Source organism: Perissodus microlepis, chromosome 7 (genome assembly GCF_051167445.1).
Source record: "Perissodus microlepis isolate ML-2025 ecotype Zambia chromosome 7, ASM5116744v1, whole genome shotgun sequence".
Classification (NCBI taxonomy): Eukaryota; Metazoa; Chordata; class Actinopteri; order Cichliformes; family Cichlidae; genus Perissodus; species Perissodus microlepis.
In genome coordinates, this window is record NC_140467.1 from 50,179,208 (window position 1) to 50,249,897 (window position 70,690).

The 70,690-nt window shown below is 40.8% G+C and overlaps 5 protein-coding genes across 7 annotated transcripts; 3 read left to right on the plus strand and 2 right to left on the minus strand.

Annotated features, from left to right (window-relative positions):
- The first annotated feature begins 1,164 nt into the window (after positions 1-1,164).
- On the plus strand, positions 1,165-5,666 carry tor1 (torsin family 1). Of its 2 annotated transcripts, none has more exons than XM_084935689.1 (5): positions 1,165-1,559; positions 3,093-3,358; positions 3,449-3,624; positions 3,967-4,094; positions 4,175-5,666. In XM_084935689.1, exons 1-5 carry the CDS (start codon positions 1,361-1,363, stop codon positions 4,417-4,419), a joined length of 1,014 nt encoding a protein of 337 aa, XP_084791815.1. In that variant the 5' UTR covers positions 1,165-1,360; the 3' UTR covers positions 4,420-5,666. The 2 variants fall into 2 exon arrangements, with proteins under 2 accessions (XP_084791815.1, XP_084791816.1); XM_084935690.1 differs by lacking the exon at positions 1,165-1,559 and adding an exon at positions 1,588-2,128.
- Positions 5,667-7,057: 1,391 nt separating this feature from the next.
- nsa2 (NSA2 ribosome biogenesis homolog (S. cerevisiae)) lies at positions 7,058-9,988 on the minus strand. The gene is made up of 6 exons (XM_084935691.1): positions 9,832-9,988; positions 8,398-8,585; positions 8,158-8,308; positions 7,848-8,027; positions 7,530-7,722; positions 7,058-7,326 (listed from the first exon to the last, which is right to left on the minus strand). Exons 1-6 carry the CDS (start codon positions 9,832-9,834, stop codon positions 7,259-7,261), a joined length of 783 nt encoding a protein of 260 aa, XP_084791817.1. The 5' UTR covers positions 9,835-9,988; the 3' UTR covers positions 7,058-7,258.
- A 182-nt stretch (positions 9,989-10,170) lies between these two features.
- gfm2 (GTP dependent ribosome recycling factor mitochondrial 2) lies at positions 10,171-16,122 on the plus strand. Its single transcript, XM_084935686.1, has 20 exons — positions 10,171-10,525; positions 10,624-10,708; positions 11,092-11,137; positions 11,228-11,325; positions 11,446-11,571; positions 11,642-11,730; positions 11,828-11,916; positions 12,017-12,077; positions 12,503-12,688; positions 12,781-12,861; positions 12,967-13,115; positions 13,842-13,982; positions 14,099-14,198; positions 14,286-14,472; positions 14,571-14,647; positions 14,729-14,867; positions 14,960-15,145; positions 15,335-15,450; positions 15,532-15,714; positions 15,813-16,122. Exons 1-20 carry the CDS (start codon positions 10,484-10,486, stop codon positions 15,939-15,941), a joined length of 2,310 nt encoding a protein of 769 aa, XP_084791812.1. The 5' UTR covers positions 10,171-10,483; the 3' UTR covers positions 15,942-16,122.
- Positions 16,117-23,862, minus strand: hexb (hexosaminidase B (beta polypeptide)). Of its 2 annotated transcripts, none has more exons than XM_084935688.1 (14): positions 23,517-23,862; positions 23,231-23,385; positions 21,676-21,741; positions 20,856-20,902; positions 20,609-20,719; positions 20,425-20,526; positions 20,206-20,338; positions 19,942-20,122; positions 19,769-19,855; positions 19,610-19,682; positions 18,666-18,840; positions 17,619-17,709; positions 16,632-16,736; positions 16,117-16,482 (listed from the first exon to the last, which is right to left on the minus strand). In XM_084935688.1, exons 1-14 carry the CDS (start codon positions 23,765-23,767, stop codon positions 16,419-16,421), a joined length of 1,641 nt encoding a protein of 546 aa, XP_084791814.1. In that variant the 5' UTR covers positions 23,768-23,862; the 3' UTR covers positions 16,117-16,418. The 2 variants fall into 2 exon arrangements, with proteins under 2 accessions (XP_084791814.1, XP_084791813.1); XM_084935687.1 differs by lacking the exon at positions 18,666-18,840 and adding an exon at positions 18,075-18,255 and having other exon boundaries at positions 23,517-23,861.
- A 5,047-nt stretch (positions 23,863-28,909) lies between these two features.
- On the plus strand, positions 28,910-42,591 carry enc1 (ectodermal-neural cortex 1). Its single transcript, XM_084935692.1, has 3 exons — positions 28,910-29,264; positions 34,207-36,022; positions 40,138-42,591. The coding sequence occupies exon 2, from the start codon at positions 34,213-34,215 to the stop codon at positions 35,986-35,988; it is 1,776 nt and encodes a 591-aa protein (XP_084791818.1). The 5' UTR covers positions 28,910-29,264; positions 34,207-34,212; the 3' UTR covers positions 35,989-36,022; positions 40,138-42,591.
- Positions 42,592-70,690: the final 28,099 nt, after the last annotated feature.

Consider the following 70,690-nt stretch of genomic DNA (forward strand, 5'->3'; position numbering starts at 1 on the left):
GAAATGGAAATCCTTCTTTTGTCTAAGAATTTCTTAATAACCTATTATCAGACTTTTCTGAAAACTGTGTGAGATGCTTCTAGTTCATCCAAAACACCACAGCCAGAGCGCTACCCATGACTATCCAGACACTCTTTTTTTATAAGATTGTATTTAAAACTTTCTTTTTCCATAAAGTTTTTAGTCAGGGTAGATTAGGTGACCCCTCCTTTAGTTATGTCAGATGCTGTTAAACTGTCTTCTCTCTCCTATAGTTTGTTTTTTGTCCTCTCTATTTCTATGCTCTTCTTTTTCTCCTGCCAGTCTGATCACCATGGTAGTGTGCAGATACTACCATGGTGATCAGACTGGCACTGGAGTGCAGATAGATGCTGAGTGCTCAGCTCTTTGAGGATCAGGATCAAAAAGACATCAGACCACCTTCTTCCTTAGGTCCGCCAGAGGCCTTTGTTTCATTATAGCAGAACCAGAGCTGTCATATTTATACAATTAAAAATAAATATCAGTGCAAAGATTGTTGTATTGTTTCTTTTTTATTTATGTAAAATGTTATATTACGTATACATGAATAGCTTACAATTCATTTTGTAAGTGCCAGAATTAGTAAAAAAAAAAAAAAAAAGAGTTTGGATGTTAAACAGATGTTTTTACTGGACAAATGGCTCCGTCAGAAGTTCAGTGAATTTTGCAATAATTTTGAATGGTCTTTCAAAACTGTCATATCCTGATTTAGTCTGCAGCTGAGGTCAGTGATTTTCCTCCATAACTGTTATCCTGTGGGAAATGTTTGTGTTTGGCAATGCTCTCCACCTAAAGACCAGCTTCACAATACACAAGACAACAAAACAATATATAATATATATAAAATGTGGCGGCCTCTCCTTGGTACCAAAACTATCCTGATTTTTGACAAGTCCAATGTGACCTGGGGATATTTGGCTTACTGTAACATATTGTAAATAAAGACCTAATGTGAAACCATGGAGGAGCTTTATGAGCACAATTCCAAAGACCACATAGTGTGGAAAAATATTGTAAAACACAAATATTTAAAAAACAAAAAAAAGAAAAAAAGAAAAAAAAGAAAAAGAAAAGAAAGAAAATAAAAAAAGGAGTGCACGTCCCTGCGGGAGTCACTGACTGCAACATCCGGACCTGGGAGAGGCAGACGTCACGCGCGAATTGTCAATCCTGCCGAAAATAGATAAGGAGAAGAAGACGCTACCTCACCTTTGGACCCATGACAACCGCAGCGCCACCTTCGCCAGCTGACTGTATCGAGTTCACTCACTCCGTTCACAGGCTCCCTGCTTTTGTCTTTTTCCTACTCTGTTTTATGAAGCGGCGACATTTGTGAGAAATGAAGCCGAGTACGCGGCACATCCTGCTGCTGTGGATGCTGGTGTGCTCCGGCACGACGCAGGCGATAGAGCCCATTAGCACCACCATAGCTGTCGGCATGGCTGCGGCTCTCACCGGGATTTTAGCTAGGTATCAGAACATTTTTTACTATTTCCACGAGTGCTGCCGACCAGAGTGGATTTCTTTCAACAAGACAGGTAGCATACCCACCAAACACACCTGAACCTATTCTGAACTGCACACAAACAACACCCCAACTGTCGCTAACTGCCGCTTTAACGTTAGCTGAGCGGGGGATGTGCTACATGATAAGCTAACGATACGACTAGTTTATTGGTATAAACATGTATAGTGCTTTTCTTTTCTCTTCTTTTCTTGTCTTTTTGCATCTTTAAACTTGATAAACATTGTTTTGCCTGCTGAGCGCAGAGCGACGCATTTGTCACGTGTTCGTGACGAATAAGGAAGTTCCGCGTTGTAGAGCAAGAAGCTAGTTGGTTTACATGTTTAGCGCGGTATCACCGTGGTGCTATGACTATTTTGCCACAGAAAACGACTCATATCCGAAATTAGTTAGTTTTAACGATGAGAGCGAGACACGTATATGTTCTTTTGCATATTTTTTTGACTGTCGGCGTGCTAGTTAACGCATTTGATCCGATCACAACAACAGTGGTTATCGGTATAGGCGCGACTCTAGGGCGGACTATCTACAACTACTTTCGCGAAAGCTGCGATTCCAAATGGATCGCCTTCAATGCGACAGGTGAGCAGGTGCCCCGTGCAGTGTAAACATAGTAGCTCTGTGCACATGGTTTGTTTGACCTCGATTAAAAGTGCAGGCAGCTGTAACGTTAATTATTTACGTTATCGTACGGCTCCGACGTTACAGTGCTATCGGTGTGGCTTATTTTAACCCTCAAAACTGAAAGCTAACTATCAGAGTAAAAGACTTTTAGATCAGCTTTCAGCAGTGAACATTGTGTAGACCCATCGGGTAACCTGATCTAAGCCAAAGACCGCCACTGCTGCCTCTTTAAATGTGAAAGGACTGAAGGAGCTCACTGTAGATGTGTATAAATGTGCTGTGAATGTTTACATTAACTTTTTATCAGCCTGTAAAATGATGGAAATGTTTGCTTATGTTTGACACCACTGTTCTAGGTAGTCTTGACTGCTCATCTCGTCTGCGTGCAGTGTATGATTAAGAGGGTGTTCTAAATGAAGTTCTTCTAAAAGGCACGACGTTAGCCATTTTTTTATTGTCCAAGCTGGTCAGCTTGAGGATCTGGGAGCAGCTTAAAGTACTTTGGTCACATGAACCATAAACCTAGTTGCAGCTGGAGTTTGATTCAGATCTTTTATGGCCATAATACAAATTTAATTATCCATCCGTCTTCACAGCTTATCCAATGGAGAATTGGAGGTTACCCAAGCTGTCAGTGCACTTAATTAAACATTTTTAAAGTATTTATTTAAATTTTTATCCATTCTATATTTTAACCATTTGATCAGTTACTCTTTCTTGTGCACAAAGTTTGTACTGTCCTGTCAGGTACTTGTTGATATATCTTTCCACTAACTACATGAACATATGAACCTATAAATGGTTTATGATAATGAAGAAGGTGAGACTTTTAGCCACCCTACTGCTGTGGCTAAGGAATACAAGAAAATTGTTTTAGACTCATACATTTAGCTGTTAATTCCTTTGACATTCTGCTGTGTAGGTCTCCGAAATGACCTGGATACTAAACTCTTTGGGCAGCACATCGCTTCACGCATCATCTTAAAAGCTGTGAGTGGATTCATGAGCAATGAGAACCCGAAGAAGCCCCTGGTGCTCTCCCTGCACGGATGGACGGGCACAGGGAAGAACTTTGTCAGTAAGCTGATTGCTGAAAACATTTACAAGGAGGGAATGGACAGCAGCTTCGTTCATGTGTTCACATCCACACTTCACTTTCCACATCAAAGTCAAAATGCAACCTATAAGGTATGGAGAGCCACGCATTTAGCTTTTGATTGAAACCCAGTGGTCTTGCTCTGTTTGGTCCGATTTATTCTGCTGCCTCTCTCTCCTCAGTCTCAGTTACAGCAGTGGATCAAAGGCAACGTCACAAACTGCGAACGCTCCATGTTCATTTTTGACGAGATGGACAAGATGCATCCCGGCTTGATCGACAGCATCAAGCCCTACCTGGACTACTATGTCAAGCTGGACGGGGTTTCTTACCGCAAATCAATCTTCATCTTTCTCAGGTGAAAAGCTGAAAGCATTTCCACAGGACTAAGTCACTTTAAGCAGGTTCTGTATCTGTGTGGGTGTTGCGCAGTGCATGTGAACAGCAATGCTCCTACTCCTCAAAAACACATTTGGAAAGAAGTTTCTGAGATGGTAATGGCTAATGGGCTCTTTTTGTCTTATTGTTGTTATTAAATCAACTGAATGTGAGCAGTGGTGTCCACAAAAAAAAAAAATCCCTAGCAGTATAAGGAGTGTGCTATACTTATTCTCAACAATGAAGTAAATAAAGGTATAAAGGCTGTGAGTGATAACAGACAGTTGAACGCTAAATCTTATGTTTCTAATCTTTGTCATAGCAATGCTGGAGGGGAGAGCATTATACAGACGGCGTTAGATTTCTGGAAACAAGGGCGAGATCGAGAAGAGATTGAGCTCAAAGACCTGGAAACATCGCTCTCTCTGTCAGTGTTCAACAACAACCAAAGTGAGTGTAAATGACACTAATATTTCTGCCATTATCCTTTATAAATGAGTAACTGCTCCACATGGAAATCTTTGTTCCAGGTGGCTTTTATCGTACGAATTTGATAGACAAGAACCTGGTGGACTTCTTCGTCCCTTTCTTGCCTCTGGAGTACCGACATGTCGTTCAGTGCGCCATGGCCGAGATGAAAGCCAGAGACATCAAGCCAGACCAGGACGTGGCAGACATGGTGGCCAGAGATTTAGTGTATTTTCCCAAATCTGAGAGGGTTTTCTCTGTGAAAGGCTGCAAGACGATAGAGAGCAAGCTGGACTACTACACATAATGTCAGCATCTGATGGATGCCGGGCTTGGTCACTATGTGCACTTTTTTTCCCCCGAGGAAAACACTCAGCCAAAAGACTAAAGAGCTGACTCAAGAGGTCTTTGTGACGGTTTCTGTGTCTGGCCTTGTGGTCATGGAGATGATATCAGGAGGCCTTCTGTAGTGTTACATTTCACTCGCACTGAATGAAGGGCTGATGAAGAGCGCTGTGCCAGCTGAATGAAACATTAATAAGAATGAAATACTTTCCATTGCAACTGATCAAAGAGCTTGATGTCTGCTTTTATGTCGCAAGAATCTCAAAGAGAGATTTTCCTGAGAGCTTCTTGGTTATTAAGGGTGTCCTTCAGTCAGTGAAACTGTCACTGTGGTGCATTTGTTTTTATGAATGTGTAATGCATCCATATAGATTACTGGAAAACACCTGCCTTACTACTTAATTTTAAATTCTTTTTAGTACTTTTAAAGTTAGGTTTGTTTTTTTTTGTTTTTTTTTTACCCACTGGTCCACTGTACATGTAATTCAATTAAGTCAAGGGAGGACTTTGTAGGTGAGATCATCACAGTGAAGCTGTTATAGAAAAGGATTACTGTGCAGTCCAAAAAGTAATGATGCAGAATAGTTTTACATGTGTCATATTAAAATTAACATTTGCAAAACATGTGTGCTACTGTTAATGTCTTAAATTAGCTTCATGTGATTCATTGCAAATATATTATATATGATAATATATTATGAATATGTTTGTAATGCATGAATATAATCCTACTTGAAAGGACACCACAGACTTTTTTTTTTTTTTTTTTTTTTTTTTGCATCACTGGAGCTGCAATTGGGCCCTGCATAAACTCGGGATTTTTATTATTGTTGTTTTGGGGTTTTTTTGATAATTCAAATATGTGGTTGTATGTGACTAGTTATCTTATTTTGATTTAAAGAAAGTAAAAAATGATTCCCCTCATAGCACAATACTGTCTGGGAAAGGAAGAGCAGGGAGCATGAGAGCATACACTTGTGTTATCGTGGCACTTTCCACAGGAGGAAATGATCTGCTGGTTCCCCCAAATCTGACACTTTGTTGGGTTTTGAAAACATTTCAAGGATCTTTTTCATTTTCTGCACAGCTGTTTATGGCTCCCTCTGACTCTGAGATAATTGGTGCTTATGGAAACTTACCTTACCAAGCTTCTTGGCTGTAAACACCACCAGAGTAGCAATGCACAAATAAAATATCCAGTTTTCTTTGTGGGACTGTTTTTTTTTTTCCACATTTGGTTAGAACATAGGCACATAGCAGGACACAGTGGTGTACAGATTGTATAAGGAGTACCTGAAAGCCATGCGGAAACCAATTAAAATAGCTAAATGTTAATTGTTACAGTACTCGTTATTAAAAAAGAAAATACGTTCGTGGTTAAGCCGTCTACTTGCAAGGTCTTTCTGAAGTCATCATTCCTTAATGAAAGTGGTTTGACTTTAAAGCAGGTGGTCTAGGCCATGAGTTGCGTAATAATCAAACAACTTGCAAAACCTGACTGTGCAAAGTCTAAATGAGTGAACCTGAAATAAAGAGAAGCGCAACGTGATATACATTGCAGTAAGACCTTGCTCTTGTGCCAATATAAAGTCTAGTAAAATGTGAAGCTAAAAACACATTACAGAGCAAAAATCATTGTTTTATTGAAAAAATTAAGCACTGCAAAGGTAGTGTGACGTCAACAGTTTGAGGAATATTAACTAAGCTTTATGATGCATATGTGCAACTTTATATTGCAACAGACAAAATTTCAGAGTTCAAAGTATATGTGTCCCATTTCATGTACTAGAGACAGACTAATAGTGAGTTTTGAAATTAATCTTTATTTATGGGCATTATTTTATTTCAGGATAAAACAGTATAGTTTGATTTATCTGAGAATAAAGTTGAAATGTGGAGATTAACAGTGTTTTTTCAAGTCAAACAACTTTATTCTCAAAATACAATTTTGGGTTCTTATCTCAGTCTCTACACCACCACAACAGGTTTTTAAATCAATCGCCTTTAACTTAAATTCAAGGGATTTTACAGAAGTATTGCTGTTCTAGAATTTCAGCCATTTTTCTACAAGGTCTCTCATTTCCAGAGGCTCAAAAGCAACTGGACAACTGACTGACAGGCAGTTTCATATTCCGGTAAAGCCTGTCCCTTTGTTTTTCCATGACATTTATGGAATTGATTCTATACACTGAATTTGCATTTGGTATCTTCTAGCTGGAGCTCTCAATATGAGGTCCAAAGAGATGTTAATGCAAAAGAAGGACTTCCTCATGTTTCTATGATGCTTTTCAACAGCAAAGGGATCCTGTTGCTAGTGCTTAATTATTATCTACCATACACTGCTGTAAACTAAGCAGTTTGTAAGACGTTAAAGCGTCATGAACACATGGCACTCATATGTCTGATTATAGCTGTGATCTGGCTTTATGTAACAGTTTAGCCCGTCAGGATCCCACACAGTCCTCCTTTGTTGAACACAGTATCCGAACCCTCAATATTATCAGCAACAACCAGTATCACTGTTTGCGCAGTGGAAAACATCATGACTACTTTACTATTTTTCACATGTGTGCACACAAGTATGCAAAAGTCAAAAAGGATCTGGTGTCATTTCAAGTTTATTTATTAAATTTAACACCATAATTGCCACACTTTTCCCCTCAGAGTGTCCTTTTTGTTACAAACAATGTTACCAAGCTCAGCACCAAAATCTTCATGAGTCTGCAGATTTCATTGCTTGTTGCATATTTAGGTGGATACACAACAGCTACCAGGCACGGTCAGAAGGCAGGTCCAAAGTCTTATACCAGCAGAACTGCATTAATGCAGCCGTCGTTCTCTGGGTTATTTGTCACCTGAGCATATTTACCTAAGGAGTGAAATAGATGACATTTAAATATTTAGCCCTTTTCCACCATTTGTAGCCTGAAATACAGTAAACATACACACAGCTGCACTCATCCAAGAATATGTAACAATTTGTCAACACTGATATTTTGTCATCATTTACCAAGACTGGTGAGTGATCGGACTGTTGCAGCACATGTAAATGAGCTGAGTTTAAAGACTCACCCCAGATAACTTTTCCTCCTTGTGTTACCAGGCCCAGCTCACTGACATTGACTTCTATAACTGTTCCTTTTGTGATGACTCCTAGAGAGGTGTAGAGGGGTGAGGAAGGGTTCTTCTTCACTCCCAGGATCGGAAGACAGAATGTTGCTTTCAGCTCTGGGTGTGTGACGTGAGCCTTCTTAAATCGCAAACCCTGAAAACAGAACAGAAAAATGGCAATAAACAATGAGCATGTGAAGGAAATGTGTTTCCTTCAAGTGCAGAATATAACGTGTAACACGTGCAAACATTTCAGTCTGTCATCTGCTTCCATCTTACCGTCGGTCTGATGAAACGTTCATACTTTGGAGGTTTACGGGTAAAGCCGTCGCCCACAAAGCAAACTTTTGTGACCATCCTCTTCCAGGCTTTCTTTTGTCTCTTTCCGGTTCTGATAACTTTAAGCACCTCTGTCTCTCCTTGTGCGCGCACCTTGGGCAGAGGCACTTCCCATTTGCCCTACAGAAATGAATCAAGGTGGAGTTTACAAACAGTGACAATATTTCCACACATCACAAAATGAAAGATGGCCCTGAAAAAACAAACTAGAAAAGCTGCAGCTGATGAGCAGATATTTGCCGACACTTACGGCCTTCTCTTTCCTCTTCTGTTTGATCATGTTGGAGAGAACTTTGGCACGAGACTGTCCCTCTCTGTCCAGCAGGTAGGCTGGCACTGCTCCCTCGGGGGTCTTATCATCGTTCTTCTGCTTCGTCTTTCTCTGTTCGTGCATTTTGATGCTGCAAAGACACATTAGATATTTGGATGTTTAAGGAAGTTGTATTTTTGTGTTTTGTATTTGACTTTCTTTCTTTTTTTTTTAACTCACGTCTTCTTCATCTGGATCTTCTCTGCGTGTCTCTGTTTGTGGTACAGTTTGGCCTTCAAACCTATCATCTTCTTGGCTTTGTGAGACCGCTCGTGGGCCTCACGGCTCTCCTTCTTCCTTTTCCTTTCATGGTGATCCAAACGGTATCCGTGCCGCTTGCGGTGTAACTCAATGTGCTCGTTCTGGGGCTACAAGAGAAACAAAACAATCATGAAAATCAATTGAACCCAATTAAAACATATAATAAGAGCATGGCTTCTCTTTGCAATTTCAAGTAAAATCTACTGCACAGGATTCAGTACACCGTAGCTCCAGCACTACTGATAACAGCCTGTTCAGTGATTTAACTCCACAACTGTCTAATTCTAAAAAAAAAAAAAAAATCTATAAAGAGTACTAGAGGTTTTGAAGCAGGCACATCTGAATTTACTGCTGAGCTATACGAGTTTCTCAATGAAAGCAGAGCAGCCTGGTGGTGTTTCTACAGCTCTGTGAACCACCCCACCAAAAATGAGATGTAGAAAGCACAAGGTTAGCAACAAAACAACAACAAAAATAAATAGGTCAGCACATATTGTCAAAATGAGTGTGTGTTTTCACAGATTCTTATTAAAGGGCAGCAGGCTGGAGATGTTGTCCCACACACCTCTGATCATGGAAGTCAACAATATTTTTCTGATTCAAAATTCATGATTTAAATAAGTTGTAAACAGCTGACTCTGTGACAGCACTGGTTCAGATGGCAGAAACAGAAATGCCAACAAAAATTCAAACCTTAATGGTTTCATCACAGCACAAAAGTTTCATTTAACTTAAACCTCCAAAACACTACGTTGGGCTGTGAAGTTATTTAATTTACATTAAGAAGCTTAGATCTACTTGAAATTTAATGGAATATGTTCATCAAATATTATATCAAAGAAAAGGGCCAGAAGGGTTAAAAAAAAAAACAAAAACAAAACACTTGTAACTGATTGTTTACATGTAATGTCTACTCATTAAAGGCTAAATTATGAATTTGTTTTACACATAACAGGCAGGTTTGTCCAGATGTAAAACGACAAGGGGAGATTATTTCAACGCAGAAACGCATAAGAGGTATGACAGTTCAGATGAACTTCAGTCAGCTTCACTGTCTAAAATATAAAAGCTCTACAAAAGCAGAGCGAAATGGCCTTTAGCTTCACCTAACATAGCTCTTCCACAGATAAATAACCGAAAATGTTCTTAATTTTAACATTAGAGGGAATATAACGCACTCGGTTAAGTAATATCAAAATGTTTTGACACAGTAAGAATCACAGTGCTGTTCAGAGCAGCGGAGCGCGTCACTCAGCCACATGTAATCCAAAGCTAACGCTAGCACGACATGCTAACGCGTTAAACTCCCTGATAAAAGCCAATTAGTGTATTTTAAACGATTTGATTTCTTACCATTTTGTGTGCGTGGAGTTACGTGTTACGATAAGCGTGTCGTAGAAACTAACAGTTGGTAAAGACGCAAAGTTTCGGTGTTTTTTTGCTTCAGGCTGGGGTCCTTCTGATGTTGTTTTCCCCGGAGCCGATACTTAGAGGAAGGACGTCATCGTTCTGTAACCACTTGTCCGTTCGTTTCAACTGACCGGCCTCAGTTTAATGTAACACACGGACGGAAAAAGTTTACTGTACACGCTGCGAATAGAAAAACTTACAAAACCGCTATTGTAAATTATAAAAGTATATTAAATGAGCTACAGCCGCAAATATGGACGGAAACAGAATTGATTTCATAGCCGGAACTATGTTATGACCTCTAAGGTGTCCCGGGGATGCATTTTGACGTGTACCAAGCGTGAATGTTTTGAGAGGTATAACATTTTTTTTTCATTTATGTAGGGCTTCTTTCGGTTTTGGGTAAAGTTCAATAATCGGCTGATTAGAACTACAGTCTTCCCGGCTCTCCTGTTTTAAATGTTGTGCTGCATCCGTAAAGAGTCGGCTGACATTGCTTCGTTCAGTCCTCTTCTGTCTAATGTTCCTCCAGTATGGCTCAAGTCTTCTCTGACTCTGAAGAAAAGGCAGCTCGGATAATAAGCAGATATTAAAAATGTCTCTCAGGGGATTGCAGACCTTTAGCAGGATGATTAGGGTGAGATATAATTTTTTCCCACCCCCCAAAAAAATCAGTACTGCCAGTGATTAGGTATATGAACTCTTATGATTTGATAACCTGGTTTTGGTCCACAGGGGAGGCGTTTATTCGCTGCGGGGCTGCAGTGCTGCAGATGTAGACTAAGCTGTCACGTAAAGAGACATTACAGCCTTCTTCCAGGTAAGTTCTCTTATTGGATTCATTGGTTAGGTGAAGATTCGTGTTATATTTAAGATATATTTTCATATGAAGTACAAACACCTATCATTGTGTGTGTTTTAGTTTGAGATTGTTAAACTTAATTATTGCTCTGCATTTAAAAATAGTTTGAGACCTTCTTAAATAAATTAAATTATTTTGCAGAATGTGAAAAAAAACAACTGGTTTCAGAAATCTTGGGTGTACGTTTGTAAAGATATCAATAAAAGCAAACTAGGCCTTTGCTGTTCTTTCCTGTAATACAACAGTCAACAACAGTCAGTTGCAGGATAAACTAGTCAGCGATAGACTTTAATGTGGCAGCAGTGAAATCCTCATAATTGTGCTTCCTGTTCCTGTCATAGATGATGTCAAATCATTACGGGCTCTCGTCAACCCTGAAATATCCAGGTGAGTAATTTAATTGCATTCTGCATCTGCATTAAAAAGTACCCGGCAGATTCTGCTGTGTTCTTAGAGTCCCAATTCGTGTGTCTACAGAATCCGAAACATCGGCATCATGGCCCACATTGATGCAGGCAAGACGACAACCACAGAGAGGATGCTTTACTACGCCGGTTACACAAGGGCATTGGGAGGTGTGCAGGAAAACAGCATGCAGCAGTGATGCTAATTCTTAATTATCCAAACCTGACTCTGATTCTTTTTTTAAAATGTTTTTTTTAAACAATTTGATTTCATGTCACTGTTGTTTTTAGATGTTGACGATGGGGATACAGTGACAGATTTTATGGCCCAAGAGCGAGAGCGTGGCATCACCATACAGTCAGCAGCAGTAACCTTTGACTGGAAAAGTCATAGAATAAATCTCATAGACACACCAGGTAAGAATAAAGAAATAAGGCAACTTCTAGTAGAAATTTAAAAAATGACTGAATGACTGCATCACTACAGGACACGTTGACTTCACGCTTGAGGTGGAACGGGCACTTCGTGTGCTTGATGGGGCTGTGGCGGTGTTCGACGCGTCGGCTGGCGTTGAGGTTATTTCCCCTTTTCCAAACACCTTCTTTTTTTCATTAAAAAATTGGCTTCAGGCTCTGATCATTGTGGGGGTTTTTCCTTTGAAAACGCCAACAGGCTCAGACTCTGACCGTGTGGAGACAAGCAGAGAAGCACCACATCCCCTGTGTTTGTTTCCTCAATAAGATGGACAAGCCTGCAGCGAAGTGAGGGACTCAGTTTAAGTTTTCCCATTTAATGCAAGTTTTGTTTTACTTTTCTGTTGCAGTGTTAAAATGGAGACTCTTTCATTTTGTTTTCTTTCAGCTTGAGTTTCTGCATTGAGAGCATAAGGCAGAAATTGAAAGCCAATCCAGTCCTCTTGCAGGTAGGTCATCAGAAATTTTCAACAGCTCTTTACGTTCCTGAAAAGTTTTTCTGTTTTATTTTTCAGATTTTATTTACACATAGTTTTGAGTCTCCAGCCTCAACTGACATCTACACATCAACAGCGTTTTTATATATATATATATATATATATATATATATATATATATATATATATATATATATATATATATATATATATATATATATATATATATATATATATATAATATTATATTTCACAGTTAAAACACTGCACCAGTGTGCATGTAAGCCTAGGATATTAAATCTGATCCTAAACTTGGCTAGCACAAAAACAGGTTTAAAACAAAATGTACTTACTGGATGAACTGAACAGAGTGTCTTTTAGTACAACAATACAACACAGCAGCGATATTTCACAGTCTATAAACCCCTGTGTCATAGATTCCTGTTGGCAGTGGAAAGAACTTCACAGGTGTTGTTGACTTGTTAACCAGCCAGAAGCTGATGTGGAAGATGAAATCTATGAGAGATGATGGCAGAGTGTTTGAAGTCAAAGCTCTTGACCGGTCTGATGATCCAGACCTCCTGCAGGTGGTCAGCGATGCAAGGACAGCTTTAATTGAGCAGGTACACGATCAGATTGGAGTAATGTTTTCCAGCATTTCTTAAGGTGCCTCCGATTTTTTCTTCCAGTTTACACGTCTTTTCTCAAATCACAGGTCGCTGATCTGGACGATGAATTTGCAGAACTGTTGCTAACCGATTTTAGCGAAAATTTCGATGCCATTCCCTCTACTAAAGTAAGTCTTGCAAATTGTAGTGCCCCAATATGACCTTTTAAAGTACATCAGTGCTGCTGTTAGTTCTTGTGAATATAGACTTATCAGTGTCGAACACGTCTCCAGCTTCAAGAAGCTGTGCGGCGAGTTACTCTGGCCCGTAAAGGTGTACCGGTCCTCTGTGGCAGCTCTTTGAGAAACAAAGGTGTTCAGCCTCTTTTAGATGCCATCACTGCCTACCTGCCTGCTCCTAATGAACGACACCATGATGTGGTGTAAGTGAACCTTTCAGCTTACTGCTAACTTAGACTAGACCTGTTATAACACCAAGTTAAGTATGTTTTTCACCGTTCTTATCATTTTAGATCACATTGCTCTAGTTTAGATCAGATTAGGCTGTTTTGTTTTTTTCAATTTGATATTATTAATTGTAACTGAAATGATTGTTTCTTTATCTGTTGACTAGATTACAACTGAACCTAACTACAGAGAATGCTTGGTGTTGATGCTGTGAATAGCACTGATTATCTCTTCGTCATGGCTTCTGTTAGCTGGTGGGACATATTAGGAAGCAAGTGAACATTTTGCTCTCAGAGTTGATGCGTTAGAAGCAGGAAAAATGGGAGAGTGTAAGGATTTGAGCGAGTCTGACGAAGGCCAAATTGTGATGGTTAGACGACTGTGTCAGAGCATCTCCTAAACTGCAGCTCTTGTGGGGTGGTCCCGAGTTGCAGCGGTCAGTAGAAAGGTGAAAGAGAGGTGTCAGAATACACTGTGTGTCCCAGTTTGTTGCATATGGGGATCCGTAATTGCAGACCCGTCAGGGTTTCCATGCTCACCTCTGTCAACCTCTGAAAAGGCCAACAATGGTCATGTTAGCATCAGGAATGGTTGACTTGGCCTCCAAATTCTGAAAATTCAATCGAGCGGCTGTGGGATGTGCTGGACAAACAAGACTGATACACGGAGGCCCTTAAGGCTTGTTCATTATCATCTCACAGGCGGTGGTACAAAGATGACCTGTGTGCACTGGCCTTCAAGGTTCTCCACGACAAGCAGCGCGGCCCTCTGGTGTTTCTTAGGATCTACTCTGGTACTCTGAAACCACAGACGGCGCTCCACAACATCAACAGGAACAGCACGTATGCAGTTTCGAACCTCTGATCTCCACAGCAGCTGCAGTGTAACACACTTTCACAGACGTACTCCATCACAGTCATTATTACAACAAAGCATGTCCAATCTTGTATATTTGCAGTGAGAGGATGAGCAGGCTGCTGGTGCCATTTGCTGACCAGCATGTAGAAATCCCTTCGATGACAGCGGGAAATATTGCTCTTACTGTGGGACTCAAGCAGGTAGAGCTTATCTAAATTTCCAATATTTGCTTAAATTAAGATCCCCCCCCCCTCAAATGTTCCTTATGGTTTCTCCTTTCATTTAAGACAGTTACAGGAGACACTATTGTGTCATCGAAGGCGTCAGCAGCAGCCGCGGCCCGTCGAGCCCAAAATGACAGCGAGGCGGGAAAGAGGAGCAGAGAGTGTGCCAGCGTGATCCTGTCAGGAGTGGAGGTCCCTGATCCCGTCTTCTTCTGCACCATAGAACCGCCATCTATGTCCAAACAGGCCGGTCAGTTATTTGAGGCGATTATGTGCAAAGTGTGTAGCTGTGCTTCACCAACTGTGCTCACTCACTCACTTATTAATTTTTTTTTTTTACCATGAAAGATCTTGAAAATGTGCTCAACTGCCTCCAAAGAGAAGACCCCAGTCTCAAAGTCCGAGTTGATCCAGACTCTGGTCAGGTAATGCACCGGATTAGCCGGGACTTTCTCTGTCCAGTGCTAGAACGAGTCACCGAAACCACCTTCGCTCTCCATTCTCAGACCATTTTATGCGGAATGGGAGAGCTGCACATCGAGATCATCCACGATCGAATCAGAAGAGAGTACGGCATTGAGACTCACCTCGGGCCGCTGCAGGTTGCTTACAGAGAGACAATTCTCCACGAGGCTTCGGCTTCAGGTACAAACACTTTTCACTTGTTACATTTGGAGGAACAGTTTTCGTCAGCTTTGCGCAGCAGCCGTCAAATTATTTTTATGAATTTTGTGCAGACACGCTGGACCGCACAGTAGGGGAGAGAAGACATGTCGTAACAGTGGAGCTGGCTGTCAGGCCTGTGGATATCGCCTCAGTGGGTGGTTCATGCGAACTGGCTTTCACGGAAGAATTAGAGGGACAGGTTTCAGCAGAAATGAAAGAGGCAGTGGAGAATGGAGTGCACAGCTCATTTCTTCAAGGTAAATGGACCAAACTCATTTTTTCTTTTGTGAAGTATCATTTTTATGACTTAAAACACACAAAGCACTGGAACGTCCCTTATTTTGGTTAAATATTTTTTTAATTATATGCTGTATATTTATTACAACTTCATTTTAATCTGTTGTACTGAATTTCCCCCCCTTAATTGCAATAACTCCTTCATTCAGGTCCACTGCTAGGTTACCCATTGCAGAGTGTGTCTACACTGATGCAGCGTGTTACCATAGAACCTGGGACATCACCTGCCATGGTGTCTGCCTGCGTGTCTCGCTGCATGCTGAAAGTAAAAGCATTATTGATAAACTCTAATTGGTTAGTGCTGGAACTATCAGGCTGAGCTGTGGTTCCATTTCTTTGGATGCAGGCCCTGCGGCTCGCGGGCGGACAGGTCCTCGAGCCAGTCATGTCGTTAGAAGTGACTGTCGGTGATGACCACCTCAGCTCGGTGCTGGGAGACTTGGCTCAAAGACGAGGAACGGTCAGAGACATCCAGAGCCGTCATGACAACAAGGTGCTCTTAGCAACCGTGCCCCTGGCTGAGATGATGGTGAGAGGACACTCAAATGTTAACAGATTGCTTTTTTTGGAAGGTTTAATTTGCTAGTGAGAATTATTTATGATTTAAACATTTGTGTCCACGTAAAGGGTTATTCCACTGTTCTACGAACACTGACATCTGGCAACGCCACCTTCTCCCTGGAGCTGGATACCTACGAGGCCATGAACCCTCAGGAGCAGAACACACTCCTCAAAAGACTCTCTGGCCTGCTGTGATCCCAGTTCAGTAATGTGACCAGAAGCCTTCTCAAACAGAGAGATGATTGTTTTCCTCCCCCTCAGACAGTAATAATTAGTCTGGATCAAATATTTATTCTGTGAATATCTACAGCTGGTTAACAGTGACAAGAAGTTGTGTATGATGTTCTAAAATAAATGTGAAACCAGTCACTTTAAATCCTTGGTTTTTATTTTGTAAACAACCAGAAAAATCTTCTGAACTGTTAACTTTTTATTGACAATGAATTCTAGAAACATTCATAAAAAAAGTGCAATCATAACAGTAACACCCTCAACATTAAATGTGATTTAAAAGTTCTGTGGAGCAAATCTAAAAAAGGACGATGTGTTTCAGAGCTCATCGGTACAGTGATCTAGGCAGTTCAACATTTTAGTTTCATATAGTTGAAGAATAGTCAAAAGAATATGAATTTCTTCCCTTTCCATTTCATTTGCTGTGTCTGGTCTTCGTTTTCAGACACCCTTGTACTCACGTGGACAGTAGCTGGAAAACAGCGGCTCAGCTGGGATGCCGCGCCTAATGTAGGACACAATTATTTAGTAGTGGTACAACACCTTAATGCAAAATACCTAAATGAATCTCCTCTTAACAGAAAGGCACCTGCTAACTGATAAAATTAGCAGGTAGATACAAATTAGTGGTACAAAGGCTCCTCTGATACTTACTCTACCATACGGCAGCGGTGCAGCGACAGTCTGTTGAAGGCATCGCCGATGTCGGTCACGTCTTTGGCGCTCCACAGCCGCTCTGCCACAGCACTGGCACGAGGCCTGGAAGTAATAACAAGAAGCAGAAGTTTTGGTTGTCTGGAGTATTCAGGTTAACTCAATGCCAAGGAGGAAAGCAATCAGCAGTGATCTTAGAGAAGCAATTGTTGCTGCCCATCAATTTGGGAGGGCTTATATGGACATTTTGAAAGTCTCAAATCAGAAAAAATTGAACAAGTATGGGTTTGTTTGGAAGACTTGCCAGGAGAAAGCCTCTCCTCTAAAACATGGCAGCACAGATTAGGTTTCGGGGATAATATCCTTTGAACAGATGAGACTAAAACAGAAGTCTTTGGCCAAATTGGTGGAAATCGAACACAGCATTGGCACAAACACCTCTTAACAACTGCCAAGCACAGTGGTGGAGGGGTGATGATTCAGGTTGTACCGAGTCAACCATGAACTCCTCTGAATACTAAAGTATTGTAGAATCAAATGTGAGATTTAAGATTCAGAAAATTCAGAAAACCAATAACAGAATGGCTGAAAGAGAAAAAAGTAATGCTGTATTGGCACAGTCAAAGTCCAGACCACGCTCTCGACCTCAAACCTGACTGAAATACTCCACAGCATTAGATAAATACTTCAAGAGAGCTGTGTTCATGCAAATAGCTCTCAAAGGTTCCTGAAAACCTCAATAAACTGAACATTGTAAACAACAGAGGGCCAAAATCCCTCCACAATGTTGTGAGAGAAAACAATTACCGAATGATAAAGTGCACTTCGTTTTCCATACACTGCTTCTGCATTTTTGCTTAGTTATTGAATAAAAGAGTGTAATATGTCATGTGTTGTCGAGCTCAGGTAGCATTTACCTCATTTAGAACTGATAATATGCATATTGTCTGTTAATCACCTATTAAAATGCACTTATATCAGGCTTACCAAAGTCTGGGTGTGAGGTTTGTAGCGTCCACATACTCTCCCCACAAGCAGGCCTCTCCACCAATCACCAGCTTTTTCTGCTCATCAGTTCCTGTTTTAAAATTTAGCATTTGATCGGGTCAGGGAAATTCAACAATGACACATTCGAAAAACTGATAAGGGACAACAGTGATGAATAAAATAATTTAATTATCAAAATTATATATTCTCCCGAATGACAGTAGAATATTAATTTATTTTTCTGCTCGTTACTGAACAGGCTTACACCAATTTGCACAGGAGTGACCTTCCTGAAACTTGAGATCTAGGCCAAAAGTTGACTACAGTGTGACCCTGACAACAACAAAGCAATAAAATATTATCACATGAACGGGGTCAAGTTCTGAAAGGTTGTAAATATGAATCGGAAATGACCTTAAAAAAAAAAAAATATGAATCATTAATGCAGACACAAACCCTTAAAGTCCTGTGGGTCGGCCTTGTAAAAGCCCTGCCAGTCCTGCCCGTAGGAGATACGGTTCAGGTACCAGGGAGTGGACAGCAGGGTCTGGTACCCTGATGCAGTAACGCTTGCCATCTCATTCTGGTATTGTTCCTGGTTTCCCTTCCAAACGTGGATTAGTGTGTCTGCTTTCAGCTACACAGCACACACATACACAGACATCTCAGTAATGAGAACATAAGAGAAAAGTACGGAGAGGAACCAAGACAAAAGCTTTTTCCAGCTTTATAGAGAACCAAACCTTACACATTTCGACCAGTCATGCACAAATGTACCCAACATTGTTTACTCATGACTTCCTTCTCAGTTTTTTCAGTATCATTTCAAATATGCAATTGGTCCCCCATAGTGGTGAAAACATCTGCACATTAAAAGGAACAACATCTGAAACCACCAACCACAATGCCCCATGTTCAGTCTGTTGGCCTTTTGTCACAACTGTGCAATTTTCAAGTGTACAAGTGTAAGCCTGTTGGAAGTAACAAAAAAATTGAGTTCATATCAATATATATTCAAAATATGACCAATTCTTGTTTAAAACTGACCTTCAAAGTTGAGTGGTTCAACTTTGTAGTACTTCTGCCAATCCTGCCCGTAGCTAATATAATCTAGGTACCATGGAGCAGAGAGGATGGTGGTGTAGCCTGCTGCCGTGACATTGCTCATCTCCTTATCACTTCCGCCACCAATCCACACATGCACTACCGTGTCAGGCTTTAGCTGGAATGGTTACAAATCAAACTCGTGCACTTGAGTTAAATCGTTACATGAAGGTTGACTGTGACTAAAGAAATGATTAGAGGACATGACTGGTGTAACATCGTTTTGCTTTGTTGCCAAGAGTTAGATGAGAATCTCAAGACTAATTTCATGTCTGTCTCTAAGTTAGCATTAAAAGCTAGTAAGCTAAGCTTACTACAAAGTCTTGAAATGGGTAAATTGCTGTTACGGCCTACATCATAAAATCCCAAAGTCTAATAAGCAGACTTTAAATCTTTTAAGCCATTGACTCTCAAACTTTAGTAGCCAGGACCCCATACAGGCAAGACAAGCTTCTTAATGATGCAAATTGAGCTTGTTTGGTCTTAGCATCATTTCACAGTATTGATTGTTTGAATATTTCACTATGATTGCCAGCTAGCTAATATTAACAAGCTTCCTGAGAAAAGTGACCAATTTCATGACAGTTTAACACAATTACACAGTACTGTGCAGAAGTCTGGAGTCACCTTTCCTTTCAGGCTCATGAGAAATATATATATGTATCATGGTAATTGTAGCCCCAGTAACCGGCTACTAGTGCGAGCCTATAATTTAGCATTTAGACAATTGAGTATTTATCCAACTTTCAGCTAGAAAGTAAAAAAAGCTTAATTTTTCCAATTAGTCCTTCACTAACTAAATGAAAAACTTCAAATTAAATCAAAGTTAAATTGATGATTAAGCATTCAACATTCAAATTGATTTAGCTAATGTTTCAAGACCTTACCTTAACACCATTGTCAAAGACCTCCTGCCAGATCAGGTAGCCCTTCTTGGTAGAGGTCACAATATCCAAGAGTCTGTTGGATCAAGAAAGCATCAAAGGAAACTTTTTTTTTTCATTTCAACTATTAAATAGCAAACAGAGGTTTGGTGGGAAACATACTTTTGGATGTAGAATGATTCCAGTTTTCTGTAGTCGTCTCCAAAATGTTGCTGCTCCATGAACTTCTGAATGTCTGGGTTGGACTTCCTGCAGGACAAAGCCAGCAGCTAATATCTGTTGCCTGACCTCTGAGGCGAAAAGTAATTTTTCTGACTATGTGTGCACAGTCTCACCAGCATGTGAAGTCCACCTCATCACCTCCCAGGTGAACGTAGCCATCGGGGAACACTGTGCTGATCTCCGTGAAGAACTGAGCCATGAAGTCGTACGTGGTGTTCAGGATGGGATTCACTGGCCCGAAAGAGCCAGAGGGTTTGGACCCAGAGTAACAGGGTGTGAGAAGATCTTTTTGGCCTGATGGGAAGTGATAGAGTAAAGATCAAGACATCTTCAAATAAAAAAAAAAAAGTTAAAACTAAAAAGTCTAAAAACCTCACCTTTGCCCCAAGACTGTGTGTGTCCTGGAGTGTCAAACTCCGGTATGACGCGAATGCCTCTTAGACGAGCAAACTCGATTACCATCTTCACATCGGCTGGTGTATACACGTGGGTGTATGGGTGGTAAGCTCCCTGCGAACAGTGGATCACAGCACTCTTAATAAAAAGCACCCTGCTCCTCTCTGGTGAAGTTTAAAACCAACAAACTTTGTACCGACCTGCTCGCTGAGCTGTGGGAAGGTTCGGCTTAAGTAAGGGAAGGACTGATCGTCAACAATGTGCCAGTGGAAAACATTGAATTTGTTCATTGCCATTGTTTCCTGTATGAATGAACCAGGAGAGAAAGTAATTTAGAAAGTCTGTTAAATGATTGAAAGGTAAAACTTTTTTAAAAAGTCATACCAAATTGGCCAAAATGACTTTAATGGGAAGGAAGTGCCGAGAGCTGTCCAGTAAGATGCCTCTGTGTTGAAACCTGGGGAAGTCATTGATTGCTGTTGCATTGATACTTTTCTGAAAAAGATGCAAAGTTGGAAAAAAAGAACTTCAATTCAAATCTAGCTCACAAAAAGTTCTTTAAGGATTAATATGGTAGAAAACAAAACAACAACAACAAAAAAACAGAACCAGCCAAATGTCTTTAACTTACAGCTCCATATTCATCTTCAAACACCAACTGGCTAAAGGTTTCCAGGCCTACAAAAAATATAGCAATCCAAAATAAACACATGATACAGTTCTTGGAAAACATTACACACCCATAAAACTAAATGTAATCTGAAAACAGCAAAGGATAATATGACCAAAGTTCAACAACAACAAGTCGTGTTGAGGTGCGTCCTGTGTAAAAGCTCAGCTGATTCCAAACCTTCTTTGGCATTAACATCAGCACAAAAACTGTGCACTAGGAACTTCGTGGTCTGGGTTTCCAAGGCTGAGCAGCACCTGTAGGTGGCCCAGTACTTTTGCACAAAGAGTCTATGAAGCTACAACTATAGTTAGCTTAGCATTAAAGTTATAAACAGGAAGCTGTGGCTCGGCTACCAATTGGAAGGTTGTGGTTTGATCCCGGCTCCTTCAGCCTACATGTTCCCAGTGTGTTCATAGGATTTTGAGTGTGTGTAGGATGTGTAGGACTTTGGGTGAGCGCAGTAAAAAGCACTTTGAGTGCTCAATTAGAGCAGAAAAGCACCATACAAGTATGAGTCCATTTAGCATTTGCAAACACTGAAGACATGAGCAGACTATTACTGTACACAAATAAATGAGGTGCAACATGATCATTTATAAGCCAGTAATCGAATAAGGAAATTTCTCAAAAAAAACAAACAAGATAAACAAAAACTATTCATGAGCTATTTAATTAAAAAAAAAAAAAAGACAAAGAAAGAATTTGTTTTCTTACAACTAAACAGAAAAGGGGAAATAAGAAATTATTTGACAAAGAAAATAAATGCTGTAAATCCTACCGTGCAGAGCTCCCCAGACCTTAGGTGCCTTCAGGACAGCAACTGGCTGATTCACTGTCAGTTCATCTGTAAGAAACCACCACCTGTTTACTGCATATTCAGCATGTCAAAACTTGGCTGATTGTTGTAGAGGTGTTCAGGTCAGGGTACGGAAATGGTCAAGTCACGGCCTTAAGGAAGGATTTGAACATTTGGTGTAGATTAACTGGGTTAATTCTAGTATTTGCTCTCCAGGATCACTAATTCCACTGCAAAGTCTTCAGTGTGACCACGGAAACCAGCCAAAAATGCTCTAGTGCACTGAAATTACCCTGCATTTCCAATGTAAATAAATGTATCATCAATGAAATATTAGTCAGAGCATTCACAGAAAAATGAATGTTATAACTTTCTTTGAATGAAAACAATTTCATTTGTAAATCAAATAAAATGCAAGTTGGTGGTACTAAAGTCAATACTGATGTTTTGTAAGAAGTCACATGTCAAAAATGTAATTAAACTCTGTAATTTAATGAAATTTTAATCTCTTTAAAATGTCACAATATAAACCTGTTTTTTTTTCTTCATTTCAGTCTGATTTCTAAATGTTCTTCTAAGTCAGGTGTTAAAGTCTAAGAAAACAGGAGAGAAACCACAAGCAAGAGTAGATAAATATCATGCTCATCATGCAGAGGCAGATAACAGTTTGCAATATTCATTTCTGCATAATCACAGATGGACGAAGTATTAAGATCATTTATATACAGTTGTGAAAACGAACTTGTCTACAGGACTACGCAGTCCTGTTAAAAACTACGTACACCCCTTGAGTCAGCAGCAGAATGCCTCAAACTATTGTTTGCTTATTGTAGTATTGTACTGTTGTAGTGTTCTCTGTATGACTGGAATAGTCTCTTGTTGGGGTAGAGGCATTTTGGCCCAAAAGCCATGGCTGACAGTTGGTATGAGGTATTTGTGCTGATTAACTGCGTTCGAAATTTGGAGTTGTAAATTATGACCAAACATCACCCCTTGGGCATTGTTCCAGAAGTGTTGTGATTCATTCTTATGCACATTTAAAAACCTCTCCAAACAACCCATTAGGAGAGGCTGTTTGTAATTGTACTATCATGGATTTTAACATTTAACATACTAACTGAGGCCTGTAGTGTCTGAAATGCTTTTGCTCTGACCTTGGGGTGAATTTCCTGGGATGTTAAATGCCCAAACTTGTGCCTTTAAGGCTGTAAGGGTGTACTTAGTTTTTCCACATGGTTGCATAGTATGAAAATTTGTTTTCAGGTGGCAGTAGTTACAATAAAGTTAGGAACACTTCATACATAATCAATATAAAACAGCTGTACAAATTTGCTCCATATTTTCATTCATTCGTTTTCACTTTCATTGCACATCTTTTTCGTTTGGTTTGCTTTGTAAAATCATAAAGTGGGAAGTACCCTGAAAAGCTGGAACATACATGTAATAGAGTAAAAAGTACAGCATTTCCCCTCTGTGACGCAAGGCAGTTTAGTACCGCCGTTAAACATGACATGAACGAGGAAGGGAAGGTACTCACATGACTCGTCAGAAGTCACACTGGGGTATCCGTCACATTCAGAGTCAGGTGATGTGATCCACACCTGCAGCTCGGACAGATCAGAGGGATCTGATCGCCTGTTGTTTTTGCTCCACCACTGCTTTTTAGCGCTGCCGAACATGTACTCATAATACCTGCAGAGAGAGACAGCACGAGGGTGGAAACTGGCCCCTGAACGCAACACGGGCTGCGGTGTTGAGATTTCGCCACATATATAAATTATGTGCAGCGATTTAAATAAATAAATATAAACACAGCTGCTCACCTCCTGTATGCGCTCTGTAGGAGACTGCAGCTCGGTCCAGCGGACGACGCTTTGGCATCAACAATCCTGAAGCTGCTACTGGTTAACTTGAATGAAACCTCTGAAATCTGCACTTTCTGCGGCAGAGGCCACAGGGAGCCGTACTTTGACGCCTCGAAAACGGGCTCGGCCTCAACATAGTCGTCGATGTTGTTGTGCTGCAGGCCCTGGGAGAAACTAAGGGCCAGCAACAGCGACACGAACTTCAGCATTACTGTTTTGTTGACAAGTTACAGTCAAGTCACAAGACCTTGCGACAGCAGCACTTTTATTTTGTGAGAGGGGGCGGGACTTCCATGCGGAAGTCAAATTTAACAGAAATTTAAAGAGAAACCACAAACCTGCATACTCTCTTGAAAAGTATAATGTATCGTATATTTACTCAGCCAAATCATCGAGTCAGGTCCAGTATGAATGAAATGTTATTGAAGTAAGCTGATTTACTAATGCTAAACTATTACAAAGTACTCAGTTCAAAGTAAGAAAACGCGTGACAAAAATGATGATATAGTATATGATGAAATTATTAAAACTTTTGCATTCATACTGATTGCTTCAATCGACGGTCTATTCAAATTTAATGACCTTGTTGACCTTAAAACAGTCCACATTTGGCACAGATCAAGACAATCCACCGTGGGGTAACTATCTGATCCCCTTCTGAATTTATACTTTGCTCACTTGTAAAGAAATGAACAATCGCTAATTGTAATTGTAGTTTCACTTTATTGGCGACAGGCAGAATATCGACCACAAATCCAGAAATAATCCACACATCACATAAAAGTCATACGTTGATTTGGATTTCATTGAGTGAAATAAGTATTTGATACCCCATAAACTGGCTGTCTGCCCATGTGTAACACATATGACAATCAGTCAACCAATCAATCAGTTATAGATACTCGTGTGTATAGTGTGTGTATAAAGCACGCTATTCCAACCTCTCCACCACTATGGGCAAGACCGAAGATCTGTCTGAGACAAGACTGTAGACCTGCACAAGGCTGTAATGGGCTACAGAACAATCAGCATGAAGCTTGGTGAGAAAATGATAGCTATTTGTGTGATTATTCAGAAATGGAAGACATACAAAATGACAATGAATCGCCTTTGGTGTGGAGCTCCATGCAAGATCTTGCTTCGTGCGATGAAGATCATCATGAGAAAGGTGGGGGATCAGCCCAAAATTACAAGGGAGGAGTTTGTTAATGATCTGAATTGCTGGTACCACAATCACAGAGAACACCATTGGTAACTCAGTAAGGACTGAATGGATGTAATGGATTGAAATCCTGCAGTGCTCATATGGTCCCTGTACATGAAGACAGGTGTACAGGCCCATCTTAAGTTTGCCAATGAACATTAAATGATTCAGTGAAGGATTGTGAGGAAACGCTGTGGTCACTCGACCCGCCATGTTTAGAGGAAGAGAAATGCTGAGTATAATCTAAAGAACACCCTCCCCACAGTCAAGCATGGAGGTAGAAGCATCATGCTTTTGGGTTGTTTTTCTAATAAGGATACAGGATGACTTCACCCCTCAGCCAGAACACTGAAGCTGGATCACGGATATGTCTTCCAGCACAACGGTGACCCAAAACATGTCATAAAATCAACAAAGGATCGGCTAAAGAAGAAGCACATTGATGTTATCAGTTTAGTTTCCAGGAGATTCTAGTTTATTCTGCCAGAATAGGCAGGCCTTCATGGCAGCTGCGTTTTTAATAGTTTCTCTGCTTTTACTTTTGTATTGTGTAAGCGTTGGGAAGCATTTAAGTAACAAAGTGTTGCAGTGTAACAGTAAGTCAAAAGCACACTACATTATTGTGACATCAGGTTACTGACTTGGCCTTTTAACAATATTCCATTTTTTTTCTTTCTTTGACTTAAAAAAGAAGGTTCTTTCACACTATGTTTTGGGATAGCACCTAAATGTACAGTATGCTTTGCATCACGAACCTACCTTTCTGTTTAAAAAGAAAGACACCAAACTTTGACCAGTATTTAAATTACACCTTATTATTCTATTATCTAGAGTATGTGAATGTGTTTACAGCCTAAAGTGAAGTGTGTGAATTTACATACAACTTGCCATCGGGTATATTTGCTTACTCATTTCTAACTGACGTGCTTGGCTGCTGAAGTTAGTGCTGAACAAGAACAACAGGTTTTACTGTGTATCTTTGACAGCCCACATGACAGGGTAATCTAAAAAAACCATAACATAACTAGCTCTTTGCATGCTTATTCGTCCATTAATTACTTTTAATCACAAGAACCCCAAACTGAAAGAATAATATGCAGATTGGAGCATTTATTTAACTCACAAATGACAAAAATATAGGCAGACACTTTGGGTAAAACAGAATTAGCTGATTACAGTCTAAGCGCTTCAAATAGCTAGCATGTATTTGCATTGTCATTTGGTCATTTTAACTCATCACTGATGGTGCCTTTCAACATCTACTAACCACAGTGTTATTCAGCTGTGTGAGGCCAATACAAATGTTTTTTTGTTTCTCATGTCATATAAAGTATTTTATGGCACATCATTTTGTTATCTATATGTGAATCGACAAATAACAGTATAATCCCTGCTTAAAATAAATTGGTGTATAGTATTCAGAATACCATTTTACTACAATTAGAATAGACAAATAAATCTACCAAACACCACATGGACTTGATCAATACACCATGTAGTTGAATATCTACCACTTGTAACCACTTGTATAATGGCATACCAATAATTAGAGGTATGCCATTATACAACATAGCATACCACTTTATCTATCCATGAAGCCAGATAGGACACAACAATTAGTTAAACTGCAGTTGTCGTAAAGACATAAACACCATGGATGGCCTCTAATTTTCTGCTTCTAAATTCACATAAAACTGAGGTTATTGTACTCGGCCCTAAAAATTGTAGAAATATGGTATTTAACCGGATACTTACTCTGGATGGCATTACTGTGGCCTCCAGTAACACTGTGAAGAACCTTGGCGTCATTTTTGACCAGGATATGTTCTTTAGTGGACATATTAAACAAATATGTGGTACTGCTTTTTTGTATTACCGTTATATCTTTGAAATTATGAATATCCCGTCTCAGGATGACGCTGAAAAGCTAGTTCATGCATTTATTACTTCTAGGCTGGACTATTGTAATTCATTATTATCAGGATATTCGAAAAACTCCATGAAAAGCCTTCAGTTGATCCAAAATCAAGAGTACTGGCAGGGACTAGAAAGAGAAAGAATATTTTGCCTATATTGGCTTCCCTTCATTGGCCCCCTGTTAAATCCAGAATCAAATTCAAAATCCTGCTCCACATATAAAGTCTTGAATAATCAGGCCCCATCTTATCTGAATGACCTCATAGTGCTGTATCACCTCATTGGGGCACTTTGCTCTCAGACTGCAGGCTTACTTGTGGTTCCTAGAGAATTTAAAAGTAGAATTGGAGGCAGAGCCTTCAGCTTTCAGGGCTCTCTTCTGTGGAACCAGCTTCCAATTTTGTATTTGGGAGACAGACATCCTCTCTACTTTTTAAAATGTTAGGGCAGGATCAGGTGAGCCTGAATCCTCCCATAGTTACACTGCAATAGCTGCTGGGGGATTCCCATGATGCACTGAGGATTTCTTCTTCAGTCACCTTTTCCACTTACCATGTCTTTATACACCTCTCTGCACTGAATCATTAGTTATTATTAATCTTTCACAGCAAGAGGTTTCTGTGTTGGAATCCACTGGAGTACCAGGAGTTCTCTCCAGGTCCTCCAGTTTCCACCCATGCTAGCATATGTGTCCAGGGTGTACCCACCTTTCACTCTATGGCATCTGGGACAGGCTCCACCTTGAAGCTTCATATAAAGTAGTATTACCTAATGGTGATTTGTTAGCATATGTATTATCAACTTATAGAAAGTACAGTAAAGGGATATCACGTTAGCTTGGACCTCTGACCTCTTCTTCAAGGTCATATAAGGTCAAATTTTCATAAAAGTGTTGAGAATGAGCTGCTTAGTTAGGAATATACTGTAATAAAAAGTTATTCAGTTATCCATTATCTACTCCTATATAATGTTTGTATAATAAAGAAAACATATGTCATGCTACATTTACCTGATTTTTACTGCACTACAAACTTCTTACAAGTGAGCAAAGAAACAATACAAAAACCTGTTTGTCTGCTAGTCTGCTGTTGACAATAATTAATTATTTGACAATAATAATTATTGGCAAATATATTAAATTGTCATTATTTGGCAACAATTATGCTGCCAAATAAAGTAGCATCCTGCACATAACAGGGCTACTTGCATTACTTTGCCCACTAGGTGTCTCTCTTGCCATACACAAAGTCCATGTTAGAGCGCAAAGACGTTTCTCTTCAACACTTTTCATAGTGTACTTCCCTGGTGAACAGTATGCTGCGTTATCCTCAGCATAAACCGATTGTTCGGTTTTCATCAACAGTCGATGGGAAAGGGAACTGGGTGTGAGTTCTCAACAGCTCTGTGGCCACCACACTGCACATCAAAAACAAACAAACCAAACAGCAACATCACAGCCTCGAGGATCCTCTGAAGAGTTTAGTCACAGCCAAATGCACCGTGAACGAGCACCGCAGATGTGACTCACACAAGATGCTCACGGATAAAATTGGACTTCCCGTTCCCAGCTCTCCCCTCTTTTACTAAAAACCACAGAGACCTTTGTAATCCTATAGGACCTGACACTGGCTCAATGTGACTCAGTCAGACTTTGTGGCATTTCCTATATGTTATTGTTTCAGAATGCCTTGGAGTGGCTGTTTAAAGTCTTGAGTCCACAAAGCACAACACCGGAACAATACCTTTAATTTTCTCTTGGCTCTTCTGTCACAATGCTGGGTGGATCCTGTTTGGTCTTAACCATTACGTGGACTGCTGCGATCTACCATCAGCTCCTGCACACTGTATCAGCATTTTACTAAAGCATTTGCATTTCAAACCAAGTTAAGCACCGCTCCTATGCACGCAGCCTGCTTAGTAGTTACTTTGTAGAAAGATTTAGAGACATGTGTGTGTGTGTGTATGTATATATATATATATATATATATATATATATAAATAAATCTTTCAGATACGTTAATCATATGACTCCTCTAATGCATACTTTATTAAGAGTCTGAACGGTCAGAAAGTCCTTTAAAAAAAGAAAAAAGAAAACTTTAACTGAACTCATCTTTAGGGATTACTTGGTAATTATCTTACACAGTGGGATGGTATGGTACATGTTCTCTTTCCTTCCGTCGGTTTCGTGCGCGAGGTTACGGTCCTCCCAGTTCCCACTGTGGACACACCCACTTGTTTCAGTGAGAGAGAAGTGGGAGCGCAGGAGAATGAGGAGGACACATAGGATTCAGTCACACAGCAGCAGCAGCTTTAGAGGAGCTCATCCAAACATCTCCGCTCATCCTTCACATCACAGCTACCATCTATTGATACCCGGCTGTCCAGAGGTCCATAGAAGCCTCGGTAAACTACCTGTAACTCACAATCGGCGTGGATCTCGACTTAGTATTCCGTGACCTTTCGGATATAAATCCCACGGAGTTGCACTCCCCGAGCGTAAGGCTTGCATCGTGGCTCTTGTAGAAGTGGCATGTTCGAGGGAAACTCCGGGCACAATTGAACTCCTGCTTTCACCCAAAGAGGTAAAACAAAACAAAGCATAATAATAATACATGATAATAATATTGATTATAATAATGATGATAATAATAATGCTAAACCACCTCACTGCATCATGTTAAAGCGTGTGGCTCGATTGTTAGATAGTAACTACGAATGCATCCCCTTTCTGCTCTCACGATGACGGAAAGCTCCATTAGGAAGCGCAACAATGTTTACATTCGCTGATCACGTTCAGGTTCATTTTATTGATTTATTGATTTATCGATAGCTGATCTCCACTCGGTCGTCTGCGTTCATGTCCTCAGCTGTTTCCTTGCACATCCGTGCATGCTGGGGATGTTTTGCTTGTTTAAAATGCGACGTCAGGTGTGACGCGCTCTTCTCGACGTTACAAAGCCATGATTTTAATTTATTTAATTAGGTTTTTTTGTTTGTTTGTTTGTTTGTTTTTTCAATTGTACGGCGTTTGTTTGTGCATTTAGACTTGAGATCGTACATTTCGATTCCGACCAACACTAAAGAAGCAGGCGACCACATCTATAGCTCATTGCTCTTTCCTCTTGTTTTGCATCTTGCTTCAATTACCGCCCCCACTCACCGAGTGGCAGATGTACAGAACGAGGTCCACATAAGCTCCGGTGTTTACTTTTGAAGTGACTCCCCTCCCATCCCTCTTCCTGAGTCCATGGTTGACTGTGAACACCTGGCAATGATTTTTAAACAGGCTGTAGTCAGCCAGGCTCTGGCTCGAGTCCAGTGGCTGCATGTGCATGTCCTTTAACTGTGTGCTTTCTGAGTGAGGCGTGTAGTGTGGGCTTTCTGGGCTGTGTGCTCAGTGTGTGGATCTGATTTCTGTGAGGGGTGGGATGAGGAAGACATCTCTCTCTCTCTCTCAGCCACCCAGCCAACCACACATTTTGGCACTGCTGGCATTTCTTCCTGTCTGGACCCTTTGGTGTACTGACTGTGGTATTATAATAGAGGGTAATCAGGGAAGTCCTCCAGAGCAGCGTGGAAACCTCAATGCTGATAAGCTGTGACAAATTATTATTTTAGTCTAGTTGTTTGTATTAACTTGTGCAACAGAGATATTTGCTTTATTATACCACAAGCTGTCACATATTTTAATGGTCATCGAAGGGTTTGTGTTTGAAATTAGGCTGCTTTATCTGCACATTTGCGGTAAATTGGGCACCACCTTTGCAACTGTGAGTCTTTCTCTCCACTGTCCTTAAAAATAAACTATAAAAATGACTGCTTTGTAAAAGAAATAGAAATATTAATGGCACAGCAGAACTTCTCAGTACTCACAGCAATGTCTTTTGTTCTTTCTGACCAACAGTACAAAACCTTCAGGAATTTTCTCACCAATGTGGTTTGAATGGAGGCAGGGTGGGGACTTAAACTACTTGAGGTTGAACCTCTTTGTAGGTTATGTTAATAAGGTTTCATTAACCTAAAAATCTTTGCTACTTTGCTTTGTCATAAATCTATGAATAAGTAGGAGGAAGAATGTTGCGCAAAGAAAAAAGAGTCAGAAACATCAGATAATCAGATAAATTATGGTATGAAAAACTTGAGTCACCAAAGAGGGAAGTGCATGTTCCCCAACATGTTATGTAAATGTTATCATTTGCTTATTATTATTATTATTTTTACTTTGAAATTGATTATATTTTCCTATATTCTCATGGGAAATGCACAAAATCCACCTTGTGCAGATTACGTCTACATATGTGAAGATGTGTCCAGGAGTTTGTTCTCATTTAGAGCAGGAGTAAGACAGCCTGCATTAGTTCATAGCCGAAAAGGGTTTGTCAGTTTAATCCTAGCTTTGAAATAGTTTTCTTTTTGCATTCCGCTTGTAACTTCCATGTAATTTACAGTTTCCAGACAGCTGTCAGGAATTTTTACAGACTTGTCACACTCGTGATGTTTGAATGCGCCCTGTGCCTGTGTCCTGTGGATGATGAGATTAAAGTAATGAAAGGTAAAGCAAATTGAAACAGTGATACGAGTTATTTAATTTCCTCTGTAATCAGTGCTTAAGATCAAAACAAGAGAAACGTGCTTATGTTTCAGAGGTTAGTCTAAGTTTAAGCTTATAATCAGGAAGCAAATCCAACACTTTTAAGCGTAAGTGCAGTCTTCAATTATTCTTTCTCGTTGCATTGTCTAAGATTTGTATAAAAAAATTTTTTTTGTTTTATTTATTTCTATTTTGAATCTAGCCGTGCTTGTATATGTCACAGACGGGTTTCGGGACCAGCTGCTTGAGCTGGTAATCCAGGCTTTACCCTTTAATATGCAAATAGTTGAGGCATGTGGTTTACTGATCTTTTCATTGTTCACCTTTCCCGCACTCCCCAGTATGCGGGCGTGAGTGAGCACTTTCGTTTGACAACAGGGAAAATGAAGATTGTGCAAACAGATCACCTTTGGTAATTGTGCCGGCCAGCAGTGCTGTTTGGAGGTATGAGTGCGTTGCAGTGAGATTAAAATGGAAAAGCTGTGTTGTGCTTTGCTATTTTATTGCCACTAAATGATTTGTTTGGCAAAAGAACAGAGACGGTTAGCAGCTCAGCTAAGTGTCTATCATTTACTGGTAGACTATAATTAGCTTGTAATCATTTTGCTACCCAGTATGAAGCTAAATTATTGGACTAACTGAAGTGTTTATCTGCCAGCTCCAGTGCCTGAGAGTACCAATGGTTCTATTTATTAATATGCCAATGATTAACAAGTGTGAAACCTCTTCATTTTAGCGCCTGACTTATAAGGATCACATATTTAAATCGAGTCACTTACAGCCTCCAGTTAGAAACCCTGAGCTGCAATGTGTCCGTGTGTGTGTGTAGCATGTGACGTGTGCAAGGAGATTAGGTGAGGATGTTCTCATTACAGATGAGCCAGAGGCCAGGAGTTGACAGGTTGCCAGTTTTGTCACTGCAGGAATGCAGTAAATCCTGTTCAACCGGTGGCGGTTGGTTTTGGGTTTCAATAACTTGTGATAAATAAGATTCTTCCTCTTTATACAAAGACGTGGAAAGGCTGTGCACAGGCATCGCTGTCCTTTGAGCTGTGCGCTGACATCCCTGTGCGAACATGTTCAAAGGGACAAAGCCCAGAATCATTAAGATTCATCCTCTGAGCACCCTGAATGCCAAAAAAAATAAAATCAAAATTCATAGCTGTTCATTCAGTATGCATTGAGATATTAAGCCCAAGGTATGAGTGCCACTGCTCACCAGAAATCCCCACTGGACTTGCATTCATACCTGCAGGGATTGGGCTTGATTTCCTATTCATGAGACTGCATTCTGAGGATTTTGGAACAGATGATGCAACTTAGGGAAAATGGAAGCTGTCCTTAGCTCTCTGTAGCTTTCTGTTTTTTGAAGAGGAGTCATTTATGACAGCAAGGAACTTTTGAACTCTTTCACTCTTGAAGTGAAAATCCTATCATTCGAACATCAAATGCTCACCACCTGTAGGTTTGTAAAACATTTGCTTGCTGACAGAGCTTGACCCCTTTCAGCTACAATAGATTTCACTTTAGGAGAGCCTTTGAAATGCAGAAAAGTGTAAATATTATATATATATATGTATATGTATATATATACATATACATGTATATGTATATATATACATATACATATACATACATATATATGTATATGTATATGTATATGTATATGTATATGTATATATATGTATATATGTATAATATATATATATATATATATATTTATATATATATATATATATATTTAAATATATGACTTCCTTTAAGCGTTGAACCTCCATAGAAATTCAGTTTTTCTTAAACGTCTACATCTGTTTTATACCTAGCATATAAATGGAGGTCTATTTCTTCTTCTGAAGCATTTTATTGATGTTTTTTTTTCTTATTGAGCCATCAGAACTTTTAAATCATTATAATTCACAGCAGCTGTCAGGTTGTGGAGCTATTTGCAGTCAAGAATGAAATTACAAAACCATTAGAAACAAGCCCAGTCCTGTTTTTGTACTAAAACCTACCCTTACTACTAAGATTAACCAGCCTTCTATCAAATTCTATCAAGACCGATAGACTTAGGGGCAGGCTGACAACTTAAAATGTCTGTCAGCTGTGGATTTACTGGGTCAGACAGAGACTTGGTCTCTCTGTAAATAGAGAAGGCACTTGACATGTCTAGAAATTGGTTGGAATAAAAGCGAGCTGTGAGCGAGCACAGGGCGAAGACAGTGAAGATGGGAGCTGTGATTTTCTGGGAGGAGAGTGTGCATTTCTCAGAGGCTTAAAAGAGCCCCACTGTCTCTTTCTTTTTCCCTTTTCATGAAGAATCCTCTGCAAAGGGAAACTTCATTGTTAATCGTGGCATCTCTGAAAGAGGAGGATTAGCATTGCTCAGAGCTGCAAGGCCTTGCAGTCTCTGCAAGAACACAATTGTTATCTACTCGACCTTCAGAACCCTCAGATTTATGCTGTTTTGTAATTTGTAATCACTTGATCTCTTTCTGAATATCTTGATCTCTTGGGAAGGATTGAGATTCCTCCTCCAAAAATACATTTTAAGTTGTTTTTTTTAATCTCATTGTGGATATCAGTGCCCAACAATGTAATATATCAGCATCAACATCACCACATAGTGCATCCACTGTATTCACTTCACTAAACCTACATTTTTATGACTAATTGTACAGGACAAACAGTTTGTTTGCGCTGTAAAGCTCCTGATTAATAGCTACTACATGCCCCATTTTTCAACATAAATTGCATCTAGCTTTAAGTTTTAGTGGATGTGTTTAAAAGGTTAAGATACACCATATTACAGACTATTTGAAGACGGAAGATACACGTTGTGGGAAATGTTGAATTGGTGAATAATAATTATGTGTAGTGGGCTTCAAATGTGCAGTGCATTGATGAGAGATTTTTCTTTATCTCTTTCATTTTAGGATTCAATGAAAATGTCCGTGTGCGTCCATGAGAACCGAAAATCGCGAGCCAGCACCGGCTCCATGAACATCTACCTTTTTCACAAGTCCTCCTATGCCGACAGCGTCCTTATGCACCTCAACTCGCTGCGGCAGCAAAGGCTTTTCACCGACGTCTTGCTCCATGCTGGCAGCCGCTCCTTTCCCTGCCACCGCGCAGTGCTGGCTGCCTGCAGTCGCTACTTTGAGGCCATGTTCAGCGGTGGCCTGAGGGAGAGTCAGGCCAGTGAGGTTGACTTCCGTGATTCGATCCACCCGGAGGTTTTGGAGCTCCTGCTGGATTACGCTTATTCATCACGGGTGGTCATCAATGAGGAGAATGCAGAGTCGTTGTTGGAGGCTGGGGACATGTTGGAGTTTCAGGACATCCGGGATGCCTGCGCAGAATTCTTAGAGAGAAACCTTCACCCATCCAACTGCCTTGGCATGCTTCTGTTGTCAGACGCCCATCAGTGCACCAAGCTGTCAGAGCTCTCCTGGGGCATGTGCCTCAGCAACTTTCCTGCTATTTGCAAGACGGAGGACTTCCTCCAACTGCCCAAAGATATGGTGGTGCAGCTTTTATCGCATGAGGAGCTAGAGACAGAAGACGAGAGACTGGTTTATGAAGCTGCTCTTAACTGGATCAACTACGACTTGGAAAGGAGGCACTGCCATCTCCCGGAGCTCCTGAGAACGGTTCGTCTTGCGCTATTGCCTGCCATCTTTTTAATGGAGAACGTCTCTACTGAAGAGCTAATTAACTCCCAGGCCAAGAGCAAGGAGCTGGTGGATGAAGCTATTCGCTGTAAGCTGAAAATCCTGCAGAACGATGGCGTTGTTAACAGCCCATGTGCTCGACCAAGAAAAACCAGCCATGCCCTGTTTCTTCTGGGTGGCCAGACTTTCATGTGTGACAAGTTGTACCTCGTGGACCAGAAAGCCAAAGAGATCATCCCAAAGGCTGACATCCCCAGTCCACGGAAGGAGTTTAGTGCCTGTGCAATTGGATGTAAGGTGTACATCACTGGTGGTAGAGGCTCAGAAAATGGCGTGTCCAAAGATGTTTGGGTCTATGACACTGTCCACGAGGAATGGTCAAAGGCGGCACCCATGCTGATTGCCAGGTTCGGCCACGGGTCTGCAGAGCTGAAACACTGTCTCTACGTCGTAGGTGGTCACACCGCAGCGACAGGCTGCCTTCCAGCTTCTCCATCAGTGTCTCTCAAACAGGTGGAGCAGTTTGACCCTGTGGCAAACAAGTGGACAATGGTAGCTCCTCTGAGAGAGGGTGTGAGCAACGCAGCAGTAGTTAGCGTCAAACTCAAACTCTTTGCTTTCGGAGGAACCAGCGTCACCCACGACAAGCTGCCCAAGGTGCAGTGCTACGATCCGCAGGAGAACCGATGGACCGTGCCTGCATCCTGCCCTCAGCCATGGCGCTACACAGCCGCCGCTGTCCTGGGAAACCAGATCTTCGTCATGGGCGGAGACACAGAGTTCTCAGCATGCTCGGCATACAAGTTCAGCAGCGAGAGCTACCAGTGGACAAAAGTGGGTGATGTGACTGCCAAGAGGATGAGCTGCCAGGCTGTGGCATCAGGGAACAAACTCTATGTGGTGGGTGGGTACTTTGGCACACAGAGGTGTAAAACTCTGGACTGCTATGACCCCACACTGGATGCGTGGAACAGCATAACTACAGTGCCATACTCACTCATTCCTACTGCTTTCGTCAGCACCTGGAAACATCTACCTGATTGAGTTCAGAACCCTCTACATGCACCCTTTCCATTAGGTAAGATCGTGCTCCTGACACCTTTGATTTTACGCGCCTTGTGGAGTACTGGTGTTATGCGATATATGAGAACAGTTGTATGAAGCAGTTTTTTTTTGTTTCAGTAGGAGCTGTAAAAAAATCCAATAAATTGCCTCAAGTAACTGGAAATGTAACTAGAAATACGAAGAAAAAACCCCCCACCTCAGCAGTACACTTCCCTTCTGTTTGAGACTAGCACCTCGAGGCAATGTTAGCCACTGCTATAACACACCTGACTCTTTGACAGCTCTGTCAGCATTCGTGTTTGATCTAGGGCAGTCCAAGGGTTGGGTTTTCCCAAGGGAAATCATACAATTTGATAATTTTTTAAGAACCCTCCATCACAAATCTGACAGTGCTACACTACAGCGATTCTTTGAAGCACTCTTTGAAGGGTTTGACAGTTTTTGGTAATATAAACACTCAGTATTGAATTGCATTATTAATGTTTTACTCCCGTATAGATGTATGTCTATGTGAATTGCATTTAGAGTTTGAAGTATCATGATTTTAAAGTTAAAAAGAATCCAGGCCTGTAACATGATGCAATTTTTCACTCTGTTAGGCTTTTAGATTTTCACAATAAGAGTTACACTGGCAAGATAAGTGGAGTGGAGGGCAGACCAGTGGGGGATTGATAGGGCTTGTGTGCTTTAGTTAAGTGAGTTATGCGGCTGCGGGGATGGGCCGAAGGACAGAGAGGGTAATTGAAAGAGAATAGGATACTTTTATTGCTCCTGTGGGGGAAATCTCTCTAAGAGAGAAAAAGGGGTCTGCCAATTAGACAAGCTCCACACCAGCAGGCTGCAACACCCCAGCGCGGATAATCCACTCTCAGTTGCCTTCCTTTGATGAGGTTATGGTCTTTACACTGGGTGAGAGGGAGGTGGCCGGCGACTCACGCAGTGTCGGAAACCATTCATCATCAGCTACAAGATGAGGCGACTGCGAGAAGTGGCAGCGAGGGACATGAAGAGGCGTTGTAAAGCTAGACGGCGTGAGACCTACCCCTCAGTCCACTCAAACACACACTATCCTTCATAGTAGTGGCCTCGCTCTGAAAATTTACGGTCTCTTCCGGTTCCGTCTGTGCCTTCCTGGTCTTATTTTTAACTACGGTCTCCAGCTCTGATGGTAAATAGGCTGGACGTATGTGGAGCATGGGTAGTGAGCTGGCAAACCTGATCTTTCTGCGCACTGCAGGCTGGAGGGTCATGATCACATCACATCAGACAATCACTGCAACCTACTCCGATGCCCACGCACACATAGCCTTGCAGACAGTCTTTCATTTTTCTCTATTTTTTTCTGAAATGGCTAGCAGGTATGAATGCAAAGTACTGACATACACAGACGATGTCCCACTTGATAATCCCAGGAAACTGCTCGGAGTGGCATCACTGCTATAAGGCTGTGATGTTCCTCTTCTTTACTGGATAAAATATTTTGCATTGTTTCTTTTTTTTTGTGACTTGTCTCTGAAAGAGAGACTGAAGGCCTGAACTATCTGTAAGCCAGCGCAATAAAATGCTCAGTGAAGTGAATAATCCTGCCACTAATTTAATAGAGAATTTGTTTTTTTTCTGTGTCTGCCTGTCATGGCAACTGACAGTCTACTCAATGAACGCGGTGAAAAGATGAAATGTGGAGGAATGGAAAAGAAGGCTGACTGTTTAGGAATAAAAGGAGAATGAAGGATGTTAGACCTCACAGGAGGAGATTGTAGCTGTGAGGGGAAAAAACTAAGTTTGCAGTCTTTTTCTCCCAGGGGAAAATTACTAACTCCTCTTTGAGTTCTCCTTTTTTATTGTCTCAGAAAGCTGTTAGCAGGGAAAAATGGTTGAAGAATTACCACCAAAATGCCTAATGTGAGGCATAACAGAATCATTTTAGACCTCAGTCTTTGTATGGGTGAAGCGAATATAATGGTTGGTGGGTTGTTAGCATCAGATGAAGCCACGCTAGCTTTTTCTCAATTTTCCACAGTTAGCTGCTAAGCTAAACTAAGATAAACTAAGCTAAGCTAATAATCCCATCTTTTAGAACATGTCAGAGTAATCAGGCTTCAACTATTGACATAAAAGTAAACAAATGGAGATCACACAGTATCCACTGCTTTAAATACTCTAGCAAATCTGTGTTAATCTCTGGACTAAAACAAAACTCAGGACTCCAGTTTTCAGACTACTAATAATTTTGAACAGAAATCCAGTACTAGTAGGTTTCTGGATCTGAAGGTACACAACAGCACTACCCATACGGGGAGAGTGTAACAGAGACATATACTCATATGCACTTCACTCACCTCTTTTCACTCTCTATGTGTTTATGTACTACTTTGCATTTAATCGTGAGTTATTATTATTAGTTTCTTCCTGTTAAAAAGGGAGTTTTTCCTTCCCACTGTTGCCAAGTGCTTGCTCAGAGGGTTGTCTGACTGTTGTGGTTTTCTCTGTATTATTGTAGTGTCTTTACCTCTAGGTACCATCTTCCGCAAATTTGATCTTCAGTTTCACTGTTTTGCTGATGACACCCAGTTATATCTCTCTTGCAAACCTGATTCCTCCTTCCCACCTTCTTCCCTTACAGAATGTCTATCCGAGTTAAAATCCTGGTTTACCTCTAATTTTTTAAAGCTCAATGAGGATAAAACTGAGATCCTCCTTATTGGCACCAAATCCAACCTTTTGAAGGCAAACCATTTCTCACTCACCATCGATAACTCCACAGTTTTCCCTTCTCCTCAGGTTAAGAGCCTTGGTGTCATCCTAGACAGTTCACTTTCCTATAAATCTCACATCAATAATCTCACCCGTTCTGCCTACTTCCATCTACGTAACATTAACAGATTGCTTCCTTCTCTTTCCACCCAGTCTACGTCCATTCTTGTACATAGTCTTGTTACCTCCCGTATTGACTACTGCAATTCTCTTCTGCATGGTCTCCCCCAAAAATCCCTTCATAAGCTTCAACTGGTTCAGAACTCTGCTGCTCGCATTATCACCAGAACCCCCTCCTACCAGCACATCACCCCTGTTCTCCAGGAACTTCACTGGCTCCCTGTGAAATTCCGGATAATTTTCAAACTTCTTCTGCTCACCTTCAAGGCCATTCATAACCTCGCTCCTTCTTACCTTTCTGACCTGTTAACCACCACTTGTTCTGCCCGTTCACTTCGTTCTTCTTCTTCTATCCAGCTTACTGTACCTTCCTTCCGCCTCACCACCATGGGAAGCAGAGCTTTCAGCTGCTCTGCTCCCAGGCTGTGGAACTCTCTGCCCCCTGAAATAAGAAATATTGGTTCTCTCCCCCAGTTTAAATCCCAACTCAAAACTCATCTGTTCAAATCTGCATATTCACTGTGAATCCACTGTTTGTTCATTTTATCTTGTGCTTTTATTTTATTGTTCTTATTCTGCCATTGTTTTACTAAGTGTTTTATCCTATTGTAAAGTGTCCTTGGGTGACTTGAAAGGCGCTCATAAATAAAATTTATTATTATTATTATTATTACCTTACAGTATATAGCACCTCGAGGCGACTATTGTTGTGGTTTGGCACTATGTATAAACAAAATGGAATTTAATTAAACTGAATATACTGCTAACAGAAAGCAACTTGTAACCAACATGTGAGGCACGCTCACCCAAATGACACCAAACACTACACTTCTCTCACTGTGGTTCCCAGCAATACATTCACTGAGTTTGAATTAGATTCACTGATTCTGCAGTAAAATACAACCTGTGGACTGTTCATACTCCTAAATTGTTGTTTAGATCATGTGCATCACTCATGTCTGTCGTGATTATTAAGTGAATTAAACACAATCCAATACTGCTCATGTAAACACAAATACACGTCTCCAAAAAGCTGACTCAACAGCAGGGATACAGTCCACTAGACAGGAGTTTGGTTTTATTTTGTGCACCCTGACTCTTTAGATAGGAAAAAAAATCTTTTATTCCTAATCCATCTTCTGTACTGTTTTGAATAATTAAAAAGTCACCTTTAAACTGTTTAGCACTGTTTGCTTTCAGGCATTTTCACCTTATTAGCCTGCCTAATGAGTCTTTCTTTTCTCTCTCCCTTAGATTTCCCTGTTTTGCATCATCTACTGGTCTCCCAACTGTGAAGAAGCACACATTCTTTTTCTCCAAAAGAGACACTGAGCAGTGATGTACAGACGCCCGCATTCATTTTGATGTTGCAAAGAGGCAAAAAAAGAAAGAAGAAAAAAAATCAGAGGCATGGACAGATGGACGCTTTCACTAGAACGATGCCATCTCTCGTTTTGTGAGATGGAAGCTGAGGCATACAGTAAAAAGAAGTTCACGCAAACAAACCAAACAAACTGCTGCTTGGCACAAACTCCCACTCTGCGTGGGGCATTTTACACTTGTGCTTTCATGCTGCCACTGGCGTGCTGAAAACATATCACACTACCTGCATTTCTTTCCCCCCGTTCAGTCATGAAATGCTTGTGAAGACTTTATTGTTGTTTTTAAATATTAAGAGAAAAAGAAGAAAAAATGTATAGCATGACAGATGCCCTGTTTAGATTGCTGGAAGTGGAACACGATGATAGGTTAAAGTTTGACTGAACATAGATGATTTATAAAAGGCAGAATGAAGGAGCAAACACCCCCTCAGTCCTCTAATAAGCTCTTCTGTTTGTATCTTCGTTTGCGTCGTTTCAAGCTTGTGTGTCTAACAGCTGTGACACAGAAACAAACCAGGCAGTGCCCTGTCACTGCCTGGTTTGTGAGGTTTTGATGGCCAACACCAGCTGAGTTGGAAGAGGTTGGAGGGGTAGATCTGTGCATGGCCAAGGAGTGGGATGGGGTGAAGGTGCCTTGAGGTCATGACCTTATATGTTTGCATGTGACGCTCGCTGAACCAACCCACTGTACACAGGGCTGGGCGGATTTCGGCAGGCTCGGAAGGAACGCCGTAACACTTCATGCTGTAAAAGACTGGCTTTGCTTCTGACAAAAGCAGCGGCTCGCTCGCCTGAGTCGTAGCTGAACCCTTTTTTGAGCATGTTCGTGGTGATTCGCTAAGAAAACAAACAAAAGATAACAAAAAAACTGGCATGGACTCTCGTCACCTTAAACGCAAACTGAGAAGTTATCAGTTTCTTCTTAAACTTGCTGCAATGTAGTCTTAATTTATATGGCAATGAATACTCTTGTTATGTTAAGATGTTTTAATCATATTTATTTTCTTCTCTGCCTGTGTTCATTATGTGAATGTATGTTTGGGTTATGTTGTGCATGGCCGGTTGTTGTGTTTTAATTTCATCGCAGTTGGGGCGGGCGGCTGTATTTTGGACAGTCCAGTTTTTTGCGTGAGGTACTTGGTTCTTTTAAGAGAAACCTCTCCCAGGGTTTCATGGATGCAAGAGGAAGAATGACTCACACTACGGATGATGTAAAGCAGTCATTAGCAAGACTATAGAGTCCCTTACACTATAGAAGACTGAACGGCTTTGAAAGAAATGTTGTTTTAATTCTCTTTAAGCTCTAATCTGGGTCCAAACTTGCCTTAAATCAGCCTAAATAGGAGACCAAATGAAGTGGGTTAGATGAACCATAAAACAGAAAAAGCTGGGAGATCGGTGCAGTATATGACCCAGTACCAACATGGGAGAGTAACCCTGACATGGCTAAGATTGTGACAGCTGGAGGACTGTCACATGTGCTAACTTGGCTTCTCATGAGTCTTTGTAATCATTAGGTTAAGAATTCCAGTAAGCTGTGCATTGTTAAGGGCAGACACCACAGTGCTTTTCACCATAGTGTCATTCATACACATTAAAAAAAAGAAAAAAAAAAGAGGTATCCGAAGACCAAAACATGTGTCATTAAACACTTTCATATGAAACACTTGGCAACATTAATCAGTGTTTTTCGTCTGTGTGTCTGTCTGTGTGACCTGAACATTGGCGTTTTACATTTGAATATTAATGGTATCATTGAATTTCAATGTAAGAGGTAATGTTTTGGTGGAATATGTATGTAATTTTTTTTAAACTTCCATGTGCAGTCAAATTAAATCAACAGGGGATTAACAGCCCAGTAAATTCTGCTTCAGCGCCCCAAGCCACCCAAAAGTTCCCTTTTATTGGCAATTTCAGGACAAACCATTGTGGCTCCATAAGTTTGACCTCATCCAACCACGGAACACGGAGCCTCCGGCCCCGCCAATCAGACGGGAGTACTTCTTTCCCTGTAGAAGTTTCCCTGGCAACAAGAGAGTAATGAATGCCCCTTCAATTTGCACCTAATTGCTGAGTGGCATTTCCCATTTCAGCTCTTTGCCCTCCTTTATCCTCTTGTTTTATCTGGAAATCCAGCCGGCTCAGAATCGGGTGCAGTATCTTGCTTTCATGTGTTGATGTAAATTAAGCCACTGTCGGTGTGCATCGGTTCCTTTCGTCATGTAAGAGTTTTAATTTCTATTTTTATGGCATTATTTTGTACATGTGATTTTTTTCACAATGTGAAATTCATGGCTAAATAAACATAAGAGTTTTTTCCTCTTGACTGTAAAGTGTTGTGTCTTTCTTCTCAGTGCCAAAAACCATTTGTCCATTGGCTTGTTTTAACGCGGTGGTGGTGGTGTGTATTTTAAAGGGCGCAAGGCAGCTTCAGCACAGCATAGGAGACTTTCTGCACTGCTGCATGTTTCACATATTTCGGCAGCTTTGGGGTGAACGCAGCAGCCAGAGCGTCCTGAGGTATTTAAGGCAGTATATCATGCGTACGGCTTTTGTTCTGTGGAGGAGGGACTGAAATCATCTTATCTGTGCCCCTGGCTTCTGAGCTTCCTGCACAAGAACAGCCAGATACTTTCCCTTTCTCTGTCAAGTCACCTTGGCAACAGCAACCTTTTTTTTTCCTGCCAACTGTGGGGGCTGGAAGACATCATGAAATCTTAAAAAGCACCTCCCCAGCCCTGACTCCCCCTCTCACTTTTTACACCCCCTCCCCCTCCTCTATCTTCCAATGAAATGCATTGCAAAGCAGCACGCTAGTAGTGAAGTCCTTGCTGCTTTAGGACGTCCCCAGGTTTTAACAAGTAACAAGTTTTAACATCCCATCAGCCCGCGACCGCAGAGCGCACCGCCACCGGCTGAGTTCCTCCAGCTCCAGCTCTGCTGACTCTGTTTACATTCTTCGCCCTGACACAACTCCTGACCGGTGACATGTGGTTGAGAAACACCAGTTCTACTGGATCCCCGACCCTCATGCAAGCAAAAACACGCTGGAGGGGAGGGGGAAGGGATGGTGGCTTGAGAAATAAACAAGTGTTTTTTCTGACTGTGTCAGCATGTGCTGAGATGTTGTGAAAAAACTAAAAAAGCTGTGAAAAATCGTACCGGCACCATTTTCACTTTTCTTACAAGAATGTTTTTCTCAAGCACTCTGAGATCCGGGGGAAAAAAACAACATCAAGCTGACACTGAAGGTTAAATGCGGGGGCTTTGTGTGTGGGAGGCCCCTCTGTGCCTCAACAGTCCCTTCATTAATCAAGACAGGAAGTTGGGCTTCCTGTCCGCCAGGATGTCGGCCTTACCCCCCACCTCCCTGCGCCTCCCAGACCATACCGAGGGTGGCTCGACCCTTTAACACTGTGAATCCTTTGGGTGCTGTAAGCTTATGCAGAACTTGGCTTGAACAGACTAAAAGTCTAGGATTTTGTGTGGGCAGTCTGTATGTGTGGCCGAGTGTGATAAAAACAATGTACCTACATGTCACCGTCGCCTGGCAACGCAGGCATTAGGCTTGACTCAGTAATGTGCACACACGCACACGCGCACACAGACAAAAACATTTCAGATGTTTTTCCAGTAAAATTTAAAAACTGCACATTTGTTGTGTCTTTACCACCACTCTGTGTTTTGTAAATGTCAGCAGATGATCTGGAACATGAACGAAAGATGAATGAAAAAGTATCAAAGGTCTTATTGATTTATTTATACAAATTTTGAGATGGGGCACAAAAATGTTCCTGAACAATTAAATATAATTACGTGGCTATATGGTATCATTGTATTTCATTCATTTTGCATTAGAAGGCCAAAACAAACAGTGCATAAGTCTCACAGTACTGGTTTGTCTGGGGTACTCAACTCCAAGATCTTTGGTTCCTATAGAAAATACAAATACATATACAGATATTTAGTTTCATTTTATTTTTTGGATTCTTCCATTTCTCAAAACTGATGGGCAATGTAGTTTTTAACTTTACTGCTACTCAAGCATGAGTCAGAGTGCATTTTATGTCGGTGACTTTTTTCAGTTGTTTACGAGTACACATGTGATGCACTGATGAGTATTTCCAGCAGTGGCACTGTGTATGTGAGATGGCCCCAGAATGAGGGCAAACATTTGGCAAATGATGTTTTTAATTGCCTTTGGAAACAATAAAGCTCCATGGTACAAAGAAATCACAGCATACAATATCAGATTAGTACTATGCTCACAGTAGGGGGAAGGCTTCTGAGAGTTAAATGTGCATATTCTCTTCAACCTAAAGCCATAAATACAATATCAGGATGACATGCCACAGAGCAGCAGTGTCAGACATAAGGCCTAGGGGGCCAGTATCGACCCGGCAAAGACTCAATTAGCCCAGTGGATGGCTTTGGAAAACAGGAAGGATTTCTATACTACATGAAAGCAATAAATTGATCTAAAATGTATTACTAACACAGAGGAAGCATACTAAAAAAGAGGACGTTTTCTGTAAATTAACAAAACCCTAATATTTTTTTGATTTTATAACTACAGGACACTCTGTGCTACCAGAACTTTGTGTGCAATTTTACACACATCATCATGTCATTTCACTGGTCAAGCCCACAGTACATTTGCATAATGACTGAAACCAGCCCACTGAAGGAACAATGGGCTGGGAGGTCAGTTCCTTAATCTTAATTATGCAAATTCTCATGACCATTGATCAACACCACTGACCAAAATCCACTGATCAAAGCCCCCCCAAGGATCGGGTCCCCCGACACAAACAGAGTAACATAGTGTTTGCTGTCAAGTGCCAGGAGGATTGCCAGGATTTATACATCGGGGAAACCAAACAACCTTTGGCGAAGCGGATGGAACAACACAGAAGAGCTACCTCGTCAGGCCAGGACTCTGCAGTCTATTTACACCTACAGGCCAGTGGACACTCTTTCAAGGATGAGGATGTACACATCTTGGACAGGGAGGAACGCTGGTTTGAGCGCGGAGTCAAGGAGGCCATTTACGTGAAAAGGGAAAGACCATCTCTGAATCGAGGAGGGGGCCTAAGGGTACATCTTTCGCCATCTTACAATGCTGTGATTACAGCCATTCCCCAACTTTCTGTGAATGGTACTCATGGCCATTGATCAGTGGTCTTTGATCAGTGGGTTTTGGTCAGTGGTTGTTGATCAATGGTCATGAGAATTTGCATAATTAAGATTAAGGAACTGACCTCCCAGCCCATTGTTCCTTCAGTGGGCTGGTTTCAGTCATTATGCAAATGTACTGTTTATGAGATTTGGGGAAACCTGCAGTCAGCTGAGACTGAAGAAGTCACTTGGATGAGTGACGAAACGTTTCTCCCACAAAACGCTACGTCCAGATGAACAGAATCAACTTTTGGAGACAGCTGTGCGGAGGTTCAGGTACATGGACACAAAGCTGGAAGCTTCTTTGGTTTTGCCCACCCACGAAATTTTCATGCCATTCAGGGTGGAGCTGGTTCAAACCACCCCAGACAGACACTGTGATCATGCCAGGAATGTTTTCGAAATGAGAGAGCCTTCCACTGGGCTGTGCTCGCTCTGACCTATGAGTTACATCAGCATTCAGGCAGCCAGCTGAAGACCAATCTGCCTCAGGCAGGGGTACTGTGTCAGGGGCCAGTGTGCCACTGTCACATGTCCCAAAATGAAGCTTATAGCAGGAAAAAAAATCCACATGATAAAGTTAATCTTTCACTTAAAAATTTAAAAAGTTTTCAAAGTACCCTATAAAATAACTTCATAGCACAAGTACACCAGGTTTCCTTTTGAAATGTTATATTACATTTTCTAGATTGCTTGAAAATGCAATGGTGACATTGAAATGTTTTGGTATTTCTTTTGAACCTTGTTGTTTTCTGTGTCCTTCAGTGAAGTTTAATTTGCTTTCAAAAGCCCTTCAGCAGATGCTGCTTATCTAGACCACAAAGCAGACTCAGGAGATAACATAACGGGCAGGAAAAAAAGAAAAATGATAAACTGCTAAAGAAAAGGCCATGCAAGGCTCAGATCACAGAAGACTTTCAAAACCTTCCTCTAACCTTTATCAAGGCTTCCTTTTAACTGCAGACAGGAATGTCTGCAGAGATGTTCTATGGTTTTGGCTTATTGCTGTTTGTCTCTAGTAATTTAAATTTCCATTACATGTTTATTTTTGCTTCTTTCTTTTTTTTTAAACGAGTTTATTCCAGTTCATTTAAAACACCTTTGTTCGTTTTATTTATCCTCCACAGCATGGCTCTTGCATTGTTGTGAGAAAGCTGAATGAAAATGGATGGGCAGAAAATAAGTCTGAGGAAGTCTCTCCTAATCCACAATGACTCTGTTTCTTATTCTTTTATTTATCTTTGCCCCGTGCTTTTGTCTCTCGCTTGTGTCATTAATGTAGCCTCCCCCAAGGATAATCCCACTGACTCCGTCCTTCAAATTTTGTGGGTATCCCTGGAAAGACATCTGCTGATTATGGTGCTTTGCAGCCACAAGCTAATTTACTGCTTTACATCACCTGAAGTGAGATGAGGACATTAAGAAAAGTGCTTTAATTAAAAGAACACAAGGGAGCTACTAATGCATGACTGACCTTGGTTTTGTTCACCTCTCAGTCCAAGTGCAAATTTAGACAGCAAACTTAGTTTGTTAAAGTTTTGCTTCATAAAAAAAGAAGGAAATGTGCCTGTTGTTGTTGTGCCTGTTGATAAACACGTGAGGTGAGCACCATGACTCACAGGAAGAAGAAGTTGTTGTTAATGACTTGTTCAATAAAGTAGTGTTCAGCAAGAGCTTTCCTGCTCCTGGTTTTGTTTGATTTTGGAAGACTTTAGAACTAGGTTACTATTAAATGTGTTAATTGGTGAGCTTCAGAGGTGCTGTCTGTGTTTTTATTTTATTTTATTTTATGGACAGAGGCAGGCTAGCATTTTCATCTTGTTTTCTATCTTTTTGCTAAGTTCAGTTACTGACTACCAGCTAGCTTATCTTATCTTATCTTATCTTATCTTATCTTATCTTATCTTATCTTATCTTATCTTATCTTATCTTATCTTATCTTATCTTATCTTATCTTATCTTATCTTAGCACAGCACAGCACAACACAACACAGCACAGCACAGCACAGCACAGCACAGCACAGAACATCCATTCATCCATCCATTGTCTTAGCCCCAGAAATGGTTAATGGATTGTCACTTATATATATGAGGACTCAAAGCATGTTCTTCATATAAGTGTGCACCTTAACTAGTAGTCGCACTTACACTCTGATGGATGCATCTGGGGAAACTCGCCCCAAACTGGTTGAGGATGGAACCACTGAACATCTGATTGGCAGAGACAGTGAGCCCCACCTTCATATAGTGTCTCTCTATGTAAAAACTGACACAGACAGCCACTCGCCCACCACATTTGCGCCTGTAGCCATTTCAGAATCAACAATTAGTTCTGATACCTGACTTGAAGGATGCCCCATTTATACACTGATTTATACAGAATACACACAATTATTAATCAGGTTTATGGTTATGCCTGGTTTATAGTTTTGCCTACACATTCATATGACCTTCAGTGGTTTTAAGTCCCTACTGTTGGCTGCTTAGTGTAAATCCACATAACTTACACCGAGTCTTTAAACAAATTGTTACGGCTGGTACGTTGAGTGACAATGTTAACATATAGCAGGTTTAATATTTCCAGTCATTTGAACATAAATCACTGGACAAAAAATAAGAATTCACCTGGAGGGGGCATATACTCGATAACATAAATGTCAACCTCGTGGTGCTGCAAAGGGAAAGGTCAGGGGATCCATCCATCCATTTTTTTAACCACTTATCCAATTTCGGGGTCATGAGGTGTCAGTTGCCGGAGCTTATTTGAGTGCAAAAGGCTGGACATGAAAGGGCCAGCACAGAGAGAACAACGACCGCACGCTCACCCATCCACACCTACAACCTATTAGAATCACTTATTAACTTAACATGCACATCTTTGAACTGTGGAGGGAAAGGCCAAACCTTCTATTCTGTGACACGACAATGCTAAGCAGTCCTTTTGGATCCCCTAAATGGCACATATACATTTTGATTCAGGAGTTGCTAGGATTTTTTGGTGTGGACACACACCACCTAATCAATATTTGGCACGGTCTTAACAGGACCTATCCTCCGTACAATATCATTTTCCAGTCCAAGACTTCCACCAGCTGACATTCCTGCACGTGATGAAATAAAATCACCTTTTCTAGACTTTCCAAATGTTATTGGATCGAGTGGTTTGTGATGCTACACAAGATTCATCATTTCACAGCTGCTGCTGTTCCAATGACTGTGTATGGGAGAAAATGCCTTCTGGGACAGAGCACATGTATCATGTGTAATGACACACTCACTTGCATCTCCCATAGGAGCTTGAGAACAACTGAGCAACCAATCTACCGGAATCTTATCTGAATTGTCACTGAGACACCATACGTCTTGACAGAAGCACCCGTGACCCTTCTTAAATCCTCGTCTGCTGGATCTTAAACACATCACGCTGCTTCAAAGCTGTGAGACAGAAGCAATTTAGATGGCGTAGATGGTGAAAACACAAGGCTCTTTAGTTATGGTTTAATGGTTTTGAAAAGGACACAATCAGGAGATGAAGTTGTACTTAGGTGAGACTGTAGATAAGACTGTGTTTCTACCACAGCTCAATAACTGCATGTTGCAAGTGTCATGAATACCTACACTCCTTTTTTTCTGACAGCTGCAGATTTACGAGCCTACGAATCAAAACACCACTTCACCCTCTGGTTATGCTGGCGCTTTATCAGGCCTTTTTATGTTGATAAGATGTGTTTGGGAGTCATTAGTACATACTTATTAACCGCTCAGGGATGCTTTTAAGGCCACTTAGCTTACCTCAGCTTTCTCAGGCTTATCTCAGTGCTGAAAACCACAGAAAGATGAAATGCCGAACTACTTCATAAGATGTAATAACAGTGGGGTGAGTTACTGCAGGCAGCGTGCTCCTAACATTGTTTATGTCGTCTTTGAAATGGGGTTGGTGGGTCTTTTAATCAGTGTGGCTCAAAGCCATTTGCCCTGCAATTTCTGCTGTTATATGGATTTTCACTCGGGTGTGGTTTGAGGTTGGGAAAGGAAGGGGTGGGGGGGAGTAGTTGAAGAAGGGCCTGGTGGTTTAGGTGGGTTGATGGGGTAAAAGCACTTAACTTTAAAGTAGCATAGCTCAGGCTGAAGTCTGTAAACATTATTCCCTTGTGACGTGAATGAGAAGCCAAAACAATCAATTAACTCTTGCCTTCTAATTAAGGGAGGGAACAGGGGCGGTGGGGTCTAAATGTGCCCTGTTTGCGTCTTCCACTCCTCGTCAGCTGCCCTTTTCAAACAGACAACATTAGGAACTAGTATGGTGGCATGTCACTGTTGACCTATATCAATCTGACAAGATGTATATCTGCAGAAATCATTCAGAATAATCAGTTATGGGGGCGCTTCATGGCTTAATGGTAAAGAGCACATGTCACAAAACCACTAGCTTGACCTTTGCTGTATGTCTCTATCCTTTCCTGCAGTTCCTGTCTGTACCTCCAGTATCACTTTCAATACAGGGACAAGTTTAAAAAAGCTACTTTGAAAGCAGACTTTGAATGTGGCATGGTTGTTGGTGCAGGAAGGGTTCATCTGAGTGTTTCAGGAACTGCTGATCTGCATAATTGTTTAGTGTAGTGACAGGAAAGCTACAGTAACTCAAATAACCACTCTTTACTACAAAAGTATGCAGAATACCATCTCTGAATGCTCTTCAGTAGCAGAAGACCCACAGGTGCCACTCCTGTCAGCTTACAACAAGGCTGTGTGGTGCCAGGTGAATGGCACCATTAGACAAAGTTACACCAAATGAACGTCACATCCACTGTCGCAAGATGCCATTTGTGCCGGTCGCGCATCTTTGAACTGTGTCAGTTTTTAACACAGTTTCAATGGCACATCAGCACAGAGATTCACAGATTATACAGAGGGAGATGATGTGGAGGAATTTTTTAACTTGCAACACCAACTGTTCAGGAGAATATTGCAGTGTCTAGTTAACGCCGAGCATGAATGAATGTTACTGTGTTGACATTACTGGCATGCAAAGTGACTACTGTGGTATACTGCGGCCTTAAAACTATTGCATGATGCTATCACAATCTGTCCACCTGGTACCAGCAAGATGTATGTTGCAAAGTGGCTGGTGAGTGAATGTCATACTTTAAATAAATCACTTGCATCCTCTTTTAGGGACAAAAGCAACACCCCATGACATAATTGCTTACATTTTAGTATGAAGACTGAGTATAAGGTAATATATGGTTAGGTTTGGGTTAAGAGGTTAGGGTACAATGGCATGTTTAGAGGTAAAATTAATTAACTCTTTAATTTAGGCCTCTCAATCCAAAATGGTGCAAATCCCTCGTTTCACTTTTAAGAATATTTTGAATTTTCTGTTTACCTCTGCAATTAAAGTGAAGTAAGTTTGGCATAAAATTGAAAAGTAGCTCAGAACTGTTTACTCCCAGGCACTTAAAACAGTGCACCTCTAGCTTTCCTGATTAACCAAACGACTGGAATTCTGTAATCTTCAAGGACAGACATGATGTGAACTCATTATTACCCACCGTTCTCTGGGGACAGACTTTCCCCAATCCTTTGAAACTACCTGTCAGATAAAGGTCAGCGCTGCTTTTACTCTGACAGACATGTCTGTACAAACAACTCCGGGCTAAGACCTTAATCTGCAAACCAAAACAACCTGACTAAGAGGGAAAAATACATATATATCAAGACAACAATGAAAAGAAAACATAGCTGAAGGAAACGAAAACAGTATTTACTGAGGTTTGCTCACAATGAGCTTGATAAATGAATGTTTGCTGATGTAAGGTAGCCTAGCCGCAACTAATGAATGAGCGTGAGCGGTGTGCAGAGCTGCAATTTCTCAGGCATTTTTATAAGCACTTGAAGTCAGACTGCAGGTTTGAAGCATTTCTCATTAATTAGGAAAGTCTCCTTAATTAAATGCCACGCTTACAGATGGAGCAGAGGTGAGGCTGGGACAGCTGAGGGTGTTGGAGGTGGTCGCAGGGGGGGATCTGGAAACCCACAGAGTTTGTAATTAGCAGAGTAATGCAGGACGTCTGACAGCTGGTTAGGATTTTGACTGTTTTATCCGTTGCTTGGCTTCCCTCGTGGCAGGTTGTTATCTGAGCCTTAGAGGGATTTCATTGGCTTCCACTGGCCCCCCTGATGATGAAGCTTTATCTCAGGGCCCCAACAGTGGGGGACACCTAAACTTTTAGTCTTAATTGCACAAAAGGATTCCTCGCTTGACTCGGGCATGTGGTCCCCATTGGGGTATCAACAAGCACGCGTGAAGATGAAAGCCTGCCTCTCTTTCCCGTTCCGAATGTGCTCTGCGCACGCCAACCCCGCCGATGAGTGTCCGCTTTTGTTCTGCACCGGACCACACACGCACACATGAACATAAACACTGCAAACCGCACATGCGCCCGAGCACACTTCCAAACACCCACAGACACACTCTGCTGGCCACAGTCGCTCACACACCCAGTCCCCAATGCCCCAATGTGCAGTGAAAACGTTTCAAAACACCCAAAGCTCTGCGTCAGAAACGATGAAAAGCGTCTGGCATTTCGGAGGAGCTTAATCACGCGACTTTACTGACAGCTTTAGTGGCCACATCAAACTTTGCTTCGGGTCGGCTCCTTAAACATGTTTCCCTCTCTAGCATTTTGCTTCATTTAGTCTAAGCAAAGGAGATAAAGACGGGCAGAAAAGGACCAACATGAAAAAGCCATCTTTTCAGAGCAGAGCAATGGCAACAACATAAACTTAAAGCACTGGATTGATCTTTAGAGGACTAAGTGTCCCATTTTCATTACAATTTTTTTTTAAATCCCACTTTTAAACGTGCACACTGGATGTATTTGACAATATATATGTGATCGGGCTTAATCACATTGGCCGAGCAGAATGTGTATTTCAGCAAAGTAGATCAACATATGGAATATGTTAGGAAAAATTACTGGCTTAAGCAGGGTAAGCTGCTCTTTGCCAGCAACCTGTTTATAGTCTGGAAGCGTGGCCACAACAATGCACGACGACAAACAGAACCACAAGGCTGAAAGGAGCAAGATGAAACATTTAGTTAGCATAACCTTGCAGAAAATGTCACACTCTGAATACAACCCATCTTGAATCCTTTCACAGGATTTAATCGCTGCGCCTTTATGAATAATGAGGCTGTGCTGTTTTTAGAAGATTTCGGCAGTTGGGAGAGACATGGACAGCGGTGCTGTGGCCTATGTGGAGCTTTTAAGGTACAGTTGCTGGCAAAATTATGAGCTAAATAACAATTTTGGAGCAGAGCAGATCCAAACACGAGCCCTCCATGGATTAGCCACAGTCCACTTTTTGTTCGAACAGTAATTATAATTGGCCTATGCCAGCTACCACTCAATCCTCAGACCTTGTCATCTTAATCTCCACTAATCCTCCTTTGTGTTTGCAGAAATTAGTTCTTGAAGTGGCCTCAATCTAGGTCAATCCTTTGGGCACTTTGGAAAGAGTCCGACGGGGGTTTTGTAGATGTGTGTGTGTGTGTGTGTCCCTGTGACAGATTTGATGTGAGGTTGGAAGAAGGGAGGATGGAGCTGGGGTGCAGTGGTGAGCACTGAGTTGGGCAAACACCTATTATCGCCATTTTAATTGGAGATTAGTGTGAGGATTTAGCCTTAGTCTGTAGGGAGGCAGACAGCAACGGGTGCTGGCAGCACTCTCTGTGGGCATGACTTTGCGCTCTCTACATAAGCCTGCAAATCTGTTTATGCTCAATGTGGAGGAAAATGTCTCTTTGGGGAATAGTGAGAAGACTCTTCCTTGCTTTTTTGTCTTCCCTCGTTCTTTCCTCTGAGAAGAAAAATAACTTAAATGTGATGGAGTGAAGTGACAATTTCAATTATAGTGCCAAATGAGTTTGCCCTTCGACAACGAGAGAAGCAATATTCTTTCAGTGGATTCCCGAGACAGTGATGGAAATGGGTCATGCTGTATCATGAGCAGAAAAATAACACTGAATGTAAAATGGACGACACAATGAGGTTAGAATAGTTTGTAAGTGGCAACACGTGATAGGAGTACAACCTAATATATGCTGGCTTTTGATTAATAATTTAAGATATAAATTATTGTCTCCAACACCTCACACCAACCTGTCGCAACAGGTTGGGGTGAGGTGTCCAAGTGCTTGCTCACAGGGGGTCATCTGATTGTTGGAGTTTTCTCTATATCATTGTAGGGTCTTTACCTTACAGTATAAAGCACCTTGAAGCAGGTCATCACCTATCTACCTACCAAGTCTGCGTGCCAAATATCCTTGGGCAAGATACTTAACCCCAAATTGCTCTCCAATGCATCCATCGGAGTGTGAATGTTAGTTAGAAAGCACTAAGAAAATGTGCTTGTGCGAATGGGTGAAAGCACAAGTTGTGTAAAGCGCTTTGAGTGCTCAGAAGAGTAGAAAAGCTCTATATAAGAACCAGTCCATTTACCCTTTACTATAAAACTGAATTGAATTGAATGTGTATCATCAATAGATGGCTAGGCATCAATCAGTGTGCTTATCCATCATTCCATATTGGATTCTAGTCAGTGGATGTTGACCTATGGATATGGATAGATGGAGGATATCCATACTCATTAATAGATTCTTGATTGAGCCACATTTAAAATCTGCAAAGATGTTGGAAGAAGACTGTGTATCAAACATTAAAAAAAGAGTTGTGTTTGTCCGATGTGTTATGTATGACGGTTGTTCTGTGGAGAGCTCTTCTGGCCAACACTATTTTATGGTTTCAGGTTTCAAAACTATGCTATGATTAAAGCAACAAGAATGATCTTAAGATTAATATAAGGCTAGATTTGGTGTGCAAAGGTGGACACATGGTACCATGGTTGTGTTGGGTTGTTTGTATTTGGCTATGCGGAGTGAAGAATTATGGAATGCAACCTAAGCAGATGTGGTTGCGTGTAGTCCCCCCAAAAAGCCACAGTGCGTAGCCTGACAGGGATGACACAACCTGAATGCTGACTGGTTAAAAACAGGCCTCAAAAGGAAAGGGAGCATCAGCGGAGTTCACCACAGCATGAAAAGTGCAGATAATGCAAAGGGTAGTTTGCATTGTTTCAAGCAACCTGTGCCACTTTAGCTCTTTGTACGTTATAACTTACCTTCTCTTCTGACTGATGAACCAACAACAGCACATGGAAGAAGAGTCCACAGACCATTTGTTCCACATATTTCTGACACTGCAACTTGCTTGTAGACAACAGTGCAAAGAATGTATGCATAGGGTCTTTGTAAGAGCAACAGGTCCATAATTGAAAAACAGGCTTTATAAAGAATGTTATTTTCATTCTGCATAGATACTATTATATGAAATCCAAACATATTGAAAGTCTCAAGAAAGTAAGACTACACCATCTCCTGTTGGAGCATTCACTGATTGACCCTCTGTGACTACATAAAAGCTTTACCTTACATTTAACTCTGTGTTAGAAGCAGCCCTGCAAACTCCTACTGAAGTTATTTACTGACCTGTCGACCAGCCCAGGGACAGGAGCTAAGCCTTAATTATACTCTTTTAAACCTTGATCATACTCTGTTGCGGACACGGACAGCTGGAGACACCATGGTCGAGTAATCATTCCTGTTATACTTCTTTTAAGTTGGTTTGAAGTCAGCCGCCTGAGGTGCATGCATAGTTGGTATTTAATTACATGAAATTTCCATGGACAAGTCTGAACGGTAGCAAAAAACTTGCAGATGAAAAAAACTGGACGGATGCTCACACTCTGAAATGAAATCTGTGTCACTTGGACCTAAGTAAACTTGGAGATACAGAAAGGCAAGGCCTCGGGAAGGGTTCACATGTAGGTGTTGCTTCAGTGACAGGTGTGCTTTACATTTGAAGATATTATCACAGCGATAACAGTCACTGTAATGTTGAAATCATCATTCAGCAGTGATAGTGTGCTGGGAGTCCATGGGCAGCCCAATCAACATGGGCCTTTTGCTTGAGCCCTTTGCTTCATACCTTAAACTATGAAAAAAAAAGTCCAGTACTCCTGCAAAGTCCTATATTTGAGTGTAAACTAATAAGAAACTGCAAGCTATTACTACATAATTGTATTGCCACTAGCTGTCTTTTGCAATGTGAAGTTTCTCATTGGTGTAAAATACTGGATTCTGTAGGACAGCATGAATTCTTTTTTGATCTGTTCAAAATCACAAATTCTGGTTTATTTTGATGACGAGAACCACCAGTGAAAAATTTAGGCTTTCATCTTTTAATAGTTTTTGAGACATTCCTGTTAAAACATTACCTCATCCACATCTAGTAACGTGCACCTACTGCAAACGTCTGCTGTCTGTATGGAAATCTGCATGCAAATGTACACACATCAGTTTGCATGTTCAGGTAACACAGGATAATTACTCAACATAGTGATCAACTTCTCCTTTATTTGATGTCAGATGACGGGCTGAAATAATAATATGATTAGACTGACTAGTGGCAGCAGTGGATCACTTGAATAAATGTGGTTTTATTGACTGGTCCTTCCAAATATAAGCGTTTCTCAGCTCTTCAGCACAAACAAACTGAAGGAGCAGATTGGTCCAATACAACAACACATGACGTCACCTTTTTTTCAAGGTAAACAGGATGGAAGATCGCTGAAGCCTGAAATGTGTGCCTGTGAATGTGGCGTTGCCGAAATAGTAAGTACAACACACTTCACTCTGAAATCAGGTACATTAGGTCAAAAAAGGCAAGGGGCAAATAAGCAAATTTTCCTTTTAAAAAAAATAAACATTTCAAACAATAATGCCGTAGTAAAACCCCAGGTGTTCAAGAGTTTAAAAGCAAAGGGTGCAAAAGCACAGCCTCTTTTAAAGTCAAGTCAGCATATTCAGATTAGTGAACGGACACGACAGATCGGAAATGTCCTCAGGGGTTTCCCTGTGCTGAGCCTGATGAGTAATAACCACAATTTTAGATTTAATTCTAAATTCTGCTGGCAGCCAGAGCTAGAATAATGGCTTCCTGTGCTTTATTATTTGTGTCTTGTCATGTTTCAAAAGCATGGCATAATTGCCCTCGATTTTTTTCATGCCAACAGAGAAATCCAGAGACGAGTCAAATGTGACAAAGTGTAAGGAGCGGATTTGTTTTGTGACTCAAAACAAATCCATTTGCACAGCAAATGATTAATATATTCGGTGATAAAACATGAGCGTGAAAAGCCTTTGCACAAGAAATCTTTGAGGGAGAAGAGAACTGTCACTATCAAGGTGAGTTTTAGAAACAAGAATGCCATCGCTATTAAGATTACAATGCTGAGAGAATCTGCAGGCACAATTGAATTTTACTACCTCTTGGATTCACACCTTCAGATTTATCACCAAGTTCTATATCTATACAACACACAAACTATAGGTTGTAGTCAAGTTACTTTTAGTCAGCATCAGATTAAACTGTCATTCAGAAGACTGAATCACACATTCGTAAACCATAAACTCTTCAATATTTAAAAAACCACACCTCCAACAAACAAAGGATCAAGATTTAAGTAGCTCTAAACGGTCAATAGTGCTGAGACTGAGCACAAACAGGCTGAATCAGCAGCCATAGTGCAGGTGCTCATTGATAAGAGTTTTACGATTACGGTTATCTCATACAGCACAGCACCTTCAGGTGTTACCTTCTGACTACTGTCATATGTCTCCACAGAAAAGTGGACTGTGTTTAATCTTGGGTGTTTAAACTGCAGGAAAGTGTGCTGCCATAAAATATGCAGGGGTATAACCTTGGCCAGAGTGTGTTGGAGTGTGATAACACATATGGCCCTCAGCGCTAATAGGCAGAAGAGCTGAGGGGGATCTAACATGATATACTGCAGCTTAACGCAGTTAATGTGCTTGAAAGAATGTCTTGTTATCTTGCTTATTTTGCTTGTTTCCCACAAATTTATCTTCTCCGGCGCTATATCTGCCACTCTGCCTCTCATTTCTCACTGTCCGCCCAACCATTTCTTCCTCAGCTGTAATTTTCCTCATGTGCGATATATTTAAGCTGGTTGAAGATCACAGAATGAGAAAACCCTCCACTCCACCTTCACACCCCACTTTAGCGGGCCAAATTAAAGACTATTGTAAATTTGTTTAATTAATAACACTCTTGTATGTGTGCTATAAAAATGTAGCTACAGCTAGCTTAGCTAATTAGCTTAGTTAGCATCAAGGGAATAAAGTGGGGAGGTTCAGCTAGCTTGCTGGATAAGCTATTGGAGATAAAACAGAGAGTTAAAAACTTCAAATTTCTCCCAGGATACAAAGCTGCTTAAAAATGTTCTTTACATGAAAAGGCCATGAGCTGCCACTTGCTGCCCTCTTTGTAAAGGACAATGTCTTGAAAGTATTTGAGGTAATTCAGTATTTGAGGCTGGAAGATGAAGACATCTCTGCTATAACACTTCCCTTTATTTCTCATCATTTTTGAAAAAACAAACAAACCCAAAACATATCAATTCAGGTGGGGATGGGAGGCAAAGATTTTGGAAACTCATGTGAAAATCTCCTTAGCTGTTTCATGCTTTGAATTTTTCGTGTCTCCCTGCAGTCACTGTTTAGCAGTTCACAGTGAGACTAAATATGGGTAAATGATGAGCAAATATCTGTATTTTACCCTGTCCTCCTCAGATTCAGATGTGATCCCTATTTCTTTCTGCATTTAAATCTCAAGAGACACTAGCCCACTTTTCAACTTTAAACTTCATCTCGACTTTTCTGTGAAAGCAGCAGCAGTAAATCTCCATCTATTACATTACATGCAGGGAGCACAACCCCCCTACTCCCTTATGACTAATCAGCTGGAACAATTCTTCCCAAAGCACTGCATACCATCCTCTCCCACACAGACTGTAAACTCTTGACCTCACCCCACACTGTTTGCAAATCACCAGTTTTACCCTGAAAAAATAAATGAAAAAAACAAGCAAACAAAAAACTATCATGCTGAAATAATTACTGGGCTAATTAAATACCTCAATCTTTCAGAAAAAGAAATGAAGTGTTAACTGAATGTATTTTCAAATTGATAGAAACTGACATGAATAATAAAAAGTATTGCAAGGTTGTTTTTTCAGGTATAAGGTCAATTAGAAGGAAAAATTAATATTAGAAAAAGTAGACAAAACACCTGTTTTTAATTCCATTATATTTTGCTAGGATAATGGGAAATAAGTGCAAAGATTTATTGTAACATGTGCAAACATACTTGGTTGTATGTTTCACACACCTCAGCCTGTTCTTCCTGTTACCCTTCCATAAGAATACCTTCTTGACAGCTACCCTTCCACTAAGACCATTTCTGATGAGCTTCAGTGAGGAGTAGATGTATCAGCTGAAGGGCCAGATGCATCTCTCAGGTCCTGTGTCACGCCTTTGATGGATATTTTCCTGTTTCTTAAGGACATGTCTTTCAGATACTGCTCATCTGCTGTAGATGGGTAGCCTATAACACATGGGAAAAACATGACAGCGAGGATGACAAAATACCTTATTACTGTAATCATAATAGCCAGTCATAATCTAAGCTCTCCTCTCCTCTTGTGTCCTCTCCTCTCCTCTTGTGTCCTCTCCTCTCCTCTCCATTAGCAAGCTCTAAGTAATGCTGACCTGCTAATAAGTCACCACTCTGGTCCTCTTTGGCACTGGCTATGCAGTGGACCATTAGTGATAGAGCTGCTTCACTGTCTTCCAGATCACTCAAGGTCACTGTTCAATACTTATATGGCTGTTCCCTCAGGCAGCTCATTTACTGTGAGGTTTTTCCTTTCCTGTATCTGAGCACAGAGAGAAATTTTTTTTTTTTGTGTGTCATCGGATGTCCTGGAGCCAAAACCTGAAGGCTGTAATCCTCATAGGTTTTTATCATCAGGTTGTGAAACCATTTTAAAACACCATGGCTGGTATGTTACACCAAAATGAAAGCCACTTCCTGTGAAGTCACACTGGAATTTTAATTGACCTTGAAATCCGAGCCTTTCCTATTTTGCTTCTGCTGCAGCAATGAACACTTTACGCTGTACACAGTACATTTCATCTGACCAGCTTGCCTTTATTCAGGCATGAGCACTGACTGAACTAAAACTAAAGCTCATGGAAGCGAATATAAACTAAAATATTGCTTCACTTAGAATCAACACTTTTCATCACAAATATGTTGAATGTAATGCATTTAGGCACATAACAATAAATACATTTAGGTCCTGTCATAAATGCTGAAACCTGAAAAAATATTTAGCAGTATTTTAAGTATTAACATATCGATGGTTGCATTAAAAACCACAAATATCTTTGATAAAGCCCTTTTCCTAGAGTGTCAAAAAGCAGGTCACATTTCAAGATTTAACGCTCCTTTTTGGCATCATGCAAGCATAACAAGATTAAGGTTGCTGAAAGAGGCCACAGCCATTGGGGAGTAAAGTTTCCAAGGTCTTCAACAGTGCTTAGGTAGGTGATGGGTGGTCAAAGTAGCATCCACACGGATGGCAGGACCCAGTGTTTCCCAGCAGACTGCCTTATCCAGCTTGCCTTCTTCCCATGGTTCATCTTGGTGCCTGCTGTTCCCTAGGTAAGAAACGCACACGTACCCGCCATCCATGTGATGTGAAAGCAAATAGGATTGATCAGACCAGGCCACCTTCTTCCATTGCTGTGGTCCAGTTCTGATGCTCATGGGCCCATTGTTGGCACCTTTGGTGATTGACAGAGGCCAGCGTGACACCCTGACTTGTCTGCAGCTATTCAGCCCCATACGCAACATACTGCAATGCTCTGTGTATTCTGACCTTTACCTCACTATGTTATTAGAGTAAAATTTATACAGTTAAAATGATTCTGAATTATTTTTAATTACATAGTAACTATCCTTGCTGCGGATGGCTCTTGTACTGGCTGATAGTATAAGCAGTTGTTTCTACTTTCCAGGCTCTTAAGCTGGATCTAGCATGGCACACTTTCTCTACCACACTTCGATTACAGTCATTTTGTTGTTTGAGCTACCGTCTAACTGGCCTGACGGATTTAAATATGCATCACATTCAGGATAGTTTCCTGAACATGTTGGACAAATCACAGGAATGATGGTACACAACTGACCCAAATATAAATCAGTGTTTATCTGTTACACACAGTCACCTGCCAATGTGCCTCAGGCTGCTGGCTTGACCAGTCTTGGAAATACCAGCAGTCACGTCTAATGCAAATCAGCTTGTGTAGTTGCATCTGAAAGGGCCACGTAAGACCACAGGTTACAGTTTAACCCTGCTTGTTAAAGCAGTCAGGTAGCGGCACTACTGTTTGCCAACCTATTTCTCCTCCCACCCCACCCCCGCGCTCGATTTCCACACTAAAATCCTAACAAGCCTATTGCGATTCAGGAGAAGGCGTTTAATTTGCCCCGGAGCCAACATTTTTTCCAGCATGTGTACACTGTAATGAGATTTCCACTGCATTTCCCTGAGCTTTGAAACCATTCTCACCACATTTGAATACAGAGAAACTACTGCAATTCTCCCCAGAAATAAAAACTCAATGGTGAATAACAATAAGCACGGTTGGTTTTTGCATCACTCTGCTGTGCCTGGGACTCAAGCCTCTGAGAAAAGACCCAGTAACATAATGCCTTGTTTACTCATTACTGGAAGTCTTCTGCTGAGAAGAAATAATGGTCTAAAATGACTCATCCTGCAGCACTGTGGGCTGAGCAGCTTATTGTCATTTGTTTTTAATTCGTTGTTTGGTGTTGAAATTATTACTAATTTCTCCTCGCAATTACAAAAAATACAGGATACCAAGTGAAATTAAATAAAAGCGTACTGCAGCGCACGAGTACGAGAGGATCATTTATAATACAAATTAAATGGTATTACTATGAAAAGTTTGCAAATATATATGAAGATAATATCACATCAACAGCGTCGTACAGCATCTGGTTATTTATCAAACTGACTGCAAAAGGAAAAGTGCCGCTGCTGGGCAGACAATCAATATTGGAACAAAGAGAGCCACAAATTGGCATTGTATACAAATTCATACGCGTCAACAGTTATAATAGAATACAATGTTTATTCAGTTTAGAAAGAAAAACTTGTCATGCCACGAGTCTACTCAGAGACAAATGTGCGATTTGCATTTCCCCCCCTGCAAAATGTTGGCCAAGTTGTCAAAAGTTTTGATGTAAGACGAGCCCGAACTCATCATCGTTTCTGTGAAAAATTCAAATTGATGACATTTTTTTTTTGTCTGCGGGAGGTTAAAAAACAAACAAACCCATTAGGTGTAAATCAAGAGGAACAAACGCAGACATTAAATCAAACACAGGAACATTTTTGTGGTGGTGGTGGTGGAGGGGTGGGGGTGTGTGTGAATAAAATCACAAGAAATCCATCCATACATAAACAGTGAGAAAATACCGAAATGCAGACGTGGAGATGTGATCTTATGCTAAGCTAACCATCAGAAGACTGCCAGCTGTTCTTTTTCCTGTTGGCTAAGAAAAAAAAAAAAATCTCTTGGCTGCAGCCAATTCATATTACAGAACCAGATATCTCATTTACACTCTCAGCTAATAAATGTATTTTCATACATTACTGCGTTTCTCATTTAAAGTAGTAATACTGTCACTGTCACAGTGAGGAAGATTCTGTTGTGATATTTTAATCAGATAATCACAAAAAAAACAAAAAACCCTAAGAATTACAGATAACAATGGTTCTGAACACAGTGTTTCAGTAGGAATGTGTTTACTTGTAAAGATTCATAGATCACTGATTTTAAAAAACAAACAAACATCTGTGTCTCGCAGAAACGCCTATAAGTAGGACTGTAAAGCATAACAAAGATAGCATGGGGGCGACTAAGAGAGAAATACACTGTAAGAGCTGATCTGTTATCAACAAAATAGACTCCCAGAACTGAATTAGTCACACCAATACATCAGCTACAAAACATTATGAATCATATTTGAACCAGCTTCTCTACAACCTGACTTCACTGCACTACATCATTTTTCTCCAATCCCCATGCGGGGCCCCGTCTGACAAAATCAGTTACATATGTCTGAAAGGCTTTAGGGCTGTCTTCCAAAAGGCACCAAAACATACGTAACCTCTTCAGATAAGCCGCCACACAAGAGACACAAGAGGCCTACCATGATGCGTCATGGCTTATACTAAAGAAACAGAGCCTGAAGGGACAAAGGGTGGATCTGACTGTGAAGGGACTGACTGATGACTTGTGTTTGAGGAATTTACTGATTAGTTACCTGGTGAGCAACTACCTATCAATCAAGCTCGGCCCACCCATAACAATGCATAATCAATTTAACTGTGTGAATTCTAAAAATAAAAAAAAGATCCCACGCAGGGCCAGGTCATCAGAGTCATCAGAGGTCACAGAGCAAGAGAGCCAAGGGTTGTTTTTCCATGGACTTCTATGCAATCATAAGTCTATTGCAACCAGAGGAGTTGGCTTTAACAAGAATATTTACAAGAATGCAGATTTAAGACAGAAGGTAGTGTGTCCTTGGGCAAGAAACTTCACCCGTTGCCTACTGGTGGTGGTCAGAGGGCCCGGTGGCGCCAGTGTCCGGCAGCCTCGCCTCTGTCAGTGCGCCCCAGGGTGGCTGTGGCTACAATGTAGCTTGCCATCACCAGTGTGTGAATGTGTGTGTGAATGGGTGGATGACTGGATGTGTAAAGCGCTTTGGGGTCCTTAGGGACTAGTAAAGCGCTATACAAAATACAGGCCATGTCCATCTCTTTTATTGTCTTTGGGACTGATGTAATTTTGGGACCAAACCATAGTGGATATTTGGGAACTGAGATTTTTGCTTTTTTTTAATCAAAACTTTCCATTTGCCTCAAAATGTGTCCTATTCATAAAAATGGAAGAGGTCAACAAGTATGTTCTATATAGAGATAGATAAATTTCACATTTCAGCTTTGTGTATGCACAGTTTTCCAGGTTCTTGGAGTATCATTTTATATTATCCAATGCGATGCACGAAGATTAAGCTGAACTGAAACGGAAAAAAAGAAGATGAAAAAAAACTGCTGACTTTATATTTGTATGAAACAACCAGCTACTTCAGAGAGGCCCCTGGCAACTGCTGCCACTTAATTGGAAGCGGTTGAGTGTTTTGTTTGCGGTGCTCACACCCTAGCACTCTCCCACCTCTTCTCTCCCTGATATATCGCTCCCCTTAACTTCTTCACCCATTCGCCTTTGTTACTGCTGGTGTCACCTGCTGGGACAGAGTGTCATCTACTTGTTAGCTCCTCACCGGGTTGCCCATTTGGAGGAGTAAAGAAAAAAAAACAAAACCCTAAAGTGTGGGGGGGATGGTACGCTGAGGTAGCTTTTTCCAATTTAGAAAGCTCTTCAAGGGGTTGGATGAGTGTGATTTGAGGTGAGAACCTCACGTCTCTGTCTTTGTCTGTAGTGAGGCGAAATACCACACCCATAGAGACCACTGTTTTCCTTTATCTCTGTGTCCTGTGAATTTCTATAGCAGAATTATTTGGGATGTGGAGAGTAGTTCTACACACACATGTATCTGCAAATATCTACACAGATATGTCCTACAGTTTAACATGGGTGCATAGAGTTTACCGCTTGGCACTTTGTTTAATTAGCATTCAGCCCAGTAACAGGTAGACTGTACATGGAAATACGAGGACTTTTTAGTTGCTAGATCCTTTTGTCCTGTCTCCCTCTCCTCAACCCTAACCAGTCATGGCAGATGGTTGCCCCTCTGTAAGTATTGTTTGTGCCAGATGTTTCTTCCTGTTAAAAGGGAGTTTTTCCTTCCCACTTTCGGCAAGTGCTCATAGTGGGTTGTCTGATTATTTGGTTCTCTGTATTATTGTACAGTTTTTACTTTACTGTTATGATTTAGCGCTATATAAATACAACTGAACTGAACAACTTTTGGCGAGATCTTTGAATGATTGGAGAGAGTCAAGGCACAACGGTGTCCCTGGGATCAGATTCAAGATTTCAAGGTGCACACATCTTCCTTGCTTTTGTTGAGCATAAGCCAAAACTGGTAACAGAGATAGACGTGCTAGGAAAGAGAAAAGAAATAAAATGCTAATGCTATTTGAAAATCTCACCCACCATTAGAAAACACTGTCAAAATGAATGCCTATTTTCAAACCTAATTAAAGTCGCATAGTATAAAATGAGCATTTGCATTAAAGACAATAGGCTATGCTCATACAGTGCAATTGATCGTGCCATCTGTTGACGTCTAATTAATGTGCTGACTAGAATTAATTGTCATAGTTAACACCAACTTGCCAACTATGCTATGGTTTCATTAAACAAATAAACAAATAGGAGAACGGTATGTTTTGCAGTAAGCTATGGTAAGAGATGATTGTTTCTATTCCTGTTTGTAGGGTATGATCATAGATATACACACTTTGGCCTGCTGATGTTACAGTTGCTACATTAATCACATTAAATCCCCAGTGAGTCCCCAGTAACCCTAACCCTGAGACAAGTCATAGTCACAGTCATTTTTTTTCATGGTGATCTTTTAATCAGACTTTTTGGGGGTTTTTTTTGCCACTTTTGCTCAGGGAGATCCTACCAGGCTTCCCAGCTCACCTGGGTGCACAACTCACAATACTATTTTTTCTGTGTCCAGTGAGAGATTATTCACAACATTTTTGGTGTTTTTTGTGTGGTAAGAATGACAAGTGGTCATAACACTTAAATGCCCATGGAACTAGTATTCTTCTGGTACGATGATGCAGTTATGTCTGACTTCAGTAAAGCGTATGTGAGTGCAGACAGTGTCATCACAAATGTCTATCACCCGCTGTAAGTGTGTATCACTGGTTTTAAATGTATAACTGCTGAAGAGCTTCAATAATTCACTGCACTGTATGTGTCAAAGTTCTGTTGTGTGCAGGGAGGACTTGTGGGCGTTAATATTTGATGTCCTCCTTTCTAACTGTGAGCTGGTGCAGAGCTGATGGATGACCCCTGATGTTTGCATGTGTCAGTGTTATTCATCAAAATAATGTGGGAGAAGGAAAGAAAGAGATGGAGAGTCATCCAGGCCGTCTCAGGTCACAAGTTTTTCTTCCATTTTCTTTCACTTTAGCAGCTAGAGTATTCAATTCTTAACAGACCCATCCTACAGATAGATCATGAATAATTTATTGCAAATCTTTCCCTCACCTCTACAAAACCTATGTGTCACTCAAGCCAAGCTTTCAATTTACAAATGAAAAACAATGAAAGAAAAACAACAAATAATACACAAGATGAAACTTAAGTGCTCCCACAGTGAAGCTGAGCACATAAACAATGTCAGACAACCTTAAAGCAAAAAACCAGAACCTCTTAGTTCTGGATGGGGATTAATCTTTATCCAAGCTTGTATATGCGGCTTGTAGCCTATGCATTTAAATGATCCATGGTGAGTACTTTCTGTGAGGTGTTAGTACTGTGATTGGTCTATAAAGTCAGTAGTAACAAATTATATTAAAGTTGTATTTTGTCCTGATTGGCACGCACTCCTGATTTTTTTCTGGTGTGACCCAGAGCAGCTTTCAGCTGCTAACCCAGTTACGGTTCCCTCACAGAATTAGATCAAACAGGAGGGAAATCTTTCTTGGGACTTCAGTGGGAAACATGTTCTTGCTAAAGACAATAATAGAGTTGAATAAATTCTAGTCAAAATTGAGATATTTCAAGTTATGGTGAAGCTTCTGAGGAAACATCAGATTTGAAAGGAACCCTTAAAAATATCCACTTTGACATAATAAGAGAAATGAGCTACCAAACATAAAGTTTGAGGTCAGGTCAAGTGGTATCAAACTAATCGGGGCAGGAATGAGGACACGTTCTTTTTCAAACGCGAGTGCTACAAACCAAAGATATGTGGAAAGGAAAACAAGGTGAATCTTGTGCGAGACAGACACAAGTAGAGGACTTTTTACAACCTTCACCACTGTAGGGTAGCTGATCACCTTTACACTTTTCCACTCGCTAACGCTCTACCTGATATGTAAAAAAATCCTTCTCATGTGTACTTTTATTTTACACAGTATTTGGACAATTATACATTTTTAAAATCATTTTACCAGTAATGCAGCAGTCAGTATGTGATTAAAGCGCAGTCTTTCAGCTATCATTCCAGGGGTACAACACAATTATTGCATTAACTGTTTTTGAATTAAAGGCCTTTTCAGAAGCTCAAAAGTAACTGCACAAACTATCATAAAAACGTTTTTTTTGTTTGTTTGTTTTGTTTTTTACAGTCAATGCTGCCTGAGCTCATGGATATCAGCAAATGCAATTTACTCCTTTGAGATGTGTCAGGCATTTACTGCAGCGTCTCTCAGTTGCTGTTTGTTTGTGGGTCTCACTGCCTTCAGTTTTGGCTTCAGTAACCAAAAACCATGCAATACTAGACAGAGATCGAGTGACTGTCTTGGCCTTTGAAGAATATCCAATTTCTTTGCTTTGCGAAACTATTGGGTTGCTTTTGCAGTATGCTTTGGGTTATCCATTTGCTCTGTGATGTGCTGTCTGAGCAGTTTTGCATCATTTAGCTAAATGTGTACACTATTCATCCTCTTATGTTCGATCAACCGTCACTAAAGTCATTAAACCCCAGTTTTATTGGGACCTTACATGCCAGTGCCATAACACTCCCACCACCATGTTAGACAGATGATGATATATTTTATTCTAGCAAAATATAATCAGGTTTTCCTTTCCTTGAGTGTAATCCATGGCGTACACCTCGTTATAAACCATCTGTCTTCGCATTCACACATACACACATCCTGTTCCATTGTTTTCCAGGCATTTTGGTGATGCTGAGTTGCCCTGTTAATTCCTTCCTTTCAAAAATGTAGCAGATTTATGTTAGCCAACATGGCCTCATTCACTCACACCAACATTTCTTTGACTCTGATATTGAGAACTCAGTTAACAGATACCAAATACGAGCCATTTAACATTTGCAGTCAACTCGAGAGATCTTATCATCTTCATTTGTAACAACTTGTTTGAAAATACGGGACTATGCATAAATATGGTTTCAATTCCAGCTGCAGAGACCAAAAACAATTCACATGAATCACTAGACCTCCTAGAGTATTGGTTGTACTTGTTGCACAAAATGATCAGTTGTGTCCTACAGATGCTGCGTGCTAACCAAGAATGCTAATGTTAGCAGCAAGCTGTGTCTTGCAGCTTTATCTAGTAATCTATTAGTCCATTCAATACAATCAGGCTAAACATGCTTAATTATTCTGTCTATTAATATTTGAAATGTTGCACCGTAATTTATGTTTTCAAGCAGCTTGAGATTGTGGATTGTTAGTGGTTAAGAAGGTAACCACATGTAACAGCCCGAGTTCATTTCTAACCCAAGGCCCTTTGCTGTATGCCTACTTCTCTCTCTTTGTCCCTGTCTGTTTCCTGTCTCCTCTTTATTAAAAATCTATTTCTTAAAGGTGAGAAAAGTCCTAATTGATATTTTTAAAAAAAGGTTCAGTTATGATTACTGTGCTCCCAAAATTTTAGAAAAATGTTGCCAAGAAAAGAAAAAAACAATTTACAGTATTACCAAATGTACTGAAATAAAACCACAAGTTTATTGTACCTAGAATTTCAAGAATTTCTCCTTTGTTTTCAAAACAGCTTACTGAAACTTACTGCTGGCTTGTCAAATGTCATTTATTACTGCAAATGAGACTGTTGAGAAGTTGCTGTTGACTAACTTCCTGGCAAGATCCAGAGTTAACACACAGTGAGAAAACACCTAAAATTTTCCATGAATTGTTTTATTTAAAAGGACCAATCAGTTGTCTCAGCATAGTAATTTTTTCAGCTTTTTTCTAAAGGTAGTTAAAGCCCTGCAGGAACTGTATCTAAATTGTGTTTACTTCGTGTTGGTATGTGTGATTGTTTTCACCTGTAGAAGTAAAGCCATGGAGAGAAAACATTTTGAAGTCTAATAAATTGAGACAAAAGGCAGCTGGAGTTACAGTGAAATATTTTATGGGGAAGTGAACAAGGCAGCATTTATTAGGCATTTAAAGCTTCGTATTTTCAGCCTTGTGTTTGCTCTTAACACCTTCACAACAAGCAAATACAAATGTGAACAAAATGCCAAAAAGTGTAAAGCACTGTGTTATTTTGTGAGAACTGCAATACTAAAAAAAAGAAAAAGTAGAACCCTTAATTCAATATGTGCCTGCTTGTAAGTGAGCCTGTGTTTTGTAAGAGCGAGAGAATTCTCGCTTCTTGGCACTCCATTAAGTTTTAACTTGTGTTTACTCATTTTGTGTAGCCAATCTGAGATAACAAGCTCTAATTAGGCATTACTAATTCATCATTTGAGCCAAAAGACTCCCAGCACAAACAGTAGGATTCATTCTGTAATATCCCACATACCTGGCAGTTGTATTGCATCAAATCATTTCTTCTTTGCAGTTGTTGTTGTTTTGGTCTTGTGGCTCTTTGCTACAGAAGAAAAATTGTTCAGACTGTGCCTGGCTTTTGCCCATAAAGGCAGACTGAGAAATGCAATCAGACTTTATTATGTACTTCGCAATTTTTAAATACGCAACTAAAGAAACATAATCCAACCCGAATAAAGTTCAACATAACAAGGAAATAATTTTCTTCTTTTTATGCTGTCTCGACAAGTAAGAACATTGCTAGCACCATAGCTGGACTGGCCATCGGGCATACCGGGCATTTGCCCGGTGGGCCGCTGGCGATTTTTTGTTTTTATGGGCCGATCGATTTTTTTTTTTTTTTTTTGGAAGGGTATAAATAATGAAAGGTGTTGGATTGGCCAATTGGTCATGCGACTCTGGGCTGGACCAATTACAGCCGAGGAGGTCGGATGCACCCTCCCCCTTGTTTAGCAATCTTATACACCAGCGGTCCCCAACCTTTTTTGCGCCACGGACCGGTTTATGCCCGACAATATTTTCACGGACCGGCCTTTAAGGTGTCGCGGATAAATACAACAAAATAAAACTAGTACCAGTATCGAAAAAAAGAAGATTTATTCATAACACACGTGAAAAGACCCAGGAAAACTGAGTTAACGATAAAAACGATAACAAAATAACGCTGAAAACCGATAAAAACCCTGAAAACCATACATTTCACACCTGAGCCTCAACTCTCGCGGCCCGGTACCAAACGACTCACGGACCGGTACCGGTCCGAGGCCCGGGGGTTGGGGACCGCAGTTATAGACGAACTAAAGAAAATGGAGAACAAAAAAAGGAAAGGAGGTGCAGAAAAAATTAGGGCCAAAAAGAAACAAGCCCTTCAGGCAGACGCTGCCAAATGTGTAAAAATAACTGAATTGTTTGGCGGTAGCTATGGCATAGCTTCCACAGATTTAGCAACATCAGCAAGTGGTGGAGGCCAGCAGGTGGATAAGGGAAAGGGGAGGCAAGAGGGGGAGAGACCCGAGGCGGCCGCCGGTCATAGTGGCAGAGGAACTGAACTTCAGGTAAGAAGTTATGACCTGCTGTCTATCTGTGTCAGATATAAACAAAGTTTAGTTGTAGTTTGTTTTCGTTGTGCTGACTTTTTACAGTCGCTTAGAATAACTGGTACTGCGTACTAGCTAGCATGACGGAGTTTATATACTGCTGGGCGGGTGCTATGAAGTTGCTGATAGTAAATTTTATTTTATGCTTAAGGTTAGTTTCTCAAACTCCTCAAAATCTTAACAAATTGTGCCAATCCTTACATGTTGCACCAGGCTGATTTATCATCAAAAGTGGAGAAGTCTGTGACAGAGGAGACAGAAGAGCAGCAGAGAGAGATGGAGCAAGAGAGAGAAATAAAAGAGCAGGAGAGAGAGATGGAGATGGAGAGATGACTTTATGTCATCCATGAGGGATGCATTTGACATATGTTTCACATATTATAGCCCAACAAGTTACTTATAGCAATTTAAATACGAGCAATCAGTTTTTGGCAAATACCGGAAATCGGTTTTTGGCAGACAATCACTTTTTGGCACAACACCGGCTATTGCAGTTAATAATACAACAGCTTCTTGCCATTTTTTGTGTTTCTTTTTATCGCTGTGTAACTGAGTTCAATTGAAAGCCTGCATGCGCTAGTACCTCTTGCCACAAGTTCCCAGAATCCTTTGCGG

Coding starts and splice junctions, on each gene's coding strand:
- gfm2 (XM_084935686.1), top strand. CDS start 10,484: ATGTCTCTCAGGGGATTGCAGACCTTTAGCAGGATGATTAGG. Junction 12,078..12,502: donor CCAATCCAGTCCTCTTGCAG/GTAGGTCATCAG, acceptor CCTGTGTCATAG/ATTCCTGTTGGCAGTGGAAA. Junction 15,715..15,812: donor TGCCCCTGGCTGAGATGATG/GTGAGAGGACAC, acceptor GTCCACGTAAAG/GGTTATTCCACTGTTCTACG.
- enc1 (XM_084935692.1), top strand. CDS start 34,213: ATGAAAATGTCCGTGTGCGTCCATGAGAACCGAAAATCGCGAGCCAGC.
- nsa2 (XM_084935691.1), bottom strand. Junction 8,309..8,397: donor AAGATCCAGATGAAGAAGAC/GTGAGTTAAAAA, acceptor GTGTCTTTGCAG/CATCAAAATGCACGAACAGA. Junction 7,327..7,529: donor AGGAGGAAAAGTTATCTGGG/GTGAGTCTTTAA, acceptor TTCACTCCTTAG/GTAAATATGCTCAGGTGACA.
- tor1 (XM_084935689.1), top strand. CDS start 1,361: ATGAAGCCGAGTACGCGGCACATCCTGCTGCTGTGGATGCTGGTGTGC. Junction 3,625..3,966: donor TCAATCTTCATCTTTCTCAG/GTGAAAAGCTGA, acceptor TCTTTGTCATAG/CAATGCTGGAGGGGAGAGCA. Junction 4,095..4,174: donor AGTGTTCAACAACAACCAAA/GTGAGTGTAAAT, acceptor TCTTTGTTCCAG/GTGGCTTTTATCGTACGAAT.
- hexb (XM_084935687.1), bottom strand. CDS start 23,767: ATGCTGAAGTTCGTGTCGCTGTTGCTGGCCCTTAGTTTCTCCCAGGGC. Junction 20,720..20,855: donor TTGAAGATGAATATGGAGCT/GTAAGTTAAAGA, acceptor CATCTTTTTCAG/AAAAGTATCAATGCAACAGC. Junction 16,483..16,631: donor CACCGCTGCCGTATGGTAGA/GTAAGTATCAGA, acceptor GTCCTACATTAG/GCGCGGCATCCCAGCTGAGC.